The following is a 65,962-nucleotide window of genomic DNA, read 5'->3' as shown; positions in this document are numbered from 1 at the left end:
CTCCTTCTATTTTGCACCCTGGGTACCTCACCTGGTCCTGACCCTACTGCTCTGTGTGTGTGTGTGTGTGTGTGTGTGTGTGTGCACGCACGCACTCCATGTCACAAAGAAAAATTTCTGTGTGTCAAAAGAGTTTGCAAGTCATTACTGAAGACTGGTGGTTCTCAAATTTAATGTGCACAAGTCACCTATTTATCTTGTTAAACTGCATGTTCTGATTCAGTAGCTCTGGGATGGAGCCTGAGATTCTGCATTTCTAACAATGCTGCTGATCTCTGGACTATACACTAAGGGAATTAACAAGCCCTTTAAAGGATCCTGATATATGCTATAATCCCAGAATCGCTATATTTCTGTTAAAACAGTAATTGCTGGGCTCAACTCCCAGAGTTACTGATTTAGTAGGTTTAGCAAGGTGCTTAGGAATTTGTATTTTTAACATGTTCCTAAGTCATGATGATACACTGGTCCAGGAACCACTTTGAGAGCCACTACAATGCTCTGGGCCATTGGGCTCCAAACTTACTTCCCAGGCTGGAACTCACACTTTGTTACTAGCCTCATATGATTTATCTTAATTCCTTGCAACACCTTTCATGAATTTAAAAGCATATTTAAAAATATTTTAAGATGGCTTGAGACTAGGTGATTTAGGCTCCCTGGTATTCCATATTGCTAGAATTGAACACAACTCTTATTTTTTTACTTGATGGCTCAGAGTTTGTCTCAAGTCGATTAATTTTATTGAGGGTTCTTTTAAAAAAATTTTTTTTTGGTTAGGAAGCTCTTGGAGACGAAGAATTTTCCTCACCTTTCAAGGTTCTTCTAGCTGATCTAAGAATTAAATTGACATGAGACAGATTAATAGAAGGAAAAAAACAGTTTTATTCTATAAGTACGGATGACCAATAATGAAATTGAAACCTAAAGAAATGACCAGGTCAGGCAGTTTTATACACTTTTAGACAAAGAGAATAAATCTGTGAGGAATTGGCAGGACAAAGAAATCTTATGCTTGGTAACTTCAACTAGTTAAGGAATTCTAAACAGCATTTAGACTAGGATAGAATAGTAACAATATTTATGTGGCTTTCTCTGCTCTGAATTCCCCATCCCCATCTCTGGTGATGAGGTGCCTTTTACCTTCTAAGTGTAAGGAGGATACATTTCACATGTGAGATTTATTTCCTGGTTTCAGTGGGAAACAGGAAGCTCACAGTATCCCTCTTGCTCTGGCTGTTTCTCTAGTCACTTTAATTTGAAGTAATCAATGTACCAAAGTGGCACATTTTGGGATGGACTGCCCTTGGCCCCTACAAAGCTAAACTTGGATATTTTAGTTATACATAGAACGTCAAGGAGAAGAGCAAACAAAACATGTAAACTGCCAGCTTTACCAGAATCTTTGGGCTTAAAATTCTTTTATTATAGTATCTTTGATATAGAATCATATTTTAGTGTCAAGTATACAACACTGTGGTTCAACAGTTACCCATATTATTAAATCCCGCCCCCCAACTATTGCAGTTACCATCTGTCAACATAGGAAGATGTTATAGAATCTTTGGCTGTATTCTCCATGCTGTACTACCATCCCTGTGACCAACTTATATTATGATTAGAATTTTTGTGCCCCTTTATCCCCATCACCCTCCCCACATACCCAACACAACCCCTCCCCCATGGTAACCACCAGTCACTTCTCAGTCTACTGCTATTTTTCTCATTCTCTTTTGTTTTATTTTTGTATTCAACAAATTAGTGACATCATATGGTATTTGTCTTTCTCTGTCTGGCTTATTTTATTTAGCATAATACTCTCTAGGTTCATCCTTGCTGCAAATGGCAAGATTCTTTTTCTTATAGCTGAATAATATTCCATTGTGTATATGTACCACATCTTCTTTATCCATTCATCTCTTGATGAGAACTTTAGTTGTTTCCACTATATCTTGGCTATTGTAAGTAATACAGCAATAAACATGGGGATGCATATATCTTTTTGAATCAGGGATTTTGTTTTCTTTGGGTAAATTCCTGGAGGTGCAATTACTGGGTCAAATGGTATTTCTATTTTTAGTATTTTGAGGAATCTCCATACTGCTTTTCACAGTGGCTATGCCAACTTACATTTCCATCAACAGTGTAGGAGGGTTCCCTTTTCTTCACATCCTTGCTAACACTTGTTATTTCTTGTCCCTTATGTAGTGGCCATTCTAACTGGTATGAGGTAGTATCTCATTGTGGTTTTGATATGCATTTCCCTGATGATTAGTGATATGGAGCATCTTTTCCTGTGCCTATTGGCACTGTATTTCTTCTTTGGAAAGATGACTGTTCAGGTCCTCAGTCCATTTTTTAATCAGGTTATTTTATTTTTTTGGTATTGAGGCATATGATTCTTTATATATTTTGGCTCTTGATTGGTGCATTCAGTCCATTTACATTTGGGTGATTATTGATAGATATGTACTTACTTCCATTGCATGCTTTAGATCCGTTGTTACCAAAGGTTCAAGGGCAGCTTCCTTACTATCTAACAGTGTAACTTAACTCACTTATTACACTATTTCAAACACAATCTAAATGTTCTTTTTTGTTTTTCTCCCTTCTTCTTCCTCCCCAACTATTTATATATTAGGTGTCATATTCTGTACTCTTTGTTTATCCCTTGACTGACTTTGTGGGAAGTTGATTTAATTTTGCATTTGCTTAGTAGTTAACTGGTCTGCTTCCTTTGCTGTGGTTTTATTTTCTCTGGTGACAGCTATTTAGCCTTAGGAGCACTACCATCTATAGCATTCCCTTCAAAATATGCTGTAAAGACAGTTTGTGGGGGATAAATTCCCTCAACTTTGCCTTATCTGGAAATCCTTTAATTCCTGCTTCAAATTTAAATGATAATCTTTCTGGATAGAGTATTCTTGGTTGGAGGCCCTTCTGTTTCATTGCATTAAATATATCATGCCACTCTCTTCTGGCCTGTAAGGTTTCTGCTGAGAAATCTGATGATAGCCTGATGGGCTTTCCTTTGTATGTGATTCTTTTTTTCTCTCTCTGGCTGCTTTTTAATACTCTATCCTTGTCCTTGACCTTTGTCATTTTAATTATTATATGTCTTGGTGTTGTGTTCTTAGAGTCCCTTGTGTTGGGATATCTTTGCACTTCCATGCCCTGAGAAACTATTTCCTTCCCAGATTGGGGAACTTTTCAGCAATTATTTCCTCAAAGAGACTTTCTATCCCTTTTCCTCCTTCTTCTTCTGGTACCCCTATAATGCAAATATTGTTCCATTTGGATTGGTCTCACAGTTCTCTAATTATTATTTCATTCCTAGAGATCCTTTTTTCTCTCTGTGCCTCAGCTTCTTTGTTTTCCTGTTCTCTAATTTCTGTTTCATTTACTCTCTCCTCTACCTCATCTAATCTGCTTTTAAATCCCTCCATTATGTTTCATTTAAGATACTGTAGTTTTCAAAGTTTCTATCTCTTTCTTGAAGTAATCCCTGAGATCTTGAATATTTTTCTGTAGCTCTGTGACCTTGTTTATGACTTTTATTTTGAAATCTCTATCAAGAATATTGGTAATTTCAGTTTCACTTAGCTATCTTCCTGGTGTTTGTGGGATTTTTGTTTGTATAAAATTGTTTTGCCATTTCATATTTCTAATGATTGCTATGAAATAATAACATTGTGTAGGCAGCACCCTCTAGCCCACAAGCTCTACTCTCTGGAGCTTCCCAGAACCTGGAGTGATGGTGGGGGTTACAGACATGTGATGCTGGCACCTGCCAGGAGGAAAGAGCTTCTTCCTGCTTCCCTGCCATAGGGCCTGCCTCCACTGCCACGTCCAGTGGGCCAAGAGCACAGGCAGGAGCTTCTGCATTATGCCCTGGTAGCTGCAACAGGCAGTGACACCCTCTGGCTGGCCTGGAGTGATAGCTGTGGCAGCAGCTATGTGGACTGGTGCCTGCTGGGAGGAAGCAGCAGCAGGCTGTGTATTGCAGTGGGGGTCTCAGGGCTGCTTTACCAGCCAGGGGAATGGAGTGCATGAAATTCCTGAAAGTTCCCAACCTGCTGTGCTAAGTATGGCAGGATGATACTGTCCACCTGTCCTTTCTCCTGAGCAGCAAGATGTGTAACCCTTGCCCCTTTATCAGCCCTCTCACTGTTGGGAAGTCTTTCAAAGCACCTGCCTTTCTTGTCCCAGAGTGGCTAGTTATGGGTACCTGTTCTGTACAAGTGCCTGGAATCTCAGTGTCTCTGAAAATTCTGCCTGTTGCTGCTTTCCAACCCCTCTAATCTCCAGAGCACCATGCAGTGTGGATCTGTGCCCCCAGAATAGATCTCCAGGGGTGGGTGTTTGGAAGGCCTTGGCTTCTACTACCTCCCCACTCCATTTCTATTTCTCCCACTGGTGAGCTGGGGTGGGGGGAGGGCTTGGGTCCCACCAGCTCACAGCTTTGCTACTTTACCCTTTTCCATGAGGTCTTCTCTTTCTGCCAAATATAAGCTGTCTGTTGCAGTTTCTTTCTGGTCACAATTTCAGGATTACTTGTATTTCCTGTGTTTTCGTGTTATATGTGGTTTTGGGAGGAGATTTCTGCCTCACTTCTCATGCCACTTTTTCCCCCCCTTCCTCCATCTTTGATTTTGATATCAATGTAATGCTGGCTTTATAAGTTTTGAAGTGTTCCTTTCCCTTCAATTTTGGAATAATTTGAGAAGGATAGGTCCATGGAAATATAGTGAGATGACCTTATTTATACTTTAAAATGGTCACACTGGCTGATATAGGGAGAATAGACTTCAGGGACTGTGTAATGTGCTATTGAGGTACATCATGGGCTATAATGGTGAAATGTATAAGGACAATAGCAATGAAGATGGAGAGAAGTAATCAGATTAGAGATATATGGTGGAGGTAGTGCTGAAAGGACCTGCTTAATAATTGTATGCTGGGAAGAATTCAAATAGCAAAAATGGGGGAATCAAAGATACTTCCCATGGATTTGACACGACTGTAAGTTATATAGGTATGTGTTCCTGTGTCAGGTTACACTGGGAGATGGGGAGGTGTCTGGTACAGAGATGATTAAAGCATGGACACTGAAGACAGAAAATGGTTGTTTCCATCTTCATCATTTAGTGGTTGTGGACAAGTTTCTTAAATTCTCTGTGCCTTATTTTCCCTATGTACAAAGTGAGAATTATAATACCAGTCTCATCACTTGCTCTAAGGATTGAAGGAAATAATGCATAAAATTGCTCAAAACAATTCAAATTATAAGTTTTATTACTGAGAGAAGAACAAAATAAAAAATTAACACATAAAGTTTGGTGTACCTATTAGACATCTGAACAGAGATATATGTGTATGTCAAAGGTAATAGCCATAAAGATTCAGAGAAGTGGTCTGGTTTGAGATGTATGTTGGAGGTAGAGCTGAAGAGTTCTGGCAGTAGAGTGTCATGGTTTAATGGATTCTGAAGACAGAATGGGTTTTCATCCCATGTTCACCACTTACTAGCTATGAGCATGTTTGCAGCCTGAGTGCCTCAGTTTTCTCATGTTTGAAATAAGCCTAATGGAAACTATCTCATTATTTTGTTCTAATTATTAAAAATTAATATATGGTATGTGCCAGTTATTAGAGGAGAGTGATCAAGAGTCACATTTGGACATAGTTTGAAATGGCTTTCCAATATGCTGTGCAAGTGAAGGTGTATTGACTAAACAAGTCTGGAGTTCAGAAAGACTCAAAGCTCAAGATATAAAGTGGGCATTCATCAGCATATGTTCTCCACAAGCAGCTGGAATCTCAGTCTCTCTGGGTATTCTGCCTGTCTTTGTTTTCCAACCCCTCTAATCTCCAGAATACCATGTAATGTGGGTTTGTGCTCCTGGAATAGATCTCCAGGAGTTGGTATTTAGTGGTACTGGGCTTCTGCTCCCTCCCCACTCCATTTCTCTTCCTTCCACCTGTGAGCTGGGGTGGGGAGAAGGCTTGAGTCCCACTAGATTGTGGCTTTGCTACTTTACCCTTTTCTGTGAGGTCTCTTTTCCCCAAATGTAAGCAGCCTGTTGCAGTCTTCTGGTAGCTCTTTCAGGATTCATTGTATTTTCTGTATTTTCATGTTTTATGTGGTTTTGGGAGGAGGTTTCTGCCTCACTTCTCATACTGTCATCCATTTTTCAATTCCTATTTTGAATGTTTTGTATAAGTTGTTTATGCATATATTTTCCCATACTGTAGCTTGCCCTTCTGTTCTGCTGATGGTGTCCTTTGCTGTAGAGAAGTTTTCAGTTTGATGTAGTTCTATCCTTTCTATTTTTCTTTCCCTTGTCCAAGGAGATGTGTCCAGGAAAAAATTGCTCATGCTTATGTTCAAGAGATTTTTGCCTATGTTTTATTCTAAGAGTTTTATGGTTTCATTGCTTACATTTAGGTCTTTAATCCATTTCAAGTTTATTTTTGTGTATGGAGTTAGACAGTAATGCACTTTTATTCTCTTACATGTAGCTTTTCAGATTTCCCAATACCAGTTGTTGAGGGGACTGTCTTTTCTCCTTTGTATATTCATGCCTTCTAATTTTATATATATTAATTGACAATATATATGTAGGTTCATATCTGGGCTTTCTATTCTGTTCCATTGATCTATGGGTCAGTTCTTGTGCCCATACCATATCATTTTGATCATTGTAGCTTTGTAGTACAGCTTGAAGTCCAGGAGTGTAATAACCCTAGCTTTTTTCTTTCTCAGGCTTGTGTTGGCTATTTGGGGTCTCCTGTGGTTCCATATGAAGTCTAGGATTATTTGCTCTAGTTCATTAAAAAATGCCATTGGTATTTTGGTAGGGATAGTTTTGAATTTGTAAATTTCTTTGGGCAGGATGGCCATTTTGACAATATTAATTCTTCCTATTTATGAGTATGGCATAGATTTCCACTTATTTGTGTCTAATTTCTCTCATGCATATCTTATAATTTTCAGAATACAGATCTTCCCCCTCCTTGGTTAGATTTATTCCCAGGTATTATATTCTTCTTGATGCAAGTATAAATGGACTTGTTTTACTGATTTTTCTTTCTGTTAGTTCATTGTTAGTATATATGAATACAACAGATTTCTGTGTATTAGTTTTGTATCCTGCAACTTTGCTGAATCCACTTATTAGTTCTCATAGGCTTATGGTGGAGTCTCTAGGATTTTCTATATATAGTATCATGTCATCTGCAAATGGTGGCAATTTTACTTCTTCCTTACCAATTTGGATGCCATTTCTCTTTTTGTGTTGTCTGATTGCCATAGCTAGGACCTCCAGTACTATGTTGAATAAAAATGATGAGAGTGGGCATCCTTGTCTTGTTCTTGATCTTAGAGGAAAATCTTTCAGCTTTTTTCCATTTAGTATGATGTTAGCTGTGCGTTTGTCATATATGGCCTGCATTATGTTGAGGTACATACCCTCTATACCTATTTTGTTGACTTTTTATCATGAATGGATGTTTATTTTTGCCAAATGCTTTTTCAGCATCTATTGAGATGACCATGTGTTTTTTATCCTTCTTTTTGTTAATGTGGTATATGATGTTGATTGATTTATTAATATTGTACCATCCTGCATCCCTGGAATAAATCCCACTTGGTAATGGTGGATAATCCTTTTGATGTATTTTTGAATTTGGTTTACTAATATTTTGTTGATATTTTTGCATGTATGGTCTAAAATTTTCTTTTTTGTGGTGTCTTTTTCTGGTTGTGATATTAGAGTGTTGCTAGCTTCATAAAATGTGTTTGGAAGTATTCCCTCCTCTTGTACTTTTTGGCATACTTTCAGAAGAATGGGTATTAGCTCTTTAAATATTTGGTAGAATTTTGTTGTAAAGCCATATGGTCCTGCACTTTTGTCTGTTGGGAGTTTTTTTATCACCAATTCAATTTCATTGCTGATAATTGGTCTGTTCATATTTTCTGTGTCTTCCTGGGTCAGTCTTGGACGGTGGTATTTTTCTAGGAGTTTGACTGTTTCTTTTAGGTTGCCTATTTTATTGGCATATCATTTTTCATAGAATTTTCTAATAATTCTTTGTATTTCTATGGCATCCATTGTGACTACTCCATTTCCATTTCTGATTTTGTTTGTGTCCTTGCTCTTTTCTTGATAAGTCTGGCTAGGGGTTTGTCTATTTTATTATCTTCTCAAAGAACAATCTCCTGTTTCATTGATTTTTTCTGTTGTTTCATTCTTCTCAATTTTATTTATTTCTGCTCTGATCTTTATTATGTCCCTCCTTCTACTAAATTTGGGTTTAATTTATTCTTCTTTCCCTAGTTTGTTTCGTTGTGTGTTTAGAATGTTTATTTTGGATGATTCTTGTTTCTTGAAGTAAGCCTGTATTGCTATATATTTCCTGTTAGAACTGTTTTTATAGCATCACACATATTTTAAACTGTTGCATTTTTGTTTTCATTTGTCTCCATGTGTTGCTTGATTTCTGTTTGATTTACTCTTTGATCTATTGATTATTTAGAAGCATGTTTAACATCCATGTGTTTGTGGCATTTTTTTGTTTTCTTCATGTAATTTATTTTTAGTTTCATAACACTGTGGTCTGAGAAGTTGCTTGATACAATTTCAATGTATTTGAATTTATTGAGGTTCTTTTTGTGGTCTGGTATGTGATTTATTCTGAAGAACATCCATGTAAACTTGAGAAAAATGTGTATCCAGCAGCTTTTGAGTGGGATGTTCTGTAGATATCTGTTAAGTCCATTTGATCTAATGTATTGTTCAGTGCCTGTGTTTCCTTATTCATTTTCTGTCTGATTGATCTGTCTATTGATGTGAATGGTGTGTTAAAGTCTCATAATATGAACGAGTTATAGTCTATTTTCTCCATTAATTCTGTTGGTATTTCTGTTACATATTTAGGTACTCCTATGTTGGGTGCATAGATATTTATAATGGCTATATCCTTTTATTGGACTGATCCCTTTATCATTCTATAATGTCCATTCTGTCTTGTTTCTTTCTTTGTTTTGAAGTTTGTTTTTTCTTATATAAGGACTGCTACTACTGCTTTTTTCTCCCTATTATTTGCATGAAATATCTATCTTTCTCCATCCTTTCACTTCCAGTCTGTGTGTGTTTAGGTCTGAAATGAATCTATATGTAGGCAACATATAGATGAGTCTTGTTTCTTTATCCACTCTGTCACCCTATGTCTTTTGATTGGTGCATTCAGTCCATTTACATATAAGGTAATTATCTATAGGTATGTACTTATTTTGGCTTCATTGCTGATTTGTCTTCTTAAAATTTTTCTCTTTCAAATACATAGTGATTGGTAAATGCATGCACATTAATTAAAATAGGGAAGATGTGCAATAATTTAAAAAATTCAGGGAATGTTGAGTTAAGACATAGAACATATTATAAGTTGTCAATTATAGAAGACTAACATAAATCAGTAATTCATCATTCACAGGCATTCATTGTATTGATCAGTAAAGGACAAAATTGAGTTCAGGTACTCCTCATTTGTCTCTATAATTCTAGTGTTCATTACAGAGCCTGAGCTTAGCAGATATTCAATAAATCTGTGACAAAAGAATGGTGTTTGAATGAACTAATAAATGAAACTGCGAGAGCAGTGTTGGCAACTACAGTAAAATATTTTTGTGTCTGGATCAGGCATGAAGTGGATCATAACAAATTTGTTATTGATGATCACTAAAATTCTAAGTTTTGAAATTTAAAAAGGAGAAAAGTTAAGGTAAAGAAAAATAGCTTCACTTTTATTTACTTTCATTCCATCATTGGGAATTGTTCTTAATCTTCCAAATGTCTTGTTTTGCAGCCCTTGATCTGGGTTTGCATCACATGTTTTATGAGTATCATGCAGCATGTCTCCATGACTTTTTGAGAACCACTGAAATACATCATTCCAGTTGGTCTAATTATTTATTATAAGTCACACAGGAGAATAGTTCCAGTTCATTTAAAAATGAGTGGCAATTATTTATCATATGTTACATGAATGATTCTCTATTTGAAAGTGCATTTTTCTTAAATTTCACCAGTTTCTAAAATATTTGGACAAATATTTGGACATTTCTCTTCCTTGTTTTCTTCTATTCAAATCAAGACAATAACATCCATAAGCTGATAAGAAATTTTTACAAAGTTTTGGAAGATTAAGGGACATGACATTCTCTCATACATCATTGCTGTAATTTTGAGGAAATCCTTGACAATCTAAGATGCAAAGTGAAAAGAAAAATGAGATAGACATGTTTTAAAATAAACAACAATGGTTTTCTTATATTACTTATACTATTAATAGTTTATAGTACTTTCTGAAAGCACTAAAAAAATCAGCCAGAATTTGAGGGTATCCATAGGTTTGATTTAGTTTCCAGGTCAACTATAAAGAAGACAGAGTATCTTTGACTATTGCTGAATAATGGAAGAAATCTACAACTAGCATAGAAAGATAGTATACATAAAATATAGACATTAAAGGAGGGACATTGGCATATCTTCACTAATATATGACATTGAAGATGTGGCATTAATAATACATCATGATGATGATGATAACAAGGGAAAGTAGTACCATCTAGGAGCATAGATAAGATCATTTTCTGAAACATCTCTCATTTTTTAATATTAGGGTATTCTTTGTTTGTTCTATGGTATATATTTCTGCTAGGTATTATGTTAGAGATGTTCGTCCACTCTTTAAAGTTTTTGCACAGCTATTTTCTATACTTCAGAAGCAACTGCATGTTTTTCAATAATAAAAAATTCTAATCCTATTAATATACTTGTTTGCTATGAAATAACTCTTTAAAATGATGATCTAAGAATTTCAAGTTCTTAGTCTGATCTTACTTCAGACTCTTATTGAATCTTTGGCAATTCAGAAGTTCCAATATGGGTAGTTAGCATTTCAGTTCCATTGAGCTTTTAAAAAAATACACCATTACTTGCATATTGTTGGTGGGAAGGCAAACTAGTACAGCAACTATAGAAAAATATATTGTGATTACTCAAAAAAAAAATAGAAATCAAATTACCACATGATCCAGCCATCCCAGTTCTGTGTATTTATCCAAAATAATTGAAATCAGAATCTTGAAGATATATTAGCACTTATGTTCACTGTAGCACTATTCACAATAGCTAAGATGTGGATACAACTTAAATATCCACCAACAAATGCATAGAAAAAGAAAATGTAGAATATACATGCTGTGGAATACTATTAAGCCTTATAAAAGAAGGAAATTCTGCAATAAGCAGCAACGTGAATTAACCTTGAGGATACGTAAAATAAGTGAAATAAGCCAGTCACAGAAAGACAAATGACTGCATAATTTCACTTAAATTGAGGTATTTAAAATAGATTCATAGAATAAAAGAGTGAAATGATGGCTTCCAGGGACTAGCGGGAGGAATAAATGGGGAGTTACTAGTCAACAGGCATAAAGTTTCAGTTAAGCAAAATACAGAAGCTCTAGAGATCTGCTGTACAAAATCATACCTATAATAATCAATAGTGTATTTTACACTTAAAAATTTGTTAAGTAGATCTCATGTTGTGTTCTTATGATAATAAAATGAAATTAAAAAAATCAAATTATTAAAGTGAGAATTAAAGATCTGTTGCTGAAAAAAAGGCTATTAAATTAGAAGGGGTAGTTGAGAATTTATTTCAATAAAGTGATAATGTGACTATCTAAACAAGTCTCCTTTTCACTTTATATGCTCTGTCACACAAAGTACATATATCCTGGAAATGTAATTGTGGTATCTCTTTAAGATATTTAATAATAACATAGCTGAATTGATCTATTTGCACATATATGTGGAGGAAATACCTGGACTTCCAAATACCAAGCCCACTCTTAAGGATAAAAAATGTAACCATTGTGAATGTTTAAAAAGAGCTGATACAGATTCTGGGGGCAATTTTCAGAGTTTTAAGTGTATATTGAATAATGCCAACATTGTAGAAATAAATGCATAAACCTCAGGGTGACTCCTTTGAAAGCGATAGCTCTCATTTGATGGATGGACAAAAGTTCAACAAATTTTACCTAGCTTCTGGGACTGCATTTGCCTCTATTTCATGGATGATTTCTCAAGTGATTGTGACAGACAGTGTGAAGGAGGTTTGGGACCATGCTGAGACACTTATTGCTCAGCTGGAAAAGAACTTAAACAAAGTGAACAAAATAAGACTCAGAAGCATGACCTTGATTCTCGATACTTGCCTTCTTTATCTTCCCATAACCAGATCCTTCCTGTATCAAAGTCTAGATTACATGCTACCTCGTCCTTCATTCATTCCTTTTTTATTTTACACTCAGCATATATGAGCTTGCTATGGTCCAGCCCTATTCCAGGTACAAGGGATTATCAGAGAAATAGAGGGAAATGATCTCTGTCAATCACATGGCTGGTCATACTTTATCTATATCTGTATTTCTCTTATTGGCTGGTCATACTTTATCTGTATTTCTCTTATCTCAATTACTAATTTAGTTATTTAGGCACATCTCCTCCTGTATGATAATGAGTCCTTTGATGTCAGTATCATTGTCTAATTCATTTATCACAATGTTTTACAACTAAAAGGCAATTGACATGTGATGAATGACTGAATGGACAAGTAGATGCATAAGTAAGTGAATGAATCAATCTTTCTGATCTATTATGCCCAAGTAATGCAACATAATTGTTACCTTTCTAGAATGTTCTAAAACAAGCAAAATTTTCAACATTATGGGTTGGAGTCTCATAAAATACTTGGGTACCAAGGAAACCACTAAATGGAATTTTTTTTAAAACCATCCACAAATATTTCTGTAGAATTGCACAAAACATTTTTATAGCCTAACATAATTAAATCGGGATTGAAAAAAAAGGCTGCAATGCAAAATGATGTATTTATCTATTAGACTTAAAAGCTATTTAATACCATTAGTGTATATTTGGAAAGAATTTTACTTTATGAAATAGTAGTACAAGTTTTTTAACTTCCCTAAATATTTCTTTATACCAAATAATGACTCATTAAAGCAATGATTAGAAGCTGTCTCTATACTTTGGTTTATTTCAGAAAATAGTTTTCTCACATGTATATAAACTAGCTTTGAGGAAAGAGACTACACAGGTAAATATTTTAAACATGGAGATTAGAAGAGCAAGGAAAATAAAAGTCTGCTGGAAATGTCCTCCTACCCAAGGAGCTGTCAGTTCAGACTGGATTTCTCTTCCTCTTCAGCCTTTAATTTTTTTTCTATACTTTTTGCCCCAACAACTGTCTTTTCTTTCTTACAAACCTGAATTATTTTGATTCATGAGCAAATTTCACTTAAAAGATTTCTGTTGTAAGGTATTTCATGCAACTCTTAACTCTTAATTTAGCAAAATGTTTGTCAGTTTCAGGGGTGTGGGGCAAAGGGAGGGGACTTTATGTCAGTTTCATGGGTTTTCCTGGGAATTTGGGGGCAGAGCGGGTAAAATGGACCTTTAGCTCCTCACATACTCATAGACACCTGTTTCGCTCTTCCTTTCCAGAGGCAAGTTTTTTATTATAAGGGAAAGGCCAATATTAGTCAGCATCGCCCTGCTGTCAGTTTGCAGGAGTATGTCCGGAGGAACATTCAGATGATGGAGCTATGAGAAGCTTTTGTCTTGACTGCAGTAGCTTTTTAAAAATTGTGTGTGTGTGTATAAAATGATCAAATGTAGCATACATACAAAAAAGTGTATAATACATATACAATTTGTTGATTATAAAACAAAAGCCAAGGTACCGCCTACCCATGTTAAGAAACAGAATATACCTGTACTTTAGAAATGCTCCATGTTCCCCTCCACTCCCTTCCCCAACAAAGGAAACCACTACCCTGTGTTTATGTTAATCATTTCCTTTTTCATTATAGTTTTGCCACTTATGCATCTCTAAATAACCTGCTGTTTAGTTTCAGTTATCTTTCTTTTCTTTTTTTTAAACCCAGTAATAGCACAAACCTAACTGTGCAAGTAGAGTGGAGATTGCCACTGTGAGATGAAGGCTTTAGAAAAAGGTAAGCCAAACAGAATTTCTGGGCCATGAGCTGGGCTTATCTTCCTTTGGAGTTTACAAGTGCCATTTCTAGGAAACCAGTAGGCAAAGCTGAGAATTAGTCCTGGAAATGTAAAGAACTTTGGCAGAAAGGTGGGAAAGACTTGGAATGAGCTACTAAGAAGAAATAAGGTCAGAGGAAGGGCATTTATCCTTCTACTTTGCAGCTCCCTGGAGCCTAACTCCAGGTCTCAGGAGTAGGTCAAATTAGAACCAGTCTTCAGCTGATCCATGCATCATGACTTAGGAGGGAAAGTAGGAACCTAACAGCGCATGGGCCAGTTCTCCTAAACGTCTGTCCTTGAGTTTTAAAGCTGGTAGGGTGGCAGCAGCGGTCTTTATATTCTGACGGCTTGCTTTGTATTCTGCACATTGACTAACACTTCTCCAAACTAGATACATAATGCTTTCATTCTAGTAAACAGCGCTCACCCTGAGACCCACTTTACAATTCTCTGGAGCATTCCTTTCACCTCTTTCCTGTGTCTTAAGCTTGTTTCCTGGATTTCTTACTTTTTCTTTGTTAACTCTCTTTTTGGTGAGTGCAGCCAACTTAAAGATATTTGGAGAGTCTGCACAATGTAAGTTTTTTAAAGAATCTGGAATGTTTGGAAATATCTTTAATCTACCACTATATGTGAGTAATAATGTGGCTAGTGTTTTGGTCTGGGTTCTCTTAAAAGCAGAAAACACAGTCTAATGCTGCCACAACTTTGCTCCAAGGGTGTAAACCATTCAGAGGACAGCCAGGCCCAGTTCTTCATGTGTACAAAACTGCTGAAATCTTGGTAATGGCATATATACAATCAGAAGGTAGCTTAAAAAAGCTATAGAACTGGCCACTCTTAGGTCCCAAACCAGATAACAGTCCCTGCCTACTTCCAGAGTGAAAGGCAAACCAACTCCTACTGAGAAGACTCTCCAGAAAGCTTTTTTTTTCTGCTTCAGGAGGAAATTCCCTCTTCTGCTCTCCATGGTTTACTCTTCTTCACTGTTCCAGAAATATTGTCAAAAACAGACCTATTCTTGGGGGGTGGAGCCAACATGGTGGCGTGAGTAGGACAGTAGGAATCTCCTCCCAAAAACATACATATTTTTGAAAATATAACAAATACAACTAATCCTAAAAGAGAGACCAGAAGACACAGGACAACAGCCAGACTACATCCACACGTGTGAGAGCCCAGCGCCTGGTGAAAGGGGTAAGATACAACCCCCGGCCCGGCAGGACCCGAGCACGCTTCCCCCCAGCTCCCAGTGGGAGGGAGAGGGATCCCAGGACCGCTAAACACCCAGCCCCAGCCACCTGCACCAGAGCACAGACACAGTGTATGCGTGGAGGGCTGGAAACTAGGGAAACAGGGCAGCAAGACCTCTGAGTGGGTTCCGAAGCTGATGCCCCTGTGACAAAGAAAAGCAAGTGCTTTTTGAAAGTCTTAAAGGGACAGGAACATAACAGCTGGATGAAAACAACACAGGTCACAGCCCAGTGGCTGGAAATTACAGGGAAAACCGGGCACACTAACCCCCTGGGCAACAGCTCTGAGACCCCTCACGGAGGTAAATAGCCAAACAGCCCCCCTGTCCATTACCCCTCTGGGAGCTGCGAAAACAGAGAAGCAGCCTAAGGCAGACCACGCCCACAGGCAGGGAAATTCCTCCACTCCTGCAGGCAAGACACAAAGACCCAGCCTACACGCAATTACCCAACACAAGCCACTAGGGGTCGCAGTTGTCCCAGTAAAGAAAGGCCAGTAGCAAGTGAAAAGTTTGGCCCTCCCAGCTGACAGTCAATAGCACCTGTCAACATGAAAAGGCAAAAAAATATGATCCAGACAAGACTAACCCAGACAGCTTCGGCATCTGCTACATCTTCTCCTGAGAAGGAACCTGGGGAGATAGATTTAGCCAGTCTTCCTGAAAAAGAATTCAAAACAAAAGTCATAACCATGCTGATGGACTTGCAGAGAAATATGCAAGAACTAAGGAAGGAGAAAACAGAAATAAAACAAGCTCTGGAAGGACTTCAAAACAGAATGGAAGAGATGCAAGAGACCATTAATGGACTAGAAAACAGAGAACAGGAATGCAGAGAAGGTGATGCAGAGAGAGATAGAAGGATCTCCAGGAATGAAAGAATTCTAAGAGAGCTGAGTGACCCATCGAAATGGAACAATATCTGCATTATAGGGGTACCAGAAGAAGAAGAGAGAGAGAAAAAGGGATAGAAAGTGTCCTTGAAGAAATAATTGCCGAAAACTTCCCCAAACTAGGGGAAGAAATGGCCTCTCAGACCACAGAGGTACACAGAACTCCCATGACAAGGGATCCAAGGAGGGCAACACCAAGACACATACTAATTAAAATGGCAAAGATCAAAGACAAGGACAAAGTATTACAGGCAGCCAGAGAGAAAAAAAGGTTACCTACAAAGGAAAACCCATCAGGCTATCATCAGACTTCTCAACAGAAACCCTACAGGCCAGAAGAGAATGGCATGATATACTTAATGCAATGAAACAGAAGGGCCTTGAACCAAGACTACTGTATCCAGCACGAATATCATTTAAATATGAAGGAGGGATTAAACAATTCCCAGACAAGCAAAAGTTGAGGGAATTTGCCTCCCACAAACCACCTCTACAGGGCATCCTACAGGGACTGCTCTAGATGGGAGCACTCCTAAAAAGAGCACAGAACAAAACACCCAACATATGAAGAAGGGAGGAGGAGGAAAAAGAAGGGAGAGAAATAAAGAATCATCAGACCGCGTTTATAATACCTCAACAAGCGAGTTAAGTTAGACAGTAAGATAGTAAAGAAGCTAACCCTGAACCTTTGGTAACCACAAACTTAAAGCTTGCAATGGCAATAAGTACATACCTTTCAATAATCACCCTAAATGTAAATGGACTGAATGCACCAATCAAAAGACACAGAGTAATAGAATGGATGAAAAAGCAAGATCCATCCATATGCTGCTTACAAGAGATTCACCTCAAACCCAAAGACATGCACAGACTTAAAGTCAAGGAATGGAAAAAGGTATTTCATGCAAACAACAGAGAGAAGAAAGCAGGTGTTGCAATTCTGGTATCAGACAAAACAGAATTCAACATAAAGAAAGTAACAAAAGGCAAAGAAGGACATTACATAATGAAAAAGGGCTCAGTCCAACAAGAGGATATAACCATTAAAAATATATATGCACCGAATACAGGAGCACCAACATACCTGAAACAAATACTAACAGAACTAAAGGAGGAAATAGAATGCAATGCGTTCATTCTAGGAGACTTCAACACACCACTCACTCCAAAGGACAGATCCACCAGACAGAAAATAAGTAAGGACACAGAGGCATTGAACAACACACTAGAACAGATGGACCTAATAGACATGTACAGAACTCTACATCCAAAAGCAACAGGATACGCATTCTTCTCAAGTGCACATGGAACATTCCCCAGAATAGACCACATACTAGGCCACAAAAAGAGCCTCAGTAAATTCCAAAAGATTGAAATCCTACCAACCAACTTTTCAGACCACAAAGGCATAAAACTACAAATAAACTGTACAAAGAAAACAAAAAGGCTCACAAACACATGGAGGCTTAACAACACGCTCCTAAATAATCAATGGATCAACGACCAAATCAAAATGGAGATCCAGCAATATATGGAAACAAATGACAACAACAACACTAAGCCCCAACTTCTGTGGGATGCAGCAAAAGCAGTCTTAAGAGGAAAGTATATAGCAATCCAAGCATATTTAAAAAAGGAAGAACAATCCCAAATGAATGATCTAGTGTCACAATTATTGAAATTGGAAAAAGAAGAACAAATAAGGCCTAAGGTCAGCAGAAGGAGGGACATAATAAAGATCAAAGAAGAAATAAATAAAATTGAGAAGAATAAAACAATAGCAAAAATCAATGAAACCAAGAGCTGGTTCTTCGAGAAAATAAACAAAATAGATAAGCCTCTAGCCAGACTTATTAAGAGGAAAAGAGAGTCAACACAAATCAACAGTATCAGAAACAAGAAAGGAAAAATCATGACAGACCCCACAGAAATACAAAGAATTATTAGAGAATACTATGAAAACCTATATGCTAACAAGCTGGGAAACCTAGGAGAAATGGACAACTTCCTAGAAAAATACAACCTTCCAAGACTGACCCAGAAAGAAACAGAAAATCTAAACAGACCAATTACCAGCAATGAAATTGAAGCGGTAATCAAAAAACTAGCAAAGAAAAAAACCCCTGGGCCAGATGGATTCACTTCGGAATTTTATCAGACATAAAGGGAAGACGTAATACCCATTCTCCTTAAAGTTTTCCAGAAAATAGAAGAGGAGGGGATACTCCCAAACTCATTCTATGAAGCTAATATCACCCTAATACCAAAACCAGGCAAAGACTCCACCAAAAAAGAAAACTACAGACCAATATCCCTGATGAACGTAGATGCAAAAATACTCAACAAAATATTAGCAAACCGAATTCAAAAATACATCAAGAGGATCATACACCATGACCAAGTGGGATTCATCCCAGGGATGCAAGGATGGTACAACATTCGAAAGTCCATCAACATCATCCACCACATCAACAAAAAGAAAGACAAAAACCACATGATCATCTCCATAGATGCTGAAAAAGCATTTGACAAAGTTCAACATCCATTCATGATAAAAACTCTCAGCAAAATGGGAATAGAGGGCAACTACCTCAACATAATAAAGGCCATCTATGAAAAACCCACAGCCAACATTATATTGAACAGTGAGAAACTGAAAGCTTTTCCTCTGAGATCGGGAACTAGACAGGGATGCCCACTCTCCCCACTGTTATTTAACATAGTACTGGAGGTTCCAGCCATGGCAATCAGACAAAACAAAAAAATACAAGGAATCCAGATTGGTAAAGAAGAAGTTAAACTGTCACTATTTGCAGATGACATGATACTGCACATAAAATATCCTAAAGACTCCATCCCAAAACTACTAGAACTGATATCGGAATACAGCAAAGTTGCAGGATACAAAATTAACACACAGAAATCTGTGGCTTTCCTATACACCAACAATGAACCAACAGAAAGAGAAATCAGGAAAACAACTCCATTCACAATTGCATCAAAAAGAATAAAATACCTAGGAATAAACCTAACCAAAGAAGTGAAAGACTTATACTCTGAAAACTACAAGTCACTCTTAAGAGAAATTAAAGGGGACACTAACAGATGGAAACTCATCACATGCTCGTGGCTAGGAAGAATTAATATCGTCAAAATGGCCATCCTGCCCAAAGCAATATACAGATTTGATGCAATCCCTATGAAACTACCAGCAGCATTCTTCAATGAACTGGAACAAATAATTCAAAAATTCATATGGAAGCACCAAAGACCCCGAATAGCCAAAGCAATCCTGAGAAAGAAGAATAAAGTAGGGGGGATCTCACTCCCCAACTTCAAGCTCTATTATAAAGCCATAGTAATCAAGACAATTTGGTACCACAAGAACAGAGCCACAGACCAATGGAACAGACTAGAGAATCCAGACATTAACCCAGACATATATGGTCAATTAATATTTGATAAAGGAGCCATGGACATACAATGGTGAAATGACAGTCTCTTCAACAGATGGTGCTGGCAAAACTTGTCAGCTACATGTAGGAGAATGAAACTGGATCATTGTCTAACCCCATATACAATAGTAAACTCAAAATTGATCAAGGACCTGCATGTAAGTCGTGAAACCATTAAACTCCTGGAAAACAACATAGGCAAAAACCTCTTAGACATAAACATGAGTGACCTCTTCTTGAACATATCTCCCTGGGCAAGGAAAATAACAGCAAAAATGAACAAGTGGGACTATATTAAGCTGAAAAGGTTCTGTACAGCAAAAGACACCATCAATAGAACAAAAAGGAACCCTACAGTATGGGAGAATATATTTGAAAATGACAGATCCGATAAAGGATTGACGTCCAGAATATATAAAGAGCTCACATGCCTGAACAAACAAACAAAAAATAACCCAATTAAAAAATGGGCAGAGGAACTGAACAGACAGTTCTCCAAAAAAGAAATACAGATGGCCAACAGACACATGAAAAGATGCTCCACATCGCTAATTATCAGAGAAATGCAAATTAAAACTACAATGAGGTATCACCTCACACCAGTAAGGATGGCTGCCATCCAAAAGACAGAGAACAACAAATGTTGGCGAGGCTGTGGAGAAAGGGGAACCCTCCTACACTGCTGGTGGGAATGCAAGTTAGTTCAACCATTGTGGAAAGCAGTATGGAGGTACATCAAAATGCTCAAAACAGACTTACCATTTGACCCAGGAATTCCACTCCTAGGAATTTACCCTAAGGACGCAGCTATCAAGTTTGAGAAAGACAGATGCACCCCTATGTTTATCACAGCACTATTTACAATAGCCAAGAATTGGAAGCAACCTAAATGTCCATCGATAGATGAATGGATAAAGAAGAAGTGGTACATATACACAATGGAATACTACTCAGCCATAAGAAAAGGGCAAATCCTACCATTTGCAGCAACATGGATGGAGCTGGAGGGTATTATGCTCAGTGAAATAAGCCAAGCGGAGAAAGAGAAATACCACATGATTTCACTCATCTGTGGAATATAAGAACAAAGGAAAAACGGAAGGAACAAAACAGCAGCAGAATCACAGAACCCAAGAATGGACTAACAGGTACCAAAGGGAAAGGGACTGGGGAGGATGGGTGGGTAGGAAGGGATAAGGGGGGAGGAAGAAGAAGGGGGTTTTTAAGATTAGCAAGCATGGGGGTGGTGGGAGAAAAGGGAGGGCTGTACAACACAGAGAAGACAAGTAGTGATTCTACAACATTTTGCTATGCTGATGGACAGTGACTGTAAAGGGGTTTATAGGGGGGACCTGGTATAGGGCAGAGCCTAGTAAACATAATATTCGTCATGTAAGTGTAGATTAATGATAACAACAACAACAACAACAAATAGCAGTTCCTGTGTGGTGACCTCCAATGAGTTCTACACAATGGTACAAAGGGCATATAAAAGTATAGACAAAGGGTCTGTTTTTGTTTATATAGAGGATCAAAGCCTAATTTGGCTACCCTGAAAATGAACTAAGATACAATATGAAAAAGAACTTCCAACATCAGCACTCTCTGGAAGACTCATGCCAGAAGATGATCATCAAAAAACCCCAACAAAGATCCACGCACTGCTACAGCTGTACATGCACTCATCCCACCGGTTCCTGGTCTTGCCATGGGAATGAAGAAGGAGATGTCTAAGCTGGCCTGTGCATACAGTGAAACAACAAGTTTGTCTGGATCTATACTGTTGGAACTCAAACAAGAATAGGAGAAGTGCAAATTGTAGCGCTCCAAAATCTTACAACTACAGACTATCTACTGTTAAAAGAACATATGGGATGTGAACAGTCCCCAAGAATGGGTTGTTTTAATTTGTTTGATTTCTCTCAGACTGTTCAAGTTCAGTTGGACAATATCCACCATATCAGAAAAGTTTTCACAAATGCCTAAGGTGCCTAACTGGTTTTCTTGATTTCACTGGAGATGGATGGTAATTACAGGTCTGCTTTGGTTATGTAACTGTACTCCTATTATGTTAATGTGTGTGTGCAATTTAATTAGTAGTTTAAAACCTATACATGCTGAAGTTACTCTACAAGAAGATATGTCAAATAATCAATCTTCCCAAGTTTTCTTCCGCCTGCTACTTCTATAGCTTTTCTTCTTCCTTCCTAATTACAATCCTTAAATGGAATTCGTGCCTCATATCGAATTAACCGAGTATCATAATTCTTCCAAGTGGTAAAGATACCTCAAACCAATGCTGGTCATAGAAGCCACAGGGCATAAATATGCAAAGAAGTAAAAAGCTAACCTTTTCAAACAATAAAGCTTCTCTCTCACTTACCAACTTTACATTTCCCTGTATGGCCCCGGAAGATGACTGGTTAGCCAGACACGGCTAAGATTCCTCAAGGGAGGAACAACCTAAGACAGGCACAGTTGCAGGGGGGCCATCAGGTGAGAAATTGGGGATCAACAGAGGTGAGGCTTAGAACCTCACCCCCCCTGTTCTGAGAGAAATCTTCTGCATACGTGGATGTTTTATTGCCCTTGTCTAGCTTGGATTAACACATAGTCTACAGGCACACACCTGATCATCTACATTTGCTCTCTTACAACACTAAACTATGTTTTCTACCTTTATCTTGTATCTACCTACCACTTCAGCATTTTATTAAAAATAATAATAATATAGAGAGAAATGTGGTGTCCACATATAAGTCAAGTATAAAAATCAAATGAGTATTCATATTTGAACTGTTTATAGTTCATAATGCATAAGCAAAACCGAAAGCTTCTGTGATGACTGCCCTTGTAATGTTCACCATGTAACTTATTCACTATGTAAGAATTTGTTCTCCATGTAAGAACTTGTTTGTTATGCTTCAGAAGATTGGAGACTGACGAAAATTAGGCTTGGGGTGGATTAATGATTGTGCATTGAGCATTGACTCCCCTATACAGAATTTTATTGTTGTTAACAACCATTTGATCAATAAATATGAGAGACGCCCTCTCAAAAACAAAAACAAAAACAAAAAAAAGTACACACTTCCAATTGTAAAATAAATAAGTAACCGGGATGTAATGTATAGCATAAGGAATGTAGTCAAAATATTGTAACAACTTTGTATGGTGATAGCTGGGAGCTAGAATTATCATGTATATAAATGTTGAATCACTGTGTTGTACACCTGAAACTAATGTAATACTTTGTGTCAACTACCCTTCAATAAAAAATAATTATCTACAAAAAAAAAAAAAAAAGACCTATTCTTTTGACAGAAATTTAGGAGAGTGAGATGGGGTTGGATCGCCCACTCTAACCTACAGGTTTTATGGTTCAGACATAGCTATTATGATAGGCAGCTGTATGCTCTCCCAAGTCGTTTGTTTTATAAATAATAGCACGTGTACTCCTCAAAAAACTAAAAATAGAAATACCATTTGACCCAGGAATTCCACTCCTAGGAATTTATCTGGAGAAAACAAAATCCCTGATTTGAAAAGATATATGCATCCCTATGTTTATTGCCACACTGTTTGTAATAGTCAAGACATGGAAGCAACCTAAGTGTCCATCAGAGATGAATGGATAAAGAAGATGTACATGCACACAATGGAATATTATTTAGCCATAAAAAGAAAAGAACTCTTGCTATTTGCAAAAACATGGATGGATCTAGAGGGTATTATGCTCACTGAAATAAGCCAAGCAGAGAAAGAGAAATACCATATGACTTTACTTATTTGTGGAATATAAAAACAAAGCTAAACAAGGAACAATACAGCAGTAGACTCATAGACATGGAGAAGTGACTAGTGGTTACCAAGGGGAGGGAAGTGGGTGGGATTGGGGGAAGACGAAGGGGAAGGGGGACTGTTGAACCTCTGTAATGTACATTTGATAAAATAAAATAAAATAATAAAATATTAAAAAAGTAATTTTGTGAGAAGCATAAAATTAAAACCTGAAATATGCAAAATAAATAAATAAATAAATAAAAATAATACCACATGTGGGACAACAATCCATTTTGCTTCATGCCCCCAAACAGGCCAGTTCCTCTTCATAGTTTTTATCACCAGGGTAAAGAAACAAACATCAGGAGCTTCTGTGAGCAAATATTTGAAGAAAAAGATGCACACAGTTTCAAGAACAAATGATACTTTCAGGCATAGGATAGTCAAAAAGAAATTCTAAGGAAAAATGCTAGCTCTGGAGGGTAATGGTTCTGCTAAAGATGTACTTAATTTGTACCAGCAGAACACAACTTTCATAAATTTTTTTAAACCAGACTTAATTGTTCTTGTGCTCCTGATTACCAGGAAAAAGAATAAGCCTTGTTATGCTATACTGTAGTATAATATAAACCTTGTTAGACTGTACTCATGTTGTCACTTTATTATTTCAAGTGTTTTTAAAACATTGTTTAGATTACCTAAAGTATCAAAACAATGATTACTGATATTGCAGCATAAGATGTAAATTAGTCAATATTGGGCTTATTAAATTTTTGTAAAAAGGCTTTGGATCTGAAGTCCATAAAAACTTTGATTTGTATTGTGTCCCTATGGTGGTAAAGCATTGCAGTAGAGTTTCTTTTTTAATACAGTTGTTTCTGACATTTCCCTTATAAAAGTCAGTGTGAAATGCTTTTTATTAGACAACACTATTCTTCTACATGACTTTGTGAGAGTTCAATGCTTCCTTAATATTTCTGTGATAAACAACCATCTTGGTGATATTTACAAAACAAAACAAATTTTCTTCCAAGAGACATTGAGGTTTTCATCTCTAGAAAGAGAAACCTGTCTGTAGCTCTTCAGTGACATTTCTCCATCTCTGAAAATAATTAAAAATCAACCAGGTTTTCCAGTAATCTTAGTAGAGAATCAAGAAACATCCTGTGTGATCTCATCGTGTCCAGACTCGTCTCTCATCGTTTGTCCTATGCTGTAATCAGGCTCAAATACTTGCACTCCTTGGGGCACATTCTTTTACACCTCTTTTATACCTCTTTGTCTTTCCTGTTTCAGATCACCCTGCCTCTTTGGCAAACTTCCCATCCTTCAAGTCTCAGTTCTCTCTCATACAAGAATCATTTCTTCAGTCTCCCAGATGGTACCCTTTCTACCTTAACACTTACCATCTACTGGTATAGCCTTATTGCATTTGTATGTGTGTCTGCTTAAAATGGCAAATTTTATTTTATTTTTAAATTTATTTTTATATTGAGGTACAAGTAATAAAATGTACCTACATATATTGAGGTACATACAATAAAAAGTCTTATTTTATAGCTTGATGGATTTTGACATGTGTATATACTCTTGTAACCATCACCATCTCAAGATATCAAACATTTTCACTAATTTCTTTTTTTCCCCTCACCTATTTCACTCATCCTCCCTACCTCCTCCCATATGGCAATCACCAGTGTGTTCTCTGTGTCTATGAGTCCATTTCTGTTTTGTTTGTTTTGCTTTTTGGATTCCACATGTAAATGAAATTATATGGTGTTTGTCTTTCTCTGTTTGACTTAATTTCATTTGGCAGAATACCCTCTAGGTCCATCTGTGTTGTTGCAAATGGCAAGATTTCATTTTTTTTATGGCTGAATAATATTCCATTGTATATATGTGCCACATCTTTTTTATATATTCATCTACTGATGCCTTATTGCATTTTAATCATTTTTTGTCCGTGTATCTCCCTCACTAGCTGTGAGTTTCTTTAGGTCAAGGACTGTGATTCATATATTATTTAACCATAATGGAATATAGTGATCACATCTAAATATTAATAATGATTCCTTATTGTCATCAAATATTCATTGTTCAGACTTTTTGATTATTTTTCATTTTTTGTTTATTTGTTTGTGTAGGACTCAAAGGATATATGCACATTGCAATTGGTTGATGTGTCTCTTAAATCTCTTCTCATCTGTAAGAACCTCCATTTCCTTTTCTTTAATCTTTAAATATATCTGCTGAAGAGTTGAGTGTTTTTCTTTAGAGATTCCAGCAGTCTGGATGTTTGTGATTGTATACTCATTGTCTTAATTTATTCAGTCTGCTATAATGCAATTCCATAGGCTTAAACAACACATTTTTATTTTTCATGATCTGGAGACTGAGAAGTCCAAGATCATAGTGCCAGATGATTTGGTGTCTTGTGTCTCATGGCTGAAAAGTATTCCATTATTTGTATGTATGCCCCATCTTTCTATTCATGTGTGAATGGACACAGGTTGTCCATTCACACATGTCTTGGACATTATGAATAATGCAGTGAACATGGGACGACTGCAGATATCTCTCTGAGACCCTGATGCCATTTCTTTTGGAGAATTATCCAGAAGTGGGATAACTGGATGATATGGTTGTTCAATTTTTAAAATTTTTGAGCAAACTTTGTAGTGTTTTCTATTGTGGTTGCACCAATTTACATTCCCACCAATAGTGCATAAGGATTCCTTGTTTCTCTACATGCTCACCAACACCTGTTATCTCTTATCTGTTATGATAATAGCTAGTCTAACAGGTGTGAGGTAGTATCTTGTAATTGTGATTTGCATTTCCCTGATGATTAGTGGTGTTGAGCATTTTTTCATGTACCTGTTTGGTATACAAAGACATACCATTTGTATGCTTTGTTTAGAAAAAATGTCTGTTCAGTTCCTCTGCCCATTTTTAAATCAGATTGTTTTTTTGTTTTTTTTGTTTTTTGCTATTCAGTTGCATAAGTTCCTTATAGTTTTTGTTTTATTAATAGCTGGCTTCATCTTAATTTCTTTACTGTGCTTTCATTGAACTTATGTTGTTGCTCTTTTCAGTGTCTTTTGGTGAAATCTTGTTCATTAAATTTCAATCTTTTTATTTTGGAAGAAATTCATTTATGGCTGTACATTTCCTCCTGAGTACTGCTGTGGTTCCATACTCAAATTTTGATATAGAGATCTTCCATGTTTTGAAGAAACAAGTTCACATAGCAGGTCTGAGACTGTTATCCTTCAAAAGACCTGCTTGTAAGTTTGGCCCTCAGCTAGTATCTGGGAACTTGACCTGTAAACTCATTACTTCACTGATATAAAAATTCTCCCTATATGATAAAGGCACCTCACTGTGCCTAAATTGTTTGTACAAACAAGGTGCTTTATGCTGAACACCTGCTTTCCTTCTCAGTCTGGAATTTTGGTATGTGCTAGGCAGAGGGGCTCTATGTGACCAGCCCCCCAGTAAAAACGTTGGATGCTGAGTCTCTGATGGGCTTCCCTGGGCAGAAACATCACACACTTATTGCTGCATTTTGTTGCTGGGAGAAGTGTGCTCTGTGTGATGTGTGATAAGAGAGAGAGAGCATAAGGAAGCCTGCACATGGATTCCTCCAGACTCTGCCAGTATTTTCCTGTATGACCCACTGCAAATTCTTACTCCATCATTGTAATAAATCTTAGCCATGAGTACAACTATACACTGAGTTCCCTAAGTCCTTCTAACAACTCTCCAAACATGGGGATAGTATTGGGAACCCCTGACCCACATGGTTACTCAAAGTATTTTGCAACCCTCTCTTTTTTTTATCTCTTTATCCCAACAGTTACTTGGGAATCTGTTCCAGACTTTCCTCATATTGAATTTTATGGCAAAATGTTAACTTTTTATTCTATTGCAATGTCATATGTGATTATGGCTAATATAAGATGAATATTTTTATTTTTTTAGTTCAGTTGTAGCTTATTGCTCAAGTCTCTGAATGTTTCACATTTATTTTTTATAAAGGTGTCTATTTGATAAAGATTCTTAATTACGTAATTCAGTTCCTCTTGTACTTGCTTACTTTTTGACTAATCGCTTGTTACCAAAAGACTATAACTGTGAAAACTCTTACAATTTATTAGAGATGAATACATTTTTAATACTGTTTAATATTTCTATTGGCTTCCACTTTATATATTTTGAACATACCTCATATTCATAAAGGTTCACTAGTGTTATGACTTTTTAGTAAATACCTCTTTTTATCAATATTCAATATTCTTTTTGATCCCCTGAAAGTTTTGAATTCTGTTTTGTCTGATAGTAATATTGCTATAAAAATCACTGTTTGGCAGATATACATTTTTAAATCTCTCTTTATTTGCAACTATTCTATATTACTTTTTTTTCAGGTTTGCTTTTTGATAAGTAATAATAACTGGATTTTCTTTTTTATCAACCTGACAGTCTGTCTTTAATAGGTCTGAAAATACTGCCACATTTATCAAAAGTATGGATACGTTTTGATTTATTCTCACCATAGTTTTTTCTTTTTTGGCAAGAACATTTTTAAGGCTCTCTTGCCTTCTATGGTGAGATTGTGTTTGCAACATTTTCCTCCTTCTGCTTTGATAGTTATACATTCATCTATTCTTTTTACGTTCAGCTTGTCCACATTTTTAGTTCACATACAGAAACATTTTCTTTTAAAAAAGTTGAGTCAAATATATCTATGTACTACCCTTCTTCTCAACAGGTCAGAAACTTCGCATGCATTTATTCCCTTTCACACTCTCCTTACTCCCCCAACTAACTCTCTGGTTGACATCTTATGGAATTTTACTTCCAGATGGTTTATTTAACACACACATACACAGAGACAACTGATTTCAATTTAGACCTTTTTTTAAAGTGATTGCTCTGTTACCATGTTTCTTGCTCATTACTTTCTTCTAGATTTATTTGTCTTTTTCCTGAAATATATCCCATAATAATTCTTAAAAAAATGTGGATGGTAAACTTTCTGAGGTTTTGTATGTTTGAAAATGTCCTTAATTTGTGAAAGAAGCTGAATGGCTGAATATACTCCACTGACCCTAGCAAGATCAATTCTCAGACTATAGTGGAACTTTGATCTTCATCAATTGAATATGTAAATTTTTTCAACCATCTCTATTCTAGAAGAACAGGCACCGAGCTATTCTCCTGTTGTGATGGTTTTAATAAAGGCTTAAGCTAACAGCTTTTAGTTGGTTTTTCTTCTTTCACAAATTCATTCTCGTTGTCAGATGATAGTTTGGCTAAATACTATTTTCCTTAGGGATTTTAGATTTTGTTTCCTTATTTCATGGCACCTGGTGTTGCTGATGAGAAGTCTGTGTTCTGCAGAAGTCAGATCTCTATTCCAGGGTTGGCCCCTCTGCAGTTTGCTGCCAGGCCATGGCTTCCTGCTTTGGCTTCCCATGTACTTTTTTAGGGATCCGGATAACTTTTGGTCCACTGGAAGTCCTTACTCTGCTTTTCACAAATCCCAGTAAAGTTACTAATTTCTTAAAAAATATAACTTAAAAGTCATTTATTATTATTTAATCTTAAGAAGAGGAGATTTCAGCATGTGCTCAAATTAAAACATTTTTGTTTGGATGGGTCCGTATGAAACTCAGGAATTCTTTATCCTTGGGAAATAGAATTGAGTGTCCTGAGGACTCTTATTTTTACTGTATGTATTTCTCTACTTGAATATCTGCTTATTTGTTTTCTTTTGATTCAAAATAATGGAGTGCATGATGCAGTGGACATCATCCTTTTTTACCTCCAAATGTACCCACCAGCTTTCTCCACCTGCCCTGTGAGTACCCTGGCTGTGCTGCTTACCAGTGTGGACAGCCTGGAGGGATCCAAGTCCTCTGTTTCCGGTTGCGTTTGTCCAGTGGGAGGCACTGACAGGTGATCAGACAGTGGGAGGAGAGTGAGACTGGGGCATTTATTCCCTGGCCTCTGCACTCTCCCTCCCCTGCAGAGACCTGACTACCTTTATTTTGTTCCATCCTCCTACTGAAGACACAGGCTGCCAGGCAGCCCTTTGCACCCAAGAGACCGTCACTTCTCCATCTTGAGTCTTCAGTCCTAGGGGTGGCTAGGGTGCTAGTCTGGAGAACCACATCCCATTGCTGGCTTCTCAACACCCTGCTCACACCTTTGTGATTATTGAATTCCTCTAAAATCATTCAGCTTGAGTGCCATTTGCTGTTGCCCTGGGCTCTGACCAAAACCAAAACTAAAACAAAACCCAAACACACAAAAAACCAAATCAATAAAGTATTCAATTAATTGTATAGATTGGGCTTCTGCTGTTTCATAACAGAATAAAATATTTAAGAAGGAATATAGGTGAAAAAGACATATTCCAGTTAAAGGGAATATGCCACAGAGAGAAAGTAAATAGGAAATATTTTGTGAGTACACACTTAAAGCTGAAGTTTCTCTCCTTTTCCTCCCTGCTGCTGTGGCTGGGTTTCTGGGCCTGGAGGGAAAGCGGGCGTGACCGAGGGCTTGCTAAGAGGCAGGTCCTTGCACAGCCTTGCAGAATCAGGCTGCAGGGACTGATGGGCTCTCACATAGGGAGGGGCCGGCGGGCTACCTAGCGCAGCCAAGGAGCCGCACAAGTGCTGCGTGTGTGACAGCTTTAGTTTGTGTGGCAGCTATTTACCATCCGCCCACAATGCTGCTTCTTCAGTGTGCCTATAAGAGCGCTTTTTAGTGGCTATAATGCAGCACTAGTTTTCTCACTGGCATTTCGGAGAATAGCTAACAATGGCAACAGGTGACATTCGCTGAACACTTGCTGTGTGCCAGAGACTGTGCTCAAATCTTTACTCGCATCATGTCCCACAGCCCTCACCTAAGTTCCACGCTGGTCTGGCCCATATCTATACCCATGGATACCATCATTAGTCCAATTTTACTGATGAGGAGATGAGACAGAAAAAATGTAGGGCCTTGCCCATCGTCACATGGCCATTAAGTGATGGAGTCAGTATTCAAACCTGAGCGGTTTGACTCTGAGCTCCACACTCTTATGCATTACACTTGTTCCTTCTTGGTGTTATATCTATGCAGAAATACATATGTATATATAATGCAGAAATGTTTCTGTGTGCCTCACATACCATATATATTGTTCCATGTCACTAAATACACCATAATGCCATTTTAAGTAACAGCATAATTTTCAGTTGTATCAATATGGCAGTTTGCTTAATCAACCTCATTGTTAAGATATTAATTTGCTCTGTTAGTTCCCCCTAATAATTCCTTTCTAATACTGACTCCTCTCATAATCTCTGACCCCAACATTTTTTTGAGTTTCATATCCTTATATGCAAAACAATAATAATTCTTTCTCAGTGAGTGAGTAAATATATATGGTAGCTATGTGATGGTTATTATATATTACAATTATTAAATAGAACATTAAATACATTGCTGTTGGGGTGGGGCTATAGATGACTCTGAACTTCCCCATTTTGCTGATTATAGTGTAATTTGTAATATTTAAATGAGTTTGTTAGTGCTTTTTTAAAACAAATTATTCACTTAAAAGATATAAAGATTAAAATATGATTTAGCTCTCCTGTCTCAGTCTCTGTGCACTTAGGACAGGATTCCAAGGACACTTTTAACCTATCCCCTTACATAAATACCCAAGAGCCTTCCTCTGATTGCTCTGTATGTATTCCTGGTACAGATGCTTCTGCTTGAGGGTCATGGGAAACAGCAGTTCCCAGGCACTCCTGAGGAAACGCTGGAAAGGGGCTCCTGTCTTCATCATGGGAGTAAGACTGTATCAGCCTCCCCCACGCTGCCCCTCTCTGAATTCTGATGACCTTTGTGAGAGTTTGGTTTGGTGTTTTCATTCTAGTGAGACTCATGCACTGGTGCACTTATACCCAGGCTCCAAGCAGGGCTGAAATGGCACTGTGCTGTTGTTTTACTGAACATGGAAATAACAGTGAAATGCATCTTTAAAATAGATGATTATCCTATTGTAAAAGGGAATCATAGCCATATATAAACAACTTAGCCTTTACTCTTTGTATTCCAAAATGTAATTGCTTTCTCCATAAGTGATCTCATGCCAAAAACTGAACCAAAAAAAAAAAATGCATATTTGTGTTAGAGACAACAGAGATTACATTTTAGTCATTTTCCTTAAGAAAGAGAAATTTGGTAGCTTTGTTTCATTATTTAGCAGCCAAAATAGCTTTGAACACATTTGCTCTACTGAAAGAAAGGTTGCTAATTTGACATAAATGTTAATGAAAGAGTAAGACCCAATTCTCAAGATATTTTTTCTTTTATTTAAAATGTTAACTACCACAACACATTATACAATGAAATGAAGGTCTTAGAGTCACATTAAAACTTTTAAAACATCTCTATATAATCACAAAATGTGAAACATGCTGTAGGGGTACAAATACAGTCTGATACCAGTCTCATTCCATTTTCACCATAAAAACAAATTGAGAAGCAGAAGCCTGCCTGTGAGCTTTCTTTCCTTGGGCAGTAGCTGACATGACTGCTACCATGAAACAAAAATGATTCCTTTTTTGGACTCTATATCATTGACACGTTTTTACAATTTCATTGAACACTGCACTTTGTTGAGAAATTACCACTGATTTCTACTTCTGAAGGAGTACCAAGTTAGAATTACAACACGCTTGTATGACACATATTGGTACAATATGAAAAATAAACATGTGTTGAGTTCTCAACTCAAAACAACAATTATCACTAAATAAATAATTATTCCTTATAGTGCATGTCTCATTTTACCTTTTATTGGCCACTGACACAATTGAAGCTCAATAAATAACACTTTAGGTAGTTTATTTACGTCTTCTTTCATAATTCTGCATTGCACTCCTTTCATAAGCCACTGAGAACAAAGAGAAGATAAAGGGTTTTTAAAGAGGATTTGCTAAAGGCATTAAAGCTCAAGACATACAATAATTTATTTTAAACTGATAATGACTTCTTCCCTTCATTCAAGTATTTCTGTGAGTTGTATTGCACATCTTCCAATCTTGCCTCAGTCTCTATCCTGATTGGAAGTGATCTAACCACAGAATGCTTGGTTACTTTGGTCCGCCATCATATATTTGGTGCCTCCAAAGTGTATTTCCACAATATGTTGAAATGTTGATTCTCAACAACTTTCACAAGCAGTGGCAGATACTGATGGTGAATTATAGAAAGGGAAATGCCTACAGTAACCAGGAATAGTAGTAGGATGAAAACAAAATGAGGAATTTTTGTTCTAGGACAGTTAACAAACTACAGACCATGGGTCAAATCCAGCCCATCACCTTTTCTTATAAATAACATTTTATTGGAACATGCTACCCATTCATTTTTATATTGTCTATGGCTAATTTAGCATTAAAATGGGAGATCTGAGGAATGGCTACAGAGATGGCATGTTTCAGAAAGTCTACAATACTTAATATCTGGCTCTTTACAGAAGAAGTTCGCTGATTCCTGTCATAGCAGTACCTTATAGAGTGAAGGTCTCTTCCTGTCTTCAGGATACCTCCCACTGGTGAATTGTCCTTGAGACTAAAAACAACCTCATTGTCTACAGGGAGGGCAACATCTAAGCACAACACAGTGTAACTTACTTCCTAGCACCCTAATGGCCTGTGAAAGATTAATCACTGCTTCCAAAGGTACTTAATATATAGCTAGGAAGTAATTTAAGTACTTTGACTAGACAAAAAAATATCCAAAATTTACTGTATTTTATTATATTATGTATGATTTCAAGAGGTCTGTAATCACAAAAGGGAAAGAATCACATAGCTGTGATCAAAATACTTAAATATATTTTTCATAATTTTAGCTGATAATTTTATACACTTAAATTTATATCATAGTAAAACTGTGTATTTTAGAGTTCACTATGTCCTTTATAAAGTACTGAGTTAAAACAGAAACAGTAGAAAGGACTGTGAAAGATATTCAGGAATCACAGGTGCCAGTCTAAATCCTCTCAGCAAGAAGGTAGTAAAGGTTCCACTGCTAGCACTTCCCCTTTTACCACTCACCAGATAATCTTTAGCATCCAACACTCCCCTAAGTGAGATTAATAACAACTTGAATGTTTTTATGTCAATCATATATGTACTTCTCAGGTGGAGCAGTGTGAGCCCAAACTGGGCAGTTCTGAAGCACAGAGAAGTCCACTTTTCATCCTGGTTTGTTTATACTAGGAGGAGGATGACTAGCACAGGTTCAGTTCCTGACAAGTTTTAGGTAACATGATTCTTTCCCTCAGAAAAGTGAGGTAAATGCTAATGTAAACAAGTAACGACAGATTTGCGATTTAACTAGAACACAATGTCCTCTTACCTAGAAGCAGAGTTTCCTAACTTACTCTTGAACTGTCTAAAACCACACGTAAATTTGTGGGTATATGAACTGATGAGGGTTTCTCGGGGAAGAGGGTTTCCCAATTTCTCAGATTGTCAAAGGGGTCTGTAACCACAAAAGGGCCTGATGGCTGTAGATGATGATAACCTTGTCTCACAGATTATATGAAAAGATCTCTGATGGAGTATAGATTATATTTTTGCCCATTTTTTCTTTTATATTTTCTTAACTAAAATGGAGGAGCAAAGATTTTGTCATAAACTGATTCTGATTCATTATGGTGATTCTATCTATTATTACCTATAATTATATTAGTACTTTAAGTTCATTTAATAGCACTTAATCTGTTCTAAATTGTACCATATCTATATTATTTGTAAAGTTAAGCATGTTCTGAAATCTATATAAATTCCAGAAATGGAAAGGTGATGACCAATATGATTATCAAGAAAACTACAGTTATATAAGGGTGGTGGACACTTCTGGTACAAGTGGTTTGAATTTATATTCCATTTCCAAAAGCTGGACAATCATACATATTCATACAACACTTAAAAGTTTTTCATTAGGCACCCTGGTAACTTCTTTAAATTTTAAACTTGAGCAGCCTCAAAATTACTAATGAAGAAATATAAATGTAGTGTCTAAATATATAGAGAACCAATATAAATATGAGGATACATCACTTTTGCATAACTTTTCTAGATAATTAAGCCAGCACATTTTAGTTACAGATTTTTTATAAACTTGAAATATTCTAAATGGATAAGATAGCTGCTGATTATTTTCTAATTAATCACATGATTAGTATTATAATTCTATTTTCACTGAAAATGAAATAAAGAGAATTTGAATGGTTTTCCCAAGGAAACTAAACTAAGGACTAAAGGCTTGAATGTGCTTAATAAAATTAGTCTCTATGAAAATGAGATAGAGGTATTTAACCTTGAAAATAATGTGATGAATGAGATAAAAGTTTTCAGATATATATATATATATATATATATATATATATATATATATATATATATATATATGTGGCTTTACATAGTAGATAGAAACTAAAGAGAAAAAAACAAATATGCAACCTTTATGCCAAAGGAAAGAGTTATTCAGAATTAAAATGGGTTATGAGAATTGTGGCATCCTTTCTAAAGGCTTTATAGCAAGAATGGGTTTTAACCCTCTAGGATGATTTGATAGTGTTCCTTTTGAAGGTACTGAAATGGACTATATTATTCTCATACTCTCAAACATCCATCAGTTTGGAAGATGGTAATGTCTGTAAGACTTCCAATTAGCTTGGTAATAAGTGAAAACTGGTCGTATTTCTCACATCCACCACCACCCTTTCTTCAGTAAGGTTACATGTAACTTATTTAACAGATACAAGGGAAAGAGTATTATACTAGCCCAAAGTTTTAGGCTAGGTAATGATTAAATGGGGGCAGATACCAGTAAGGCCAGTGGTTTGAGAAAGATAGATGGATAGTGTATTGATATTAGCTAAATCAACTATAAATCTATTCTTAATTTATTGCAATTAGAGTTTTTTCACCATACTTATTTTAATTTGTTATTCCTTTTTAATACTTTGAAAACTATGCTTTTAAAGAAAACAATAGAAGTAAATCCAAGATAGTGTCTATTTTCGGTCATTGTTTTATACATACCAGAATTTAAAGCTCTTTTGCCCATTAGTCCAACAAAGGAATCTGTTTTATGCCCTGGAAAAATACATTTAGGGGTATTTTAATATGTATATCTTTGAGGAAATAAACTGTTATAACTAGTACCCCCAAAAAAGCAAGCTTCCAAATGTACGCTTATATAATAAATATATAACTATTTCATGTTTTGGTAAGCCTTAAGAAATGAAGATTCTTAATAAGTCTTTTAAGTCACACTAAGACAATACAGTGAAAGCACTTTTCTTAATTCTTTATCTTTGAAATATTAGCAAGTACATGTGCTTCATATTATATTTTATCTGTATATGTTATATATACATATTTTATATAAATTTTATGTATTTTATATATATGTATAAAACATTTTAAACATTGTTGCTGTTTGAGCTAGCTTTGATTTTTTTAGGGAGTCAGTTTCACATTTGTGTAACAGAAATATCCAAGCCTATTCCCTCATATTACTAAATATGTTGTATTTCTCAGGAACTGAGCCTTTGTTAATTCAGATCCCTACACCTGATAATTATAAACTTCTAAAAGGTCACTATTTCTGTTTTATTGGATTTTTAAAAATAATCCTTTTGGAAAAGTATGTTAGCTTTGACACTAATGTAGTATACTTATTTTCATTACATTTTCATATACATGCTGTATAATTCTCTTGAAAGTCAAATCCTTAGAAAGTAAATATGAATAAGATTTACTTTTTAAAGATGAAGTCTTTGAAAAAGGTTATTATTTTAACCCCAGTGGGAGAGTCTCCTTGTTCACATGGTGTTAGTTGAGAATAGGGCTGCTGTCTTAATGTGACCTACTCTCATCCAGTAAACCGAAACCCAAGTTGGGGTCAATGAGAGGACCCTAGCTTCCTGTCAGCTCTGATTCCATTCACTGGGAAACTGGGATCTGATGACCATCAAGTGCCACAATTCTGCCATCTTCACTGTGCTAAGAAATGTTTCCCGGCGCTTTGATAGATTCAAGTTTTCCATTCAATTATGGGATCACAAAACTGCATTTCTACCTATATTGACCTTTAATATGGATTCTTTACTTACATTTACTTGATCCTCTTAATTGCCTGCTGGATTATCCTAATAAATGATGTCATAATGGATCCAACATACCGCAAAGAGTTTGGGATGCCCATAAATGCTTTGTTTTTTGTTTTTTTGTTTTTTGCAGTGAAGACAATAGAAAACATTATATAAAGTGGAATCCAATCTAATTTACATTTGAGTTTGAGAAATGTAAAAATAATTTGGAACTTACTTTTATGAGAGATCTGTCCACGTCCTAGAAGAAGGATAAAATTAGGAAATGTAATTGATTTATTTTATAGGAGCTACATTATACTTTTTATAGAAAATAATAAAATAAATTTTTAAAATACGTAACATTTCCTGTTCACATACTATCCTAAGAAATATAGCAGAACAAATTATTAACAATAAGACCAAAATATCTTAAACAAAAGGAATATTTTTAAGCACTCTCTATGGGCCACAGATTCAAACCCAGGACTATGAAGATTCAGAGGCCTTACTGTTTCATGTTTTGGTAAACCTTAAGAAATGAAGATTCTTAATAAGTCTTTTAAGTGACACTAAAACAATACAGTGAAAGCACTTTTCTTAATTCTTTATCTTTGAAATATTAGCAAGTACAAGTGCTTCATATATTTTATCTGTATATATGTTATATATACATATTTTATATAACTATTATTTATTATATATATATGTATGTATATATATATAAAACATTTTAAACATTGTTGCTGTTTGAGCTAGCTTTCCGCTTTCTTGTAAAAAACACACCTTCGGGGCAGGCCACCATTTGACACTCAAGAGAGGGAGAGACGCAAATCCATCTCTAGATTAATCAGACATTTATCAAGAATCTGTATTTCAGCCCATGAAAGACTTTCTTCACTTTCCTACATGTGCATTCACAATGGTAAAATAAAGATTTATAGAAATGTTTACCATAAAGAGCCTTTAACAGAGCCACTTGTTTTTCAATTGAGGAATCTGACAAGAAACAACTGGCATTAACTATTTGCACATTCTACTGATGGTGTGATGAATTCAAGGAAATTGAATATTTCTATTATGAAACACCGGGCAGCTAAATCTAATCTGACCCCGTAGACTAAAATCAGTTTCCACATGCACTTAGATCATTCCAGGCACTACCCCTGAGAGCCCCAGGCCTCCCCCTTGCTTGTCAGTTCAGATCTCAAGTCAACAGCACACTTTGCTAAGGTTGGTTCCTGTTCTTGGTGGATTGGGTTACTCTGTACTGTGAGCCATGCAAAACGCATCTCTCCCTCCTTCTGGGGCATGTGCGTATGTTAGTGAGGTGAGGGGCTGGAGTGGTGCCCCGGGGAAATACACCCCTTGCGGGGTGGAAATTTCTACTCAAAGAGCAAGAGAGACTGGGTGTTATGAGAACGCGCGAGGGGAGAGGGCGGGTTGCCCAAAGACAGAGGGATGGCTGCCCCTCTCACCAGCATCCCGTTTGCCCATCAGTCCGAAGAACTGCTGAGGCTTGGGTCTCCGGGCGATTCTCTGCAGAAGATGCTCAAAGGGCTCGGGTAGCTCCTCCTGGGGAACAGACGCACGGGAAAACGGGGCTGTAGGCAACCAGCTCCAGGCGCCGGGAACCCGGAGTCATTCCCGTCGTGCGCTCCAGCCCTGGGCGAATCCCGGCTGACAGCGGCGGGGCCCCACCGGGCCTGGGCTGGTCAGCCTGCTCCGCAGGGAGGGGAGAGGAGGCTTCTCCCACGCTGGGACGCTCGCTTTCTCCTCCGCTCCCCGCGGACCTCGGGGCCAGCGCCGCCGCCCCAGGCCCAGTCTTTGCTAGTTAGCAGGCAGCCCAGCGTCTCCCGGCCCAACGTGCTTTCCGCTCTTTCCTCCCAGCCTAGAGACCCTCACGCATCTGCCAAGCGGCCACGTGACTTTGTCTGGTCTCTGGTGCCGGCACTGGAGACGCCTCACCGCCCTAAATGCACACAGGTGTGTGCCGGGCGTGGGGGAGCGGCTTTCACCGTTGCCGCTAGGCGCGCTCCATTGCACCTGTAGCCTGCGAACCATGTAAAGGAAAATTTGCGGCTACGTCCTCAGATCCGTAAAATAAATGTCAAGGCAGGGAATTAGCTTCCCAACTGCCTTGGCCCTTTTGAATCCCTGAGCAGCTCCTCCCTTGTTCCCGCTTCGGGCCGCGTCCAGCGCGCCCTCCTCGGCCCCTCCCCAGCGTTTCCAAAAGCCCCGAAACCTCCGTTACCCGGGATGAAACGTGAGGACCCCGGGCTCATCAGGGAGGGCATTATTCCCGGGAGTTCCCGATACCCGACGGTGCAGTCCTCGGGAGGAAGCTTGGATCATGGGCACAAAATCTCTTGCGGGACCCACGGAAGGTCATTCCTTTACACTCTCCTCCGTGTTTCCAACGCCCCGGTCGCGCTTGCGGTGCCTGCCTGGCTAATTAGATGCTGTCGCTGGGGAGAGTGACAGCTCTCCAAGCCCAGGAAGAACGGCACAGGCGGGCTTGGGACTGCGTCTTACCTTGATCTGGTCGCTGTCGGACCAATCGGACCAATAATTGAGATCATCGTTGGTTCCGATTTCTTCTGCAAACAGCTGAGTGGAGACGAGAAAAAAGACGGCCAAGGCCACGAGGATTTTCATGTTGGATTTCTGGAAAGAGGGGAAAGAAACCAAGTAGAGAAAAATATTGTGGGTGGCTATCCAAGAAACGAGGCAGCAGAATTTTCGATCCCACAGCGGAACTCAGGGCCGACCGAACCAAGATAAAATCCCAAGGGCTAAAGTACCGCGGGTACTCTTTAGGAAAGAGAATCATGCTCCAAAGCCTCTCAAATTCCCTTCGCCGGGGATCCCAATTAGCCCAACCTCCTACCCGCCAATCCACACCTTCAACCAGGAGGCGCTACAAGTGGAAGACAAAGAGGGACACTGGCATTTGGGATACCCGTCTTCCCACTGTTCCCCTCTGTCTCTCGCCCCAGCGGCCCATCCAGCGCTGCCAGCAGTCACCGCGGCGCGGAAAGCCCTACTGGCCCGGCGCAGGCACTTACTGCGGCGGACAGGCCCGCTGGGTTCCTCCCGCCGGTCTGAGCGCACGCCCGTCGCCCCACGCTCTCGGTCTCCGAGCGGTGCAGGAGGAGGTCGCAGCGCGCTCTTTTGCTTGCTGGGTGCCGCCCGGTATTTATCCGAAGCTCGAAGAGCCTCGAGGCCACGTGACACGCTCCCCACGCTACTTTCTGCTCAATATTTAATTAGTTGCCACTTCTCCTTTATCTTGCGTCTGATTGAGTTTCCGAGACGGTAACCCGTCGGTGCCCGTGACATCTGGACCCAAGTGGGTTCAAACTGACGCAATTGCAGGAAAATCGAAATCTCACCATCCAATCCCGCGCAGCCAGTCTTCTTCCGTCTGCAGATGTGACGCCCCCTCCCCTCTCCGACCGATCAGGGTTCCGTGACACCTGAAATTACTCATCAGAACTGAATAAAATGACTCACTCCTCGGACTTCGGCAACTTTTCCATCCCTTGAGACGGCAGGATACGTTGTGCTTTTAAGGATGGCCAATTAAGGTATTAAGATATTGTCATCGGAAATCATGCTCAGAAAGGAGCTCTTCAAAGTGTGTGTGTGTGTGTGTGTGTGTGTGTGTGTGTGTGTGTGTGTGTGTGTGCGCGCGCGAGCGCGCGCGTTGGGGCTGGGGGGACCACGACAGCGTTTTCTTCCCTTCTATTTCATCAGCAGATGAAGCATTTTTCTTTGAGCAGACCATTCTCCCAAATCAGCTAAAATACTGGCGTTTCTTCAGCATTACGAAAGGATTTTCAGTCCCATAGTATTTTAGATAATGGATGCAGATTTATTTTACATTTTGGAGAAAAAGGAATTTGAACGTGGTACTGTACTAGAACTTCTGTATCAGTGCCATTCTAGGACATCTGTTCCAAGCTGTCTAAGTCTTCTTCCTTGCCTCACCCACGAGCAGGAGTTCGAAGAGGAAGTTTTCCCTTCTCTCCTACCCTTTTTTGCTGAAGACTAAGAAAAGGGCAAAACGGTGTACAGAATCCTTACCAGGTGTCACTAAAGGACTCTTTACCATTCATATATTACTCCTGCATATGAAATGAGTGTAGTGAAGATTCTAATTGGATGGTCATTGACAATAACGAAACTATTAGGCAGATAACATCCCTACAGAAGTCACAGCTTTCCATGAGTGCATGGTTTATCTTGCAGACACATTTCTTTCACCTCTAAGTGAATTAAATGACATGTCTTGGGTGGAATTATTTCCTTCTCTTTACTGAGTAAGTATTAAACTTTTCAATTAATTCTGATATTTTTAGTGTAGTGCATAAAGGAGATAATTTTTTACTCACTTAAGCCAGTAATTTTTTTCTTCTAGTATTTGTTGTTCTTTCTTAAATAACCCTGAATTTTGGAATTCCCATGCATCTCATTTTTTTAGGTCTAGCCTTACAATGTGAAGCATTCTATTTTTTGTCTTTGTAACTTTCTATATGAAAAACTATAAACATATACAAAAGTAGAGAGAATTATCTATTTGAAACAATTTGCGAGTTTCATCAACACTTTTGCCCTCCACTCAGATTATTTCAACACAGATCCTAGACATCATTTCAACTGTAAATATTTTACCATATCTACATAAATGGTAAGGATTTTAAAAAATAAAAACAGATCCATGCCATTATTTTGCCTAAAAACAACATAAAAATTATTAAACATTAAATATCCAGTGTTTAAATTTTTTCATTGTTTCATAAACACCTCCACCATACAATTTACTAGTTGAAATCAGAATTGTCATGAAGTTTACACATTGCAGTTGGTTTATCTCTCTCTTAAACCAATCTGTGATTCTTGCCCTCCAACTCCCCCACCCCCACAACCCCAAACACACACAGTTTATGTATAAAAATTGGTCAGTAAAAGAGTACTACGTTCTGGAGTTTGCTGATTGCCTTCTAATGGTTTCTTTTACTTTTTTTCTCTTCCCTACTTCCTGTTAATTGGTAATTGTATCTAGAAGCTTGATATTGTATGTTTAGGTTTTCTGACAAGCCTACTTTACATATGTTGTTAGGGAGCCCATATCAGGTTGTTTCTACTTTTGAGATGTTAGCAACCATTGATCATTTTCTAGATCCATAATTCATCAGTACTTTCAATATAGTGTTCTGATTTTGTCATTAATTATTTAATAGCTGGACTATTTCTTCCATATAAAGAGAAGCTTTTTTTCTCAGCAACTATTTAGTTACTCCAAGATATGATTAAATAGTAAAGATGGTGTAAGTGCTTGATTAATTTCCTTTATCAATTTAAAAAATAATAAACTGGTAGATTAGCACATTCAAATATTGGCTGTCCTTCTTCCCCAATTTAAGATTATTGTGACCTTGTGGATTTAAGCACATTTGAAGTATTTCAATCCTTAAGAAGGATAGAAGGCCTTGTAATTTGTGCTCAAATTATCCCATTTCTTGGCCAGCAGGTGACTTTTCAAATTGGCTTCTGAGACTTTTGATGTGCTTGAAATAGACTTTAATGGCTTTCTTGTGTTTTGGCATGACAAGATATTCAAGGTTTAAGTTAAGTTGTGTATTTCTTGTTTCATCCTACAATTTGCCTTTAAGAAGTTCTTGTTTCCTTTGAATTAGAAATGATAATTAGACATCATAATCTGAGCATTATGGGTGCACATTGCTACTGAGTTCTCCATTGTTTCAAGACCTTTTCAATGAGCAGTACTAAAAATATGTGTCTGTGTGCTTCCCTCTGGTTATCATTTCTTTTTAAGTTTCTAGTTTATCCATTATTATTGTTATCATTATTTTAATATAAGCAAGTATATTTTCATCTTCCTCTCCTATGTAAAAATCCATACCTAAAGTGGGCTGTCTTAGATTAATTTTTTGTTGTTCTTTCTCAGTTGCTGAGGTGGTTTATAAGGAACCATAAAGACAGCTACTTCACATTTCTTCCCCGTTAGTTCAGTGTAACCAGGCATAAAACTGTTCAGATGTCATATGTTGTAAATGTGCCACAGTACATAAAATAAAGGCTGTTTCATAAAATTGAGTAATAAACAATCATGAGATTAAAAATTGATCAAAGACCACACTTCTTGCTTTTTCCATGTCATTTTATTAATTGCTAATTTAGTGCTCCTCGTAAGAGCATGTACCTACTGACAATCATTAAGCATTACAGGGCTTGAGGTATTTTTATTTATTTATTTTTGGTTGGGGGAGTGATACTTATACTCTTGTTAATCTTAAAAAGAAAGTTATTTTAATAGAAAAGACAGGTTTGTTTGAGAGCAGCAAAGAATTGCAATCTGGGACAAGTAAGCTATGGCAAAACCATAGGCATGTCCATACAGCAAAGGAGAGAAAACACTCTCTTATAGAGGAAAGTACTGAGTTAGGAGGGCTGTTCCAAACAAAATGTCCATTGGGATGGAAGGAGACCTTCTTTCTGTTGGGGAATAAAGTAGCTAAAACAGTATGGCCTCCATCTTTTCTAAGGGGGTCTGAGATTTAGGAGGAGTGGTAGGTAGGTGTGAGAGCTCACCCTGCAGGCCTCCTGATGTGATGTCAATAAGATTTCCCTTTATCAATTTTCACACTCTTTATTTGTATTTTATTTGGTATATTTGTGTTTTTTCCTAGAACATAAAATTTATGAAAATATACACATTAATAAAATATATATGTATGAGAAGTAGCATGGTGGAAGAGTAAGTAGTTAATAAATCATTTTTATGTGTATAAATTAAAAACCTACAGAAAAGTGCAGAGAGAAAATTGCTGTCATCTATTTTCTCATAATCCAGAATAAACCACTATTAACATCTTGATATACTGCTCACAATTTTCAAGGGGCAAAAAAATCACCTGACTGTTTTTGTAAAACAAGACATATTATTTATAAAACACAAAGTAATGCAGAAAATTACAATATTGCCTTTTTAAAAAAATTACCCTGAACTCGGAAGTTTCCACCCTTAGCATTAAGAGAACATCATTGTGAATATCTTTGTATGCATATGGGGTATATGGTTAGAAGAATATAGCAATAGATGGATAAAGAAAAGTTATGAAAATAGGATGAGACCCTCAGGAATATTTTTAATGAAAAATAGTTATTGATATTTTATTTGATGTTACAAGAAGTAAAACAAATGTGAAAAATGTTTCTTCACCACAGGATATTTCTTCCATTAAAGAACCCATTAATCTTAAAAAACAAGAGTTAGGAACAAACATTAAGAGACTAGCATGTAACATTAGAAAAAATAAATATTTAGACAGTATCTGTTTATTCCCTGTTTTGAAAGGTGAGGACATTAGCATTCTTAAACTTCCTCCTACCTTCCCTCTCTGCCACCACCCAATTTTTGTAGTTATACAAAAATTATTTTAACATTATTCAAGTTTATAACTGACATTTCATTTTGCTACCATACTTTCATTACTTCTCTACTGTTCATTCCATATTTTAACAGATTCATTGTTCACTACCAGCATTTTAACCCGGCTTTGCCATTCTTGAGCTTATTTTTAATCATTCTCTTATTTGGCTGGATGTCATTGTCAAGCAACTTTTTATCCTCAAGAAGAAATCATGCATCTTGCATTCCCTAAGTTCTTTCATGCTAGCAAATGTCTGTCGGTGGCTTCTAAGCTCAAATGACATCTTGGTTAATTGTAATGTTTTAAAATTAAATTTCATTTTCCCCAGGACTCTGTGGACATTGCTCCATTGTGTGTGGAATTGAGTGTTATGGAAAATTCTGACATGGAACAGTTTTCCCCCTGCTTGTATGTGATTTCCTTTTTTTTTTTGAATGTCTGAGGAATTCTTTCTTTATCTTTGACATTCAATAGCTCGGTTAGGATACATCTTGTTGATCATCCTACATAAAATTTTCTTGTAGTGTCATGAACTGTATTTGCTTTGCAAATTATTCCTTTTCTTCATTTTAGGGAAATTCTAATATGTTATGTGTTTGAATATATCTTTGAAGTAGAAATTACACTTTAAGAATATTATGGTTTTTTCTTTGGATCATAATATATTTTATAATACATATGTAAACTATTATATCTATAATACTTCATTAATGTCTCTAATGTTCTTCCAAGTTGCTTTAATTCTTTGCCCTTTTCATCTACATTCATTTAGATTATCTTAACTCTTTAGTCTTTGTGTCAGTAATTCACTCTTGTCTATTCTGTACCTTCTGGTTTCTAATTTATATTACTTCTAATTGGCATAGTCCCCAATTTGTTCTCATAGACTATGATTTCTTTTTTCATCTCATTTAATTATTTTATTGATCTCTTATTTTATTATATTCATGTACTTTTTAAGATGTTCTTAGTGTGAAATTATTGAAGGAAGTTCCTTCTGTTTCATGAGTTATATTTTCTTATAGTTCATTGGTCAAATGCATGAGTTTGAGCAAATGCTACCAATTTTAATACCGGTGTAGACACTTGCTAGTCATGTGTCCTTGGACAAGTTACTTAAGTACTCTCTGCCTCAATTTTCTAATCTGTCAAATAGGATAATAAATAGTACTTACCCAGTAAGTTTCCTGTGGGATTAAATGAGTAAATACATGTGAAGTGTATAGAACAGTGCCTAGTAAATGCAATGAATGTTAATTATTATTATTCTAAGTGGCTGTGTGTGTGTGTTTATGTGTATATGTGTGTGTGTATGAATGGTTAATTTTATGTGTCAACTTGGCTATATTGCCCCATTGTTTGGTCAAACATTACTCTAGATGTTGCTATAAAGGTATTTGTTTAGATGCAATTAGTATTTAAATTAATTATCCATTTATATGGGTGGGCTTCACCCAATCAGTTGAGGGTTTTAAGAGAAAAACACTGAGGTCCCTCAAGGAAGAAGAAATTCTGCCTTCAGACTGCTTTTTTTGTTCAACACATCAACTTGTTCCTGAACTTCTAGCCTATGAGGCTGCCCTGCGGATTTTCAGGTTTGCCAGCCCCACAATTGTGAAGGTAACTCCTTAAAATTCTCAACTGATTCCTTAAAATCAATTTCTTTCTGTCTTCTTCACACACAAGCACACACAGACACACACACACACATCCTGTTGTTTCTGTTTCTCTAGAGAATCCTAATACAATGTCTAAAATATTTGCATAGTTTCTGAGCCATTCTCTCCATCTTGATGTCACTTGGGTGGCTCAGGGGAAGACAGAGGAGAGGAAGTGACTATTTGTCTTGCAATATTGGACATTTTTGTAATCCCTGAAGGCTAAGAATTTTGTATTCCTTCACTTTTCTTAGCATGAGGGAATGACAGAGGGAAGGGGAACTTGGATGAGATAGGATGCAGTTTGAGCACCTGGACTGTGCTCTTTTCCCTGAGATTTTGTGCAGTGTCTTGTTCCACGTCAATTCCCTGGCTGCAGGGTCTGCTCCTTTCTTGTGAGGGAACCCTCAGTCTTGGATCCCTGTGTGGCCTGAGAGCCTCCCTTCACTCCCCTTAAGGAGTCAGCGCTGGTGTTCTCTTCCCTGGTGCAACCAGTTTCACCCACCCACTTTTATCTCTTGCATTACAAAGAAAATAATGATCTGCCCACTCAGTTTCCTTCTGTCCATGTCTAGCACCATTGAGAATTTTGTCAATTTACCAATAAAGCTTTTGGAAGGCGATGGCAAGTTGGGGAGGACAGGGCTCTGTGGAGTCAGGCAGTGAGAGACCTCTCTGCTTTGCTCCAGACTTTTGTTTGTTTCATTGGCTACAGGTTCTTGAAGATTATTGCATTAATTAGATTGTGACTCCTGATTTGTTCGGTTGCTATTGTGGATTTTCTTTTTTCCTGGAATTAAAATTTTTCTTTACTTTGTAGGTGTTGGGAGAAGGCCTTTAGTACTATGTTCATGTTATCTGACTAGTAAATGTTTGTGGAATTGTTGGGTATCATCTATACCGAGTAGATGCATCAGTTATTTAACTGTTTTGTCATCCTAGACTCCAGAACTCTAGAAAATCCTCTGAAACACAGCTGTTGCTACAAATATTACATTAGAAGAATATGTTGTCTGCAGGGTGAAGTCTTTTTTCTCCTCCCTAATACATTGACTTACACTTTACATGCATTTACTTGGGAAATCTTGGTGCTATGATCACTTTTCTCTTGTTGCCTCATGGGAATTCTACCTTGCTTCCTCAGTTTGGGCCCTATATTTTTATTTGATCACATTCCTGTCAATCACTATTTGCAACCCTTCCAGTCTACATTGTTACCAGGCCCTGAGTTATCAACCATTTGCCATGCATGAGGAGAAACACCATTATAGAGGCAAAGGTAGGGCTACCAGGTTCTGCACCATCTGAGGTCAGCCAGAGGGGATTTTAAGTAATTCTACTTAAAACCAGGTAAGGTAATCATGGTTTCATCAGAGAATGCTGTTCCCCTGTACCTGAATCCAGTTGCTACCCTGTTTCATGCTGCTGCTGCTTCAAGAGTTGAGTCTTTTTGATGCGATCGCTTTGTTCAGGAATCACTTCTTATGAGAAATTAATTTTAGTTCCTGGTATAGTAAAGTCAGAAGTGGGCACTTGACTGGAAAAAGGACACACTATTCCAACTCTCTAACCTCTCTTACATGCCATAGAGAGAATTAATCCAATAAACATTCACTTCATATTTGCTATTTGCCAAACAAATGTGGTACTGGGAATACAGAGATGAATGAGTCACAGTTTTTGCCCCAGCAGGGCTCAAGAAAGTCGGGGAGGCAGGATATATAAAGATGCTATAACAGAGGCATAAGAATTGTATTAGGGGAGGGAATTTCCCTAGAGGGGAGGGAGTGGGGTAGAAGGCCTTCCAGAGAGAGAGAGAATGCTGTATGCAAAGGCAGAAAGGAAATGCATCAGATGGCTATTGGAGAAGCCAGAATCAAGGTGGAGAATGTTGGCAGCGGGGAGAGGTTGGGAGGGATAAAAGACTGTGAAGTCAACTGGCACCAATTCTCTGTTAGCACACAGATAATTTATCTAGAAGAAGAGCAAAGTTCACAGCTGTTATTTTTCACCTTACAAATTCCTAGTCACTGGTTGTTCTTTAATCAGAGAATTAGGAGTTTGGTGGTTTTTTTGATTTACATGAAATCATGATAATAGTCTTTAAAAATATTTAATAAGTGTGTTTTCCTTCCATTACTTCTGGGTACAATTAAGAAATCCACATTGTATATATGTGTCAAAAAAACTGAAGATAATCTCTTTATTCAACATGACTCTGCAATCTTAAAATAGTAAGTTTAGTGAAAATACTCCTAACCAGATATCAGTTAGGCTAGACTGGATCCTTAAAGGTCAAAAATACAATTAAAATTAGGTACAGACAGCCCAGTTGTCTTAGCAAAATGGCAAGTTTGTAACACATCATAGAAACACTAGTTAAAAATCAGGAAATGTCATTTTGGCCTACATTAATAATGAAAAAATTCACATTAAGATTCATCAGATACCCTAAAACAGGAAGGTATATTTTTCAAAGTCAAACAGAAGAACCCATACCTTATTGTGGAGCCATACCTTATTCATTTCTCCCTCTAGGCAGTAGCTTAATAATTCATGTATTAGACAATTGGTTTCAAACTCTTTACCAGCTAAACAGTCTACACTGAAACATTTCCTTCCTGAAATACCCAACTTCCACAAACACTTGCCTTTTGCTGTCCATAGCCTCTCTGTGGACACTGCTTCCGCTAATGTCTCTAGTAAATGGGCTTGCAGACTATCAGATTCCAGAGTCTAGGCCACTAGTTGTGACCCACTATGTTGTCTGTACTGTTATAGAGTGGATGTCACAAATATGCCAAGGGTTTTGTGAAAATTTTGAAATCTTTTAAGCAGCCCCTTTCTCCATGTGTCTTTCACTGAGAATGCCCCTTGCTGTATGCTGCCCTTGTAGGGCCCACTTTATGGTTAAATCTAGTGCCATGGGTGGGATCAGATAACAGTCCTTATGTCTTTATTTTGTCTTAAGTTGTTCTAGTGCATTTACCTAAGGAGAATAAAGTGGAGGTCCAGAGAAAAACTGTCCTTAATGAATAGTTTCACCAAAATTAAAAAAGAATAACTGATAGAAAAAGGAAAACTATGAAGAATCTTCAGTCAAAGCCATATAATAAGATCAAACTATATTTGCTTAGAGGTAATTTTCTTTTTAAAATGTACAGAAACATAAAATCTTTAAGACAATAAAAAATACATGTGTAAACTCCTTATGTATATATAAGGACATAATATAGATGTCCTTAGGAATGAAATGCCATCATTAATTCTTGAGCTTCTATTCTCATCATAGCGTTAAGATAGAAAAGGAAACATAAACTATACCAGTAAGGATTACAGATTTGATCAGAACAATTTCATAGGAAGACTCTAGAGATGTTTAATTGTGCTATAATCATATGTCCATATTTACACTGATAGTTTTGATGTGTTAAGAACCATGGGAGGCTAAATAATTAATTGATTAGTCATGAAATCTTAGAGTCAAGCTCCATGATGTTTTTAGTAGATTTGTCTCAGAGGAATACATGAAGGACAATATTCCAAGATAAACTGGTAAAGTAACTGGTGAAAACTTCAGTAAAAAGAGGACTTGAGAGACAGGGACTCATGGTTAAAGCTATTCGTGGGAAGGAGTTTTCCCCAAGACTTTGGCTTTGAGGGGATCTGGCTCAGAAGTTGAGAGAAATCCTAGGAGACTTCACTAAACTTTGACAATGATTTTCATAGCCCCTAACAGAATTTAAAAGAAATCGTAAGCTCTTGCCTTGGGAAATATCTATATTGTGATCATTTTTTGAAGTTCAAGAGAAACCTGAAGCCACTAATGCACAAACCATGGAGAAGTCTGATATTTAGCCTAGATGCTTAGTCTATAAACAGGAAATAAACAGGCCAGCAGCCACCCACTCTGCTTGTTTCACACAGGCCATGAATCATTGTTAGTGACATGTAAAAATCAGTCATAGAGGTATCCTAGTAATAGAGTTATGCTGAATGCAATTACCTGTATTAACAATTATATATGTAATAATAATTTATAATTCTACATCTTTGTCAGTCACAAGAAGAATCAAAATAATTATGGGTGAATGGATTTTTATTTATAAGGAAGCAATTAAAATGGAGGTCCAGTGATTTCTCTTCCTGTCTTCTAGCCAACTGAATTCAGGAGATTTGGGATTAATTCTTCCAAAATTAGCAAATGGCATTACCAGTAACTAAGAAGTCAGAGAAACCTTTAAAAGTTTATTGCCAATCTCTTCCATTTCTTTATTTTGGCTTCTCCTACCATTTTTCTAGGGTAAGTGATTAAATAGAAGAAGACTTCATTGAGGGAAAGGAAGTCCAGTTACTTCTTATTTTTAAAAGTTGTTACTTAAAGTGGGAGATTCACTTCAACTTTCTTCTGCCAACATTTCTGAAGTACATGCTAGGTATACAAAATAAAAATCATTTTAATTACTCCACCCAGTCTAATTTAATGGGATTTTACTACTTTAAACCATACAATGCATAGCTGTTTTAAAACTGAGATTCACAGGTGACTAATACACATGTACTTAGAAACTTAGAATCAAATAGAGGTTTTAAGATCACAGATAATAGAGTGAAACTCAGCTGTTGCAGTAAAATGGACCTAGTTTATAGTCTGGTTTTTATCATTTGCTAGCTGTTTGGCCTTGGGTATATAATTTAACATCTGAGTCTGTGTGTGTGTGTGTGTGTGTATGCATGCATGTGTGTGCTCAATATGCCTACATAATAAGGTTTTTATGATGATAACATGAACTTGTATCATAAAACACATACCAGCATGCCTGAGAAACACTAGACAGTAAATTGCAATTATGATTTTATCATTATTATTCACTCTAAACTTAGTATTCAAGTGTTTCAGGGGAAATGTAATACTTCACTGAGAGACATACCTTGGTATGGAGAATATTTTTAGGGGGCAGTTAGCCCTGCATAGGTAAATAGAATTAGCTTACTCAATGTAAAGGAAACCATATCCAATGTACCTTTACTTTTCTTATTTCTAAGCTTGTAGCACTAGCCTGCAGTTTATGAATACATAGCTTGCTTTAAACAAACTGGGATTTAAAAAGTAACAATAGCAACTGCCCAAAGGGGCTGAAAATAATGATTGTTATTTTTTTATTGAGGGCCGACCAAGTGCCAGATTTGTGCTAAGTGCCTTATTTCATTTAATTATTGCAGTGCCCTATAATGTAAATATTGTTATTATTTGTGTCTTATTGACAAAGCACCTGAGGCTTTGGGAGATTAATTTGACCTAAGCTCACAGAAAGAGCAGATGAAAGAGATGGGCTGCTCCTTTTAGGATCATTTTATGCCCTACAGAGCACCACCTTCCCAGACTCTGGAACTATAGCAACACCTATCCTATTATATTGTCAATAATGAGTTCTCTGCATCGACATCAATTCTTATCTTGGAGGACTGAAGCATGATTTAGTGATATATAGATGGGGAACCAGGTCATTGGAAATTTTTTTTCTTCATGTTTTAAAACTTTATTTCTATATATTTTTTTAATTGTGCATTCCAGTAATTGAAATCATTTGAACAACAAAAAGATAGCACTCTGGTTAAACTCCATGTTACAGTCCTTAAGGCACCTTGGATCAGCTTGGTTTTTACTTCCAATTCACTGTGGTCCTAGAGCTCAGCCTCTTTACCACCATGCAGGTACTTTTCCTTCCTTGCAAGACCTGCTTGGGAGAAAGAGACCTTCTGTGTCAGTAGTTTTCGATTGATGTGGAAAAGAGCATCAAGGTCCGTTTGAATCTGATCCAACCTCTTTGTACCTTAACAAACTTAAACAGCTGACAGAAGTAAAATAAGGCAATGCTTGTGGAATGTACAGTGCACATGGGCTGCATTTTGGATTCTTCAAGGCTGGCTTACCAAATTTCTCAACCTCAGCCACATCAGGTTTGTCAAATGTGTTTGCAGACAGAGCAGAACAAGGCAGGTGAGTGAGCCCAGGTCAGCTTGTGAGTCTTACTTGTCTTTCAAGCACTTGCTTTCAACTGAGAAACTGTAGTGAACAGACATAAAGCATCTTTGGTAGTTTAAGTGGATGCGCTGCATGTACTGCTTGCCTTCCTGTTCAGTGCTGACTTGCTGAAGCATTTATGGCAAAGCATGTATGTATAGATGTATATTACCTGTTTTTTCCCTTTTCTGAACAATTGCACATCTCTTCATCTTCATGTTCATATCTGAGGCTTTATCCTAACTGCCCTTTCTCAACCACAAAGTCAGGAGCATGTACTCTTGTTCTCATCATGGAGCATGACTAGCGGAGACAGAGTTAACAGATCTTACTCACGGTCAAGCCAAGCAGTCCACGTGATTTGTCCCCACTAGGATAGGCAGAGGAAATAGAGGAAGGGTTACAAGGGAGGCATTGAGTCTAACTTCCTGGGGTTTGGCGATGATTAAAAAGTAACAGTCACAAGCAGTAAGTCATTATGTGATACACCTTAAATGTGTACACTGTTGAGTATATATCATTAAAACTGAAGGGAAAAAAAGCAAAACAAAAAAAATGAAAAGAAAAACAATACTCTTTGCTAAAACTTTGCAAAGTCTGTAGCTTTTAAAACCAAAATAAGCCTGTGAATAGTCTTTCCTGTGAAAGAAACAGAAAACATCAAGGGCATTGGAAATCTTACATGATGAATGACTATATTTGTCTTAAAAAGAAAGCAAGAAATAAATCAGTTTAGTTCTAGGATAAACCAAAACAGAATAAGAAATGTTATCTTAATGACCCGTTTGCATTGGGAAATATGTATATCTAAGAGTAAGGAGGTCAGAAGTTAAGAGGTGGAGGGAAGCAGAGAGAGGACTAGGAAAGCCAATAGCTTATTGTGGATAAAACGAGAGTTCTTGTGGCCAGGATTCTCACCTTTCCCTGGTTGACTAGCTCACTGCACACCTGTGGACAATACATGGCTGTTGACTCTATAAAAAGAGCTCTGCCCAGTGCTCTGAGCATGACACGGTGGCAGGGCTGCAAGGCTGCAGGAGAGCAGAGCAGAGGCTGGAGTGGTGGCAGCGCTGAGAAAGAGGCCCAGAGGATGGCTGTGTGGGCGACTGTGCAGAGAGGCTCAGAGGATAGCTGTGCGGACAGAGGGGCCCAGAGGCAGAGACCAGCTTGCTGCATGCAGACTCGCTCTGAGTGAATGGGATTCTAGTGACTGACTTGCTGTCTGGAACACCCCAAGAACATTTTGCTGTCAATTTCTTTGGTCACATTGAATCCATAGCGAACTTGCCCAAGGCTGAAACCCATTGGCAAGACACATATCATACCAGAAGGAAGTAGGCAATGCTCTCCTAGTGCACAGAACAAGGAATCCATGTAGTACCACTAGCCAATAAAGAAAACAGAAAGCCATGCAAATTGGGACGATGAGAGAGAAAAGTGGGTGACTGTAGAGTGACACAAAACATCTGCATGTTTCATCTATCAAAGCAGGGAGTTAATGGGAAATACCAGAATTGGTAAAGTTGCTCACAAAGCATATTGTTTAGAGAGGTATCAGGTGCACAGGAACAAAGAGCTGAGGCTCAGTCTGGTGCAGAACAGAACAGCACTGGGGACTGCTGCTTGCTACCAGCATGCCTACATGTGGGACCTGGAAAAACAAGCATTAAAAGTGAACATTGAGAAAGAAATGTTAAAGAAAACATATTCTAGTTATATTCCATTAAGTCCCCCTGTGGAGAAAGTGAAGGTTCCTGTGGCTAGGATTCTCACCTGACCCTGGTTGCCCATGTGTGGGCAATACGTTGTTACTGACTCTATATAAAGAGCCCCACCCAGTGTTCTGGGCTGCACAGGCGCAGGAGGGCGGAGAGGCTGGAGTGGGGGCAATACTGAGGACAGAGACAGCTGTGGTGGTGGAGAGGCCCAGAGGCAGGGACCGGCTTGCTGCGTGCGGACTCACTCTGAGTGAACGAGTTTCTAGCACTTGACCTGCCGCCATGGGAATAAAGTTAAGTACAAACGCTTTCACCCCAAGAATGTTCCACTGTCATTTTTTCAGTCTCATTAAATCCATAGTGAACTTCTCTGGGGCTGAAACCCATTGGCAATACACTCCCTCACACCTTTTTTTGGAGGGAGGGTTTATAATGGTGCATTGGCTTATTCAGTTTCTTACATATGTATATGGGCATGGAAAGAGTTTGTCTAAGAAGGTGTACAAAGAGCAATACTGTCAACTTTTAAATTATGATACCCAAGTGCCCAGGAAAATACCACTTCGACTATAGATAGGCAACAGGAACTGCAGCAAGACTGTGGGCTGCTTATCCGGAGGTGTGGTGATGGGAGCAGCTGGCCGCTGCACGGGGCTGCAGGCAGCTCCCTGGGGGCCGCGGTCTGGGGGCCTGAGCACCAGAAGAGCCAGAGGAGGGGAGCTATTCTTCAGATAACGCTGCACCGGGGCGAGGACAACTGCAGGCAGCCCTTTCCACCCAGCCTCCCCAGAATCGGTGCAACCCCAGCAAGCAGATTTTCTCCTGATGGAGGCAGAGAACCCTGAATTAATTGAGAAAACCTGAACTTGATTAAATAACTTCTGCCCTCAGGTGGAATGAGGAATTGGAATAGAGATCGAGTTAAAGAAAATTGCTCTTCCTATACTGCTGAGGGAAAGAGGCTGTGATGTGATGCTGGTCAGCTGGGGAGGTAGAAGCTGGGGCCCAGCAGTGTGGCTCCAGATCATGACTCATAACCAACACCACAGTGCTGTACTGGGGAGGACAGAGCTGATTTGCTTAAAGAATCCCTGACACTCACAGCAGGAAGAGGTAAGTACCAGAAGACAGAGGAGTGTTTTGGGAATTTTAAGAGAGATATCATGGACAACTTAGAACTGTGGGAATGGAAAGATTTACCTAGAAGACAGACCAGTTGAGCTTAGCCTTGAAGAAAGGTGTTAAAGTGAAGGTTCCTGTGGCCAGGATTCTCACCCTGCCCTGGTCGGCTAGTTCACTACACACGTGTGGGCAATATGTCATTATTGACTATATAAAGATCTCCATCCAGTGCTCTCAGTGGCATTGTGGCGGGGCTGCAAGGCTGCAGGAGAGCAGAGACGAGACTGGAGTGGTGGCAGCACCAAGGACAGAGACTGAGACATCTGTGGTGGCAGAGAGGCCCAGAGGCAGAGACTGCCTTGTTGCATGCAGACTTGCTCTGAGTGGATGGGATTCTAGTGACTGACCTGCCACTGTGGGAATAAAGTTGGGTATAACCCTTTCACCCCAAGAACCTTCTACTGTCATTTCTTTGGTCTCACTGAATCCGTAATGAACTTGTCCAGGGCTGAATCCCATTGGCAAGAGAGAAGGGTAGGATTTAAACCTATTCTAGGTTTTACTATGCAGTATATATTTAATATAAGGATGGGAGCCCAGGTGATGTGTGTTTATATATCCCATTATTGGGATTAAAAAGAAAAATTTTAATGTAAGTGCAAGTAAGAATTCCTACATATGTTGTTAGATGATATATGTTCCTTCCAAATAAATTACCAACATTTCCTTAACAGAAACATTAACTTCAAAGAGTTCTTAAAATAAAATTCATGTTCTATGTTACTTTTTGTATCTGTTGTAAAATTTGTGTTTGTCAAAGCAGCCAATTATTTAAAGAGAAAAAAATGAGGGTTTCTTTATTTCAGAGAGAAAAGTTGCTTTTATTTTACTGCTGAGACAAGAAAAGATAAAAATGCTGCATCCATATTCCATTTGGTGTACTACCTTCCAATTTACAAAAGAGAGAAATGGGGAAGTTAATGGATGCTGGAGAGTTTTCTGTACTTCCTTCTGGGCTGCCTCTGCTTGAAGTCCCTGGGTAGTTTTAACTAATCTGGAAAAACGGGGGGTGAGTGAAGCCTTCCAATTGTTAGCTCTCACTCTCAGCCTGGAATCTCAGTATATTTAAAGTGATGTCTTCTCCAAAGGTGAAGAGAGGCTGAGTTTATCTGATACTAAAATGACCAGGTTAAAAGTGGCAAAACCGACCAAACTCATCTTTCCAGCCTCATTTGTTATTTGGATAAATCTAACTTTTTGAAGATGTACTTAAACAGGATTGGGCATGTAGATGCAGTTGTGATCTTGTATGGTTGATTACTCTCCTAGTGTTTCTTTTCATTCAAGGGGTATTTGAGTCCCTTTAATGTTCTAGACACTAGGGATATTGCCAGTGGGCAAACAGACATTGCCCTTACCTTGATGGAGCTTATGTTTTAGTGAGAAGACAGAAAGCAAACGAACAAGCAAAAACAGATGGGTAAAACAAAGATGATTACAGGTTGTGATCAGGACTTCTTAGGAAACCAAAGTGCTGTGACGGTTCGGTGCTTGTCTCACCAATGGGTTTCAGCTCCGGGTAAGTTCACTATGGATTCAGTGTGACCAAAGAAATGACAGTGGAATGTTCTTGGGGTGAAAGGGTTATACCCAACTTTATTTCCACGGTGGCAGGTCAATCACTACAATCCCGTCCTCTCAGAGCAAGTCTGCATGCAGCAAACCAGTCTTTGCCCACGCAACTGTCTCAGTCTCTGTCCTTGGTGCTACCACCACTCCAGTTTCGTCTCTGCTCTCCTGCAGCCTTGCAGCCCTGCCACCGGGCAGAGCTCTTTATATAGAGTCAATAATAATGTATTGCCCACATGTGTGTAGTGAGCTAGCCAACCAGGGCCAGGTGAGAATCCTGGCCACAGGAACTTTCACTTTATCCGCAGGGCTTAAGGAAGGTTTCTTTGAGGATATTTAGGCTGGCCTGTGACATTTCAAAAACAGACTGCCATGTAAAGAGTTAAATGAAGAGTGTTCTAGAAGGAGAGGATAGCAGGTGCAAAGGCCCTGTGGTCAGTGAGCTAGCTGCTAGTTCACAATGATGGAGGGAATAATGGTGCAAGATGTAGCTTGAATGACTAATACAGGAGAGATTATGTAGTGTTTTAGGCCATGATATGGAGTTGGGACATGATTTTAGGCATTATGAGAGACATTGAAAAACCACTATAGTGCACATTAGTCCTCTGCATGTCCCCGCTCCCCGCCCCCCAACTTTATACCCTGTGGTGTGCTTTCACTTCTAACACCTGGCTTCTAACCTTTAGCTACTGTCGAGCTACTGGGACAACTTTTCCCTTAAGCACGGAGTCGGAAGGGAATGCCTGAGAATGTATGCCTTCTTCATCCTCCACCCCTTGGCCAATGACTGCCAACTGAGGGTTCACTAAAGCCCAGCTCCAGGGCTTTGGGTCTGGCTAGGACTACTTAGAGCTGAGGTGTGGTTTATGCTCCAGAAATCCTCTGTAGGATCAGGCAGAAGCTACACTTTTCAGGACTTTGCCTGAGATCTCGCTCCCTTTGACTCCCTCCTTTTCCCTTCCCACTCCCTTACAGGTTCCTCCTCGAATATTTCCTTAATAAACCACCTGTACATGAATTCTGGCATCAGAGTCTGCCTCTGAGGAATTCAGCCTTAGTCTGTGGGCTGTTATCTAGAGGTTGGATTATGCAGAGATGGTTTAAATCCCACTCCAGTCTCTTATCAGCTGTGTGTCCTTGAACACATTTCTTAACCTCTCCGTACCTCATTTTCTTTCATACCATCATTCAAAACAATCATTCAATGACTATTACTGAGTGCTTACTGTGCCCCTGGCACTGTTCCAACACCAGGAATTAAAGTGAACAAAACCCAAAAACCCTGATCCTGGTGGAGCTTACATTCTGGGGTGAGGGGAAACAATTAACAAAACCTGATAAAGAAATAAGCCCATAAACAAGCACATAAGTAATATAGTATCTAAGAAGATGATGACCTTTAGGGAAGAAAATAGAACAGGATAAAGGGAACAGGAAATGTGGGGGTGGGTATGGGAGTTGCAATTTTCAAAAGGATGGTCTCTGGGAAGAAGTCACCAGAGCAGGAGCATACGAGAGAGCTGGGGCAGGGACCCTGCCCGGACCCATGCCTGCTGTGCTGGAGGAGCAGCAAAAGGCCAGGGTGCTTGGAGGGGGGCAGGGAAGGAAAAGCAGGAGGAAGTGAGGGCCAGGCCCTGGAGGATCTAGAAGCCATTGTAAAGGCTTTGGCTTTTATGCTTGCTCGGAGACTCTGGGCACCACTGAATTTTTTTAATAGAAAAGTGACATTATCTGTCTTGGAGTATTAAAAGGTCACTCTGACTGTTGTGTTGTAAATAGACTGTGGTTTTGGGGGGCATAGGTTGAAAGACATTGAAAGGAGGATCTGTGTTAAAGGGTTGAGAGGATTAAATGAGCTATCATATGCAAGTGTTCAAACAATTTTAATGCTACCTTCAATAGCAAAGAGATTGAAAACACTTTCTGCCTAATGTCACTCCAGTGGAGATCTCATTTACTCACTGTTACCCAGGGCAAATCCCTAATTAACTTGGGGCCTGACAAAGAGGGGAATCTCTCCTAACCTGGGCTGAAGGTTATATTGAATAGAGTGGATTAGTTTACCTGATTTTGACAGCAAGTATTTGTTCTACTTTGAGATCCCTGAAAAGAAAGAGGAACCTAGAGACTAGCTTAGAAAAGACAGGTGAGATGCAATGTGGGCAAACTTTGCTTATTTCAAAATTTCCTTGGACTAGCTTATTTGAATCATTCAATAATTAGGTCACACTTGGGAAAAGAACAAACTACTTGGAACAAGGAAGGATAGAGGACCTTTCACCTTTGAGGCTCAGTATTTTCTGTTGTGTTCTAAAGTTATATTTTTAAAAAGGGGGAGGAGGGTGGATAAAGTCAGGCATTCATTGCAAGTTTGAGGACTTTCACTTTCCTTCTAAATATAGGCATAAGTGTTGTGTCAAATGTTTCCCTGCTATTTTATTTCATTAACTGATTAAAACAGTTACTCCTTTTCAAAGAACAGAGGCTGTCCATATTTGGCTGAGCATTTGACAAAAACGTTGCAGGAAATCAAACATATAAAGGAACCATTGTTAACGTGATCAGGCCTTACCCTTGAGTCTATGGCGATTGGTATTTGAGTTTGACCTTGAAGGAGGAGGTGAAAGTGGATGTGTGGAGAGGATGGCTCACTCTGTATGTTGAGAGGAGTGCACGAAAAGATGGAGAGGTAGGACTAGGGGAAGCCTACAGAAGGGGAGATACGGCACCATGTAAGGGCCATGAAAAGTATGGTTGGAAAGATGACTGGAAACCAGCTAAAACTAGGAGGGGAGGTGTTCACAGAAATAGCATGCTTGTTTCCACTGCTAGAATTTCAGATAAAAGAATCACGAGTGAGCACTTTCTAACCTTAGATTTTAAGGCTCACTTAGTAGACAGACATGATCTGAGGGTTAAGTCTGTTGAATTTTATGACAAACTCTCAACAAAATTCAAAGAGATGTAAGGTATTTAAAATCAGTTTGAGAGGCAGTGTGGCTGGACAGCACACTGAAGGGTATCATGACAGCCTGAATGTTTGGAGGACATATTCTTGTTTTTGCTTATTTATGGGTTTTAAAAGACTTTCTTGGGTTCCCACTTATTTTGAAACCCAGTATTTAAGATGTGAAATCCTTAGAGACAGAGAACAAGGTTTGGTAATTCTTTGTCACCATTGACATTCTCTGGTTGAGATTAAATAGGAAATGAATCCCTTTATATATCTTTCAGTCTAAGATTTTGTTTTCTAAAATTCTGTTCCTTTTCTTTTTCCATTTGCAGCTAAAGATGGTTTCTGAAATATTTACGAGGCCAGTTATAAGTAATGGCAGTGTACTCTGTTCTGTTACATTAATTTATCACATTCCCAGGGACATGAAGTCCAATTAACATCCCTGAGGAGTTCATCAAGTGTCCGCTATAATCTGCTATTTAATACAAGACTCAAATATACCATTTCTCCATAATCTCTTGGAGTAAAAGCAAAATCCTACTATCCAGTGAAAAAATATATACTATTTGACTGTATTTGCTGTATTCAGTACATTATTTCCAGGTCTGGCATGCAGAGGGCTTACAACAAATACTTGTTGAATGAGTGGATATAGAAGGAACCGTGGATGGTGGATGAATGAATAAAAGGGTGAATGAATGAATTCCTTGATAATTGGCTCTCCCCCACCTCTAGAGAGATAGTTTATTTATAATACCAAGTCATATTCATTGCCTTTCGACCACACAGCTTTCCTAACATCTTTTCTTGTTTTCCACCTCCTGTTTCCAAGTTGTCTGGAATGTTAGATCTCTGTGGGCAGAGTGGTATCTTTTCAGTGTTTCCTTGATGCACTCAGAGGTCAAGTAGAAAGTCTGACCACCTTTTCAGCATTTTCAAAGGTTTGTCTTCATCACAGGTGCAGATTATATTTTTTAAGTTGATAGCATTTTCTAGAAAGAAGTTCAAAATAATTATTAATTTGACAGACATGTATATAAGACATAAGTATGCTTCTCCTAGCAATATTTTAAATGTTTAAAGATATTTAGGGTCTTCCTCCTCTTCTCTCCCCCTCTCCCTCTGCCTCATTCTCTCCCTTCCTTGTCCAATGAACGACCTATATCTTGGCATTGGATCTTGTAGCTTTGATTTTAGAATGTGAATAGTTCCTTCAAAAACATATGTCTGAATGGAAAAAAACATATTTTCTCAGATTTAATCGACATACCTTGTCATTTCAGCAAGTTGTGGAATATCATCCAGCTTCACTCTCTTCTTTTCTCTGAACTATCCTCTTGTAGACAGTCTCATTGCCCTCTACACCCTCTCTCCCTCACTGTCTTCCCCCACATCCCTCCAACATTCAGGAGACTGTCTACTGGATGGAGAAGAGAAGCTTCACATCCATGGATATAAATACTACTTGTGGAGGAAAGAGAGAGGCAAGGAGCTCCAGCTGCCAGTTCTGCCCACTGCCCTATCCCAGAGTGGGTTTTCTGCAGAGCAGGAAGAAGAGGCATCCCATGTACTGTGACTCGAGGTGCTCTAGAGCACTGCTTCCTCCATCAGGCCTCACCCATAGGGTGGAGGCGATTCAGTGGAGGCCTTGCTGGATGTTCTGGGGACATCAAATCTGTTGTGGCTGTCCTCTGGTATTTTACATTCTAAGAGTGGAGGTTGACGGGCTCATACGTTTTATCATTAAGGTAGAAAAAAAATGTGACATCTAAGTGATATAGCAGAGATAATGGATGCAGAGAACTCACCCAGGGTTCTCTCACCCAGGAGGACCTTAAGGGGATCCAGGCACTCCTTTTTAGGATATAGATATTCTAGAGGAATAATTTATCAGAGGATTATTGCCTTTGACGACTTATCTCCTATGAATAGTTACTAAACTCTTCTAGAAGAGAAGAGAGTAATCCCTGAGGGAGTGGTTCTAAAGACAGAGAAGTTCTGAAGGTGGGATAGGGAAAGGAAGAGTGTTGCTGGACGGACTGGCTGGGCAGCAGGCACGTGAGCTCCTAGGTGGCACTGTGGGGGAGGGATCTGGGGAGGGCAAGGGAACTGTGTGGAGTCAGGAGGAGAAGGGAAGGTGAGAGATGAGAGAGAGTATGGTGAGAAGCTGGATGTGAAGAAAGAATTGTGGGGCAGCCCAGCTCAGCCGAGTTCATCACAAGCAGTGTGATGGTGAGCGGTTCGGTAGCTCTGGCTAGAGCCGCTCCTCCTGGGAGAAAAGAAAATGAATGTACCTCTTGCCTCTTATATAATCTCTTGAAATTATTGGGGCTGCCCCCTCATCCCTCCTACAGGAAGTAGACTACCATAAGCAGCAATTGAGACATTTTCTGGGCATGCTAGCATTGTTTCTCAAGAGGCACATATGCTCTTAGTGACTTTGAAGGCATTTTTTGTCTTGATAATCTTTTGCTTTCTAAGTTAATTAATGGCATTTGAATGGATGTGAGACAGTTTCCTATAGATAATATCCTACCTGCTTTTTAAGGTAAGATCTGTAAAATTCAAGTGGGTCTGGCAAACTGACCGTGTTGTAGAGGGAATTATCATTGTTCCTTTTGAGAGAATACTGACTGAGTCAGTTGAATTTTTGGTCCGATTCAGTGATGTATTTAATTTAGCCTTACAATACAATATGCATTTTCCCATTTTTGTATTTCTTTACTTAGTGTACATATATTTACACATAAACACACCCAAACAGTTTTACTATTTCTAACAGAGTGTGATTTTTCTTCAAAACTTGAATCAACAATTGCAAAGATATGTTAAAACTTAAAATTATACCCTATGTTCAATAACCTTAATTTGGGCCCAGTTTCCATTAATAAAGATGTGAGGAGAACATGAACATATTGATAATATCTTGAAATGTAATACATTATGCTCTGAGAAGTCATTTAAGCCTATATTTAGACCAACATTTTGAAAAGTGTGGAGGAGAGGGAATCACCATGGGGAGGAGAGAGAACCTTCTTTTTCTCTTTCAAAAGCATGTGGGTTGATGTATTTTTATCTTTTTTTTTTTTAAGTCTCTGACAGTGTAGGATTGGTGAATGGTAAAGAAACAACATGCACACATTCCTATGGATAAATGAAAATTATGGACAGAGATGTATTTGTGAAGTTAAGGGCATAAATAAATGTAGATTCATCACAGTAAGATCTAGACATATAAGACAACTTATAAGAACACAATTCCCCATTTAATGTAATTATGGCAATAAATGTTACTGCTGATATTTCATGTGTATCTCTACATATGTGCAAGACAGTGTTACCTCCTATATAGGAGACATTTACCACTCTTTCTGCCCTTCTTATATTTGGAGATTTCCAACTCCAATGATCCTCTTCCAGTGTAGAAATATAAATCTCTTTCCCATCTTCTGGTTCATTAGAGTGCATGTATTTGAGCATTTGACTCAGCCTCTGCCAGTCAGAAGGTAGTGATGGAAGAAAAGGTGCCAAACAAAATCCATCCTGCTCACACCACTGCCTCAGCTATTTCCTGAGGAAGTGGTGCCAGGGGCTCCAGGGGTAAGCCTGGTGCCCAGTTTTGGTGGAGGTGGGGCTATCCCTGCCCCATGGGGAAGGAGCAGTGACTTCACATCAAAGGGGCAGCATGATGTGGTGGGTAAGTGGTAGACTTTGCAACCAAATGACCGACTGGGATAGAATCCCAGCTTGAGCACTTAGCAGCGGTGTTGATCTTGGGCCAATGACTTGACCTCTCTGTGCTTGAGTTTCATCATCTGTAAACAGGGAAAAATAAGAGTAGCTACTACCTTGAAGTCTGCTGATTAAATCAGTTAACATTTGTAACATGCTTAGAACAGTGTTTGTATCAAAGTAAATACTCCAGAAACAGAAAATCTACAAGTATATTTCAAAGAGTCAGGGAGAGAAAATAAGATTGATTCATGTTTGTACTTCTGAGAGTAGCCTGTTCTATGTGCTAGTTACAGCCATAGTTCCTAAACTGTGTGCTTTGTATCCTGAGTCACAGAGGTGTGGCAGGATATCTTAAATTTTTGAGGGAAGCACAGTGATTCTTGACATCTGTTAGACCTCATGTGACCTACTAGCTCAAGGTAGTTCTAAATTTCTTTAGTTTGTGCTATTTTTTTTTTGATAATGCAATAGCTTTGCAAAAGCTGGATTTCTGGTAGCTACTGTGATAAAAAGTATTACCTGAAAAATTAATGTGGAGCAGGAAATGACAGTGACATTTCTAATCTGATTCCAAGATCTGAGAAGTTGTGCAGTGCCCTCTAGATGCATACATCTCATTAATAAATGGTTTTATATTCAAGAATAAAATAAAACTATTTTTTCTTTCAATGAGGTGTACTATATTTTCAAACAGCTACTAATTTGTGAGGGCATAAATATTTATTAACTTGTTTAAACTTAACTATTTAACCAACAGAACTATTAAGTATTTCCACAGATGCTGTGTAAAAATTACCATGACAGCCAGGACACTGTACACCAGAAAAGTTTGGGAACTTCTGAGTTACATTTTAAGCAACAAGCAGAATTCCCAGACTGCATGGTACTGTATGGAGCAAGGGAAATATTAAGGGCTGAGTGGAAATCATTAGAGTTCCCGCTTCCTACAGAAACAGAAACCTAAAAGCAATCACACATCTCTAGGGAGAATTGCAAACATTGTGGCTACCATAAAGCCTTGAAAGATAGAGGGATAGAAGTGCTCATAGTATCTTCATTTATCTCGCTTATTTGGCCAGGACAGGTAGCTGACAGATTGTGAAGAATAATGGTTTGAGTCTGGAGAGGATTTGTGTCTCCTGCCCATCTCTGTGAGTGTTACCACCTCAAGATTACATTAAATCAGATTTTCAACTAGAAGATTTTTGGTCAATACAACTAGCATAAATTCAGACAAAGTTCCCTGTGAGGCTTGGCTGGAGGTTATAAATTCTCCCAGTGCTGCTGTTGAGACAGGAAAGTTTCCTTGCTGTGCTGGACAGGCTGTCATCAACTCGTCACTGCTCTCAACAATCCCCTCTCAATTTCGAGTTAAAGTTTGCCAAGGAGAATAGCATAGAAAGGTTTGGGTGAGGAGATGAAGTGGAAGATGAGGTGTTGCTCTTACTGGGAGTCTGTGAGATGATGAGGGGTATCGATCAGTGTGTTGGTTTCCACAGACACTCCTGCTTCCACAGAGCTCTGCACGAATCTCTTTGGGGGCATGTCACAGATATCATCCCAAGCTCTGACATGCCAGGGCTTGTGCACCTCATGCACCTCTACATAAATTTTGTCTTGCAATTCCTTTTAAGTCTGAGTGCAATGAGCATTCTTGGACTGCTCCAATTCCACCTGCTGCCTCCTTTGGTTTTTTCTCCCACGCCAGTCCCTACGGCTAAAGTAAATATTGACAATTTCTCTCATCCTTTTAATTCCTCCTTAAAGAACTTGATTTTCCTAGCACCTCCTGCATTTTTGCAATGCATAATTCCTATTTTAAAATTGTATGCCAGTAATACTAATTATGGCTGTGCTTTACAGATAAATAGAATTTCAGAGAAATTTAGAGTTGTTTCTTTGGTCTGAGTAGATATAAAGGCATTAATAACCCTACTGTCAGTGATAAATGGGGGTCTGGTAGTCCATGACATGCAATGGCCAGATAAATATCTAAACAGTCAACCTGTGATCACCCAGAGTCAACTGTTGGTAGAAGATGAAGGTGACAGGTAGTTGCTGCAGTAGTTGAATTATAGTGGAATAAAGGGTGTTAAGATTTGAGATTGAGTCTGTTGCCTCTAAGTGTTCTGGAAAACTAAGACAAAGAAAATGATGGAATCGATGGTTTATATTTACGGGTTGGGGCTTAGGTAAAGACCCACAAAGTCCTCATGACTTCCTCGAAAGAAGTGTTTATTTCATGTACTACAAGGTCTACAGGTGGCTGAATTACAACGTAAATGGAATTCAGTCTTACAAGATACAGCATTTTAGAGTTGGGGCATTAATGGGAAAGAGTGGAACTCTGAAGATTGAAATGGGGACGTCTGGGCTTATTTCAAATTCTTCAGAACCTCTCTTCCCAGTAGAAACATCCTTCTTCTCTAGTCCGAGGAAATTAGCTTTCCCTTAATTGAAAAATCTGTAATAAACTCTCCTGAGGTCTTATAGAGAAATGCTGATCCTTCTAATGCACCTTCCCTATCTTCCAGTTTCTTGATTTGTAACAGGATGTAAATACAGACAGGTTCAAAGGAGGTAGGTTCAAAAGATAATCTGAGAGAAGCACCATAAATACGAAAAATTGCGAGATTTTCCCAATTTGTGTTGGCAGGAATATAGAGAATAGGTATGGTAATGAATCTAAGTGTGTTAAACCAGGGAAAAAAGGTTATGTTGGATTAGTCTGAATTTATTGATGTGAATATGCCAACCAGAGATTCTGGTACCAGTGTGTTAAGCAGCTGAGGAGTAGATCTAACAATTTGCTTGACTGTTTGATTGAAATCTAGACCCTCGAATTTCAAACATTAAATGAAGTTAAGTTGCCAGACTATCCTTGGTGGACTGTAGAGAAAAAGCTTTCAGAGATGCAAAAGCTTAAAGAGATGGGATTAA

The 65,962-nt window shown here is 38.2% G+C and overlaps 1 protein-coding gene across 5 annotated transcripts; it reads right to left on the bottom strand.

Annotated features, from left to right (window-relative positions):
- Positions 1-31,899: 31,899 nt before the first annotated feature.
- Positions 31,900-40,340, bottom strand: TAC1 (tachykinin precursor 1). Of its 5 annotated transcripts, XM_036894587.2 has the most exons (8): positions 39,785-40,340; positions 39,252-39,383; positions 38,195-38,291; positions 37,671-37,715; positions 36,955-36,978; positions 35,665-35,718; positions 33,116-33,178; positions 31,900-32,498 (listed from the first exon to the last, which is right to left on the bottom strand). In XM_036894587.2, the coding sequence occupies exons 2-7, from the start codon at positions 39,372-39,374 to the stop codon at positions 33,144-33,146; spliced, it is 378 nt and encodes a 125-aa protein (XP_036750482.1). In that variant the 5' UTR covers positions 39,375-39,383; positions 39,785-40,340; the 3' UTR covers positions 31,900-32,498; positions 33,116-33,143. The 5 variants fall into 5 exon arrangements, with proteins under 5 accessions (XP_036750482.1, XP_036750479.1, XP_036750484.1 ...); XM_036894584.2 differs by lacking the exon at positions 33,116-33,178 and having other exon boundaries at positions 39,785-40,329; XM_036894589.2 differs by lacking the exons at positions 33,116-33,178; positions 35,665-35,718 and having other exon boundaries at positions 39,785-40,324.
- Between the last annotated feature and the right edge of the window lie 25,622 nt (positions 40,341-65,962).

The sequence above is a fragment of the Manis pentadactyla genome, chromosome 7, assembly GCF_030020395.1.
Source record: "Manis pentadactyla isolate mManPen7 chromosome 7, mManPen7.hap1, whole genome shotgun sequence".
Classification (NCBI taxonomy): domain Eukaryota; kingdom Metazoa; phylum Chordata; class Mammalia; order Pholidota; family Manidae; genus Manis; species Manis pentadactyla.
This window is presented reverse-complemented; position numbering and strand designations above follow the sequence as displayed.

Bases quoted from the DNA above. Each gene is read 5' to 3' on its own strand.
- TAC1 (XM_036894584.2), bottom strand. From the start codon at position 39,374: ATGAAAATCCTCGTGGCCTTGGCCGTCTTTTTTCTCGTCTCCACTCAG. The intron at 37,716-38,194 runs GTGAGAGGGGCA...GTTTCTTGTCAG, and splicing joins GATGGGCAAACGGGATGCTG to ATTCCTCAATTGAAAAACAA. The intron at 36,979-37,670 runs GTAAACATTTCT...TCCTTCTTCTAG, and splicing joins TCTGTTAAAGGCTCTTTATG to GACGTGGACAGATCTCTCAT.